We start from the raw sequence: 72,089 nt of genomic DNA, 5'->3' as shown, positions 1-72,089 counted from the left end.
AAAAATTAAAACAAAAAATTGTTTTGACAGTTCTAACATTTAAGAATTATCTATATATAAAAAAGCCTAAGTGACTGAAAGACAAAATGACCAAATGACCGGTCGACCAGTCACTATGGAGTGCATTGACCACCAGGGGAAAGACGCTTAACACAGGAAACTCCTGGCATGTCTGAGGCACACAACAAATACTTGTTGAATGAAGTAATGCCTCTCTACATCCATGAAATGGTCTGCATTTCCATTTGTTCTGAACTTCAAAATTTTTATTAAACTTACTAAGCTTTAAAGACGTAAAAAATGTTAGGGAAAGGGATTGTGGATGGGTTTCCTTCCACTCGGGAGTGAATGTGGTCTTTGAGACATGTAGAACTCTCAGTCCAGGAAAGCTGTGACCTCCCAAACCTGGCACAAAGGTGGCCCCTTTTGTTTTCCTCCTCCTCTTCACTGGCTTCAGGAGCTGGTGTCAGCTGGGTGGAGATGGTGCCCACTTCACACTTGAATGAAATACTCCCTGCCCTCGGTGCTGGGAGCTCCACTCTGCTGCCTCCATCTGCTGCTTCTGATAAATGCTCACATTTTAAATATATTCCTATCAGCTCACTCCCAAAGTGGCTTGCCAGCTCTCCACACAGCAAACAGCCCCACTGGCACAGAGCCCCTTCTTGGGTGGAAAGAATTTGGGCAGAGAGAAGACATATCTCCCAGCGAGGAGAGATGAGAGAGGAGAGGGAGGAAATAGCCCAGAGAAGCTGATGCCAAACACCCTGGGGGTCTCCAGGGGCCATCAGGATGAACTCAGGGCTCTGGGCTATCAACACAGAGGGCCAGGCTGGCAAATCTACAGTGTGGCCACTCTAAGAGCAGAGTGGAGGTGAAGTGGAAGAAGTTGCTCTGCTTTTTCTGAGAAAATGAATGGAATGTTGGATGTTGTTGGCCTGGTTGGTTGACAGCCCTCTGTTATGAATAACCTCCAGGAAACAAAGGTACCTAGGAATGTGCCTCCAGCCCACAAAGCCTCCTCTGGCATATGCACCATTTAAGCAGCTCTTCCAAGTCCCCCTGCTAGTTTCAGCTGACAGTTGCCTTCCTTCCAGTGTTTCTTCCTTCCAGCAACTGATCTCTAGCCAGCACAATCACCAATTGCATTAAGGAAAAATGAAGGAATACAGAGTGCAAGGTCTCCCCAAAGATCATGATCACAGCAGAAGCCAGCAGGGTACATGTTTATTTTCTCACAGTCATGGAGACATTAGAATATGAAAGCCTGAAGGGGAGTTGGTGAACATCTAATCCAATTCTTTTACCCTAAAGGCATCTTAAATTTCCATGTCTCCAACTGACTCCCCTTACCCCTCCTCCAACTTCCCCATCAAACCTTGTCTCTCAGTTTTATGCCACTTCACACCAGTCACTCTATTTCTCCAGTTTCTCAAGATAAAAACTTTGGAGTCATCCTTGGTTTCTCTCACAGCCCACATTTGCTCTGACCGTTAATCCCGCAGGCTCTATCTTCAAAATATAGCCAGTATCTCACCCTTCTGGTCACTTCCACAGGTAGCACCCTCAGCCTAGCCACCTTCATCTCTCCTCTGGATTATAACAGCCCAAGGATCAGCATGGGCCAAATCTGGCCTGCCATTTGCTTTTGTTAATCAAGCTTTATTGGAACACAGCCGTACTCATGAGTTCACCTTATGCTACAACAGCAGCATCAAGGAGTTACAACAGAGATCTCATGGCCTTCAAAAAATATTTACCATCTCTAACCAACCTCTTCAATAGACTATTCAACTGCAAGTCAAATAATATCACTTCCTTCCTCAAAACCCTCTCACTCAGAGTCTAAGTTAAATTCTTTAAGGTTCTGTGTGAACTGGACCACCCCATAATCTTCTGACCTAATCCCCTATTGTTCTCCCGCCTCTCATGATCATCAGGCCACAACTGTCCAGCCCACCTCCCAGGTCCCTCTACCTCCACCCATCCCTGCTCTTCCTCAGACAAGCCAGGCATGCTCCTGGTACAGGACCCTGTGTTCACTGTCCCCTCTGCTGCAGACGATCTCCACATTGACATCTACCTGGCTTGCTTAGTCTCTATTCACTTTTTACTGAAGTGTCACTGTCTAGTGATCTTTATTTAAAATGGCATTCTCTTCCCATCCCCCTGCATTGCTCTATTTTTCTCCACGGCCTCTACAACCACTTAATAAATGTACCATATTTCTTTTATTTATTGTGTCTGTCCTCTCTCCCCACCTCCTATCTAAAATGAGGGCAGGGGTTTTGTCTGTCCCTAGCCATGTACTAGGTGTTCGATAACTTTCTGAATAAATAAGTAAGTGTTTATACAGCAAATGTGCAATATATCAATGACTCAGCAAGAATTAGTACAAACATAACTGCTTAGGGAAGAATTGCCAGGAACTCCAGGCACAAATGACCTGTAGATTTGGGGAGGCACTTTATTTCCCATTTCTTCTTTTTTCCATATTATTTCTGACCATATACCTGGTATCCTTGTACTATTCTTTGAGTTTGTGGCTAAAGTTTCTGTAGCATTTCAGATCTCACTCTTCCTTTTCCACCCATCATTATTAAAACACCAGAGGCCCAGTACAAGAAATTTGTGCACTGGTGGGCATGGAAGGTGTCCCTCAGCCCAACCTGCACCCTCTCCAATCTGGGACCCCTCAGGGGAAGTGCAACTGCCAGTTTAGGCCTGATCCTGCAGGAATTGGGCCTAAATCGGCAGTCAGACATCCCTCTCACAATCCGGGACTGCTGGCTCCCAACCTCTCATGTGCCTGCCTAACTGATTGTCCCTAAACACTTTTGCCTACCAGACTGACCACCCCGTAAACACTCCCCTGCCAGCCTGACTGACACCTAACAGCTCCCCTGCTGGCCCAATGGCCCCCAACTGTCCTCCCCTGCTGGCCTGATGGCCCACAATAGCTCTCTCCTGCAGGCCTGATCCCCCCCCAACTGCCCTCCCTCCTCTGCAGGCCTGGTCATCCCTAACTGCCCTCCCCTACCGGCCTGGTTGACCCTAACTGCCCTCCACTGTGGGCCTGATCGCCCACAACTGCCCTCCCTGCCTGCTATCTTGTGGCAACCATCTTGTGACCACATGGGGGCAGCCACCTTGTGGCCACATGGGGGAGGCCATCTTGTGTGAGGGTGTGATGGTCAATTTGCATATTACTTCTTTATTATGTAGGATATCCCCCTGGCTTCTATTACCAAAAGATTCTGGCCCATTCTCTTCTAAGCTCATAGACTCATTAAAGTCCAAATACTAATGAATAATAATGACTCCACTTCTTAGAAAATAATTTGCATTTAAACAACTTTCCGTGCCTGAATCCAAAGAGGCCAGGGATGTGGGAATTCCCAGAGGGAAAAAGGCCTGGGCCAGCTGGAGTAGCCATGACGAGGTCTCGGCAGGAAAATCAAACCTCAGCCCATCAGCAGCTGCCCACTTTGCCTCTTCAGGGTGAGTCCAGCCATGTATATGTCCTTCAGTGTTGGAGCACACAGATGTGCACAGTGTCAATTTGAGGCACTGGGAACATCTTAACTTGCATGGAAATGAGCCTGTCACTTATGATACATGTACACGTTTATATGTATTATTGTTGATTCCTTCCCTTCATGCTTTGATAGCTTTTCATGTGGCTTACAGGTCCACTAGCACAAAGCTACTTCTTGGGAAGGAAAAGGCAGCTGGATAGGAATAGGACTCAGCCTCCAAAGAGGTGAGGGAGGGAAACGGGGGGTGACTACGGGAGCACATAAAGGCACAAGCATGTTCCATTGGCCTCTGGGGCCATACTTCCCAGGCTCCAAATGCAGGGAGGGTTCTGAGGAAGAAAAGATTGAGAAGTGCAACCTTTCCTCCAAAAAAGAACACCCACCCTGAAAAAAATCCTGGTTTACAAGATGCTGTGCTGTGCAAGGAACACAGTAGACTTTCTCAGTCAATCCAGTACGGCTAGACAAAATTAAGAAAATCACCTGAACTGCTGCAGAAGAGGAATATATCCATCAGCCCATCTGACTGGTTTCTGTATCAGGAGCTGCTCTTGCATCTTCGAAAAAGCACTCATGCTCTTACCATGGACAAGGATGCCTCGTTCCAGGACAGAGCAGATTGAGATGAGGCCTTTCCCTCAATTTACCAGAACCAGCTCCAGGCAGACTAGTCCATATGGCTGTCGTAAAGGAATGAATCATTTTTTTGAATTATGATAGAGGATAAGTCGTTTCTCCCCTACTTCACGTACTGCCAACGGAGGTGCCTCTGAATTCGTCATCTGGTAAAATGTGTATTGAACTCTCATTCCTGCAGAAAATATTCTGCTTTTTTACTTCCTTCCCTAGACAAAGAGACACAATTATTTAAAAGTATGAAAGATTTTTACATTTTACCAAAATGGCCTCTTATAAGTGGAAACTCACAAGAGATTAGCAGAGATCGCAGATACTAAGTACCTTGATGGACATACACAAACGTGGTTTGTAACTACAGGGCAACCAGGTCCTTAAACCACTTCTAAAACCACTACATATCAAACAAAAGAGATCCTCAAGGCACTCAGAAGGGCACATTGGTTTCTATCAGGACAGAGGTAGGATAGGTGCCCCTTCACGTGAGATGGTACAGAATCCCTGCTCCATGTGAGAGCCTTAACATGGAGCCACAGGACTCTGTGTCCTGGGCATTGACCCCCCTACACCCCCACTTCCCACCTGTCACTTGTGACCACAGCCTATACAAACTGCCCAGTGGTCCAGGAGACAGCCAGGCTTCCCAGGGACCCTCTGTGTACTCAGGTGGGCCTTTCCCACCAGATCAAAGGGACAGGGTTGCTGATGGTATTTTTACCAAGATGGATCACCTCCTCACAGACCACCTGGCCCTACACAGGTGGCTATCAAAGTCCAGTGTGCACCAGAGTCACCTGGAAGACTCCCCACCCACAGATGGCCAGGCGCCACTCCAGTGTGTCTGGTTTAAGAGGTGGGAGGTAGGGCCAGGAATGTGCATTTCTAATAAGTTCCCACGTGCTGCAGGTGCCGCATCTAGGTACCACACTTTGAGAATCAGCCCTGTAAGCGCAGTGTCTGTCTACCTTTTTCCTTCCCTCCCACTGTTGTGGTTCAGGGACTCAGTTTGGGGAATTAAGTGGTAGGGGGCTGCAGCAGCTGGCATGTGGGGGCCCTCAATCCAGGCTGCCCTTCAAGACAGACAAGCAAGTGAAGTTAAAGGGACATGGACTCAGGAACCCTTTTCATGATTCCAAAGATGCACGTCTATCTGGTCTGGCACTTTGATCCTTGTTATTCACTTCACTGTTGAAGACCATCTGATGATAGCTGGAGTGTGCTGGCCCACACCCATTGCAATTAGACCAGTATTGGAGACAAGTAGATCTGCAGATGTGCCCAGAGGACTCACTGTAACATTAATAAACAAGCTTCATGGGGCGCGGTGTCTCCAGCACTTAGGCACAGGTGGCCATGGCAGGGCAGGGGGAACACACCTAGAGAGCCCGGGTTCAGAACAGAGAAGGAAGGTTTCTCAGCAGACATTCTTCGCAGCTGCAGGCGGGGAACTCGTTGGGAACCGGAAATGAGACTGTCAGCCCGAAACTCAGCTACTCTGTAGTTAATTTCAAAGAACACCCATGTGCTCTGGCAGTTATTATTTTTACTAGAAAACTTGCCCCTCTAAGGATACAAAAGACTGTCTTTAACATCAATTTCTTTCTATACTTAGCCCTCAAAGAGGGAATATAATGCAGTGAAATATTTCCAATGGAACTGGGACTAAAAGGAATGCGGAGCCTGCAAACTGGTTTTGGTTAGTGCAGTATTCAAGGGTGTTTTCGTATGTAAGGGAGTGAGGAGCTGCCTTAGCTGCTGGGATAAGCTCTGAAGGGCTGGACTGTGGTTACTGAATACTGTCAATGATGTCTGTCCGGGAGGTAACACATGAATTTCTATACTTGTGTTACCTTTGTTGGTCAGTTGGGGTTCTGCTTGGCTCATCCTCACCCCAGGACTGAGGCTGAAGGAGCACCCACTGTCTGGAGCATTGCAGATTTCCATTGGGGGGGGGGGGGGAGGAGAAAGAGGGAGTGGCACATGCTGAGTCTTGATGCTTTTGTCCAGAAATAACACATTTACTAGTTATAGGGGGTTGAATGGTATCCTCCCAAATTAATATCTACTCCCAGAATCTCAAAATGTGACCTTATTTGGAAATAGGATCTTTGCAGATGGATTTAGTTAAGGATCTGGAAATGATATTGTACTGCATTTAGCCTGGGCCCTACATCTAATGACTTGTGTCCTTGTAAGAAAAAGAGAGGACATAGAAATAGAGAAGGCAGCCATGTGAAGGTGGAGACAGACTTTGGAGTGTTGGATCTCCATCTGAGGAACTCCAGATGTTACAGGACCAGGACTATGCCCTGCCTCAGCCAGTTGGTAGTGTGTGGGTTCTTGACTTCCTGCAGGAAAGATTTCACATCACAAGAGCAGGTGAGAGTCTAAAACGGGGCTGCTTTGGCTGTTTAGAAATGTTATAGGAATGAAGTGGGCCACACTGGGCTGCATGAACTCACTGGAAAGTAAAAGTCACAGTGACAGCAGTGAGCCAAGGCATAGCCACTGTCACAGGAAAGTCAGAAAAAAAGGGGGCCTTGGAGACAGCTTCAGGGAGTAAGCCCAGGATGAGCTGCAGCTGCCTTGTCCTCTCCTGCTTGCATGTCTGGTGGGGACAGTTGCAGTTTAAGAGAAAGAGAGCAGAGATACAAGGAGTGGACTGCTTTCTGGAGAGCATCCCAGGGTCCTTTGTCTTAAGGCTTTCCATCTCTCTTTAGCTGGTGGGAATTCTAGGGGAGGCCTCCTGGGAAGGTCTTAACAGGATATTCTTTAACTAGGTATGTCCTTCAATAATATGCTGATTCATCAAAATGTGTTAATAGAGTTATTTCTTGGTTACTTTTATTTTCAAATGATTTCATAGAAGAGATACTGGGTCTGAGGCCAGTCTGACCATCAATAATTTGCTCATAAGTGTCCTTGGTTAGGGAAGATAAAACCTGGTTATTCATTAGGAGGCTGTAAATTGCTCAGATTATTTGGCCTTGTTTAATTATTTTGTTTCATTTTCCCTTATTCCACTTGTCAAGGACTTTCCCTAGCTTCTTAGTGTCCTTACTCACAAGTATTTCCAAGATCTTCCAGTAACCAGAATATGGCTCTGTTGACATCTTAACCTCAGACATCTAGCTTCCAGAACTATCCTATATAATAAAAGTGTTTGGTCAACAGGTAGACCGTTCAACCAATCAAAGCATAATATGGCAATGATATGCTAAGGTCGCTCAATCACTTGCTATGATGTGCACAGACCACCAGGGGACAGACAGGTGATCAGTCGACCAATCACTATGATGTGCACTGACCAGCAGCAGGCAGACGCTCTGACTGTTAGGTTAGCTTACTGCTGCAGTCCGGCCATTGGGACTAAATGAGACAGGTCGGACACACCCTGGAGCCCTCCTGCCATCCCTCCTTGGCTGGCCAACCTCCCACATCTCTCCTTGGCCTAATCATGCCCTCTTGCAATCAGGGACCCTTTAGGGGATTTCAGAGAGCCAGTTTCCACCCCATCCTGAAGGCCAGGCTGAGGGACCCCACTGGTGCACGAATTCGTGCACCTGGCCTCTAGTTTATAATAATAAAAGCATAATATACTAATTAGACAGAACAGCCAAATGACATTTTGGTTGTACTTCCAGACGAAGCCAGGTCTGCCAGGGCGGACAGGCTTGCACAAATTTCATGCATCGGGCATCTAGTGAGAAAATAACTTTCTATAAAACTAGCACACCATAGAGAAACCAAGATGGCGACATAGGTTAACACCGGAGATTGCTGCCTCGAACAACCACTTCAAAAAACAACTAAAAGACGGAACGGACATCATCCAGAACCACAGGAAGGCTGGCTGAGTCGAAATTCTACAACTAGGAGGAAAGAGAATATCATACCCAGACTCAGAGGAGGCGCAGTGCTGAAGTGAAATACTCAGATGCGGAGTGCGCACGCGGAGCGGGCTGGCGGCAAGGGCACGGTTGTTGTTTTCAATCGGGAGGGAGTTTCAGACTCTGAGCTCCAGATCCCGGCGAGTCTCTGGGGACCCAGACTCAAACGGGAGAAGCGGGACTGTCTGGCTTCCGTCGGAACTCGAAGGCAGCTTTCTCTCCGAGGTTTGCAGTGGTTGCTGGGACTCTGAGAGGCAGAGCCCCTAGGGATGGAACTGATAGCAGCCATAACTGCTCGCTCCGCCTGCCCTGAAGATCCCCTGGGACCCGCCCCGCCCAAGCCCTGCACAGAGCCATTTGCCGGATAGCCTCAGGCAAAGGCTAGATTAGCACCGCCCTAGAGATCCAGCACAGAAGCTCTCCCACTGCAGACACAGCTGACTCTCATAGCCAGTTAGCCTGGAGGTAAAATCACCCCCGGTATTGCCGGCAACAATCAAGGCTTAACTACAACAAGACTGCGCACAAAGACCACTAGGGGGTGCACCAAGAAAAGATAAAAAAATGAGGAGACAAAGAAACAGGACGCAAATGTCAGAAATGGAAGATATAGAGCTCAAAACCACACTTTTAAGGTCTCTCAAGAACTGTCTAGAAGCTGCCGATAAACTTAGTGAGGCCCTCGAAAAGACTGGTGAGACCGCCGATAAATGTAGTGAGATCCTCAAGAAATCTAATGAGACCCTCGATGTTGTGATAAAGAACCAACTAGAAATTAAGCATACACTGACTGAAATAAAGAATATTATACAGACACCCAACAGCAGACCAGAGGAGTGCAAGAATCAAGTCAAAGATTCGAAATGCGAAGAAGCAAAAAACACCCAACTGGAAAAGCAAAATGAAAAAAGAATCCGAAAATACGAAGATAGTGTAAGGAGCCTCTGGGACAGCTTCAAGCGTACCAACATCAGAATTATAGGAGTGCCAGAAGATGAGAGAGAGCAAGATATTGAAAACCTATTTGAAGAAATAACGACAGAAAACTTCCCCCACCTGGTGAAAGAAATAGACTTACAGGTTCAGGAAGCGCAGAAAACCCCAAACAAAAGGAATCCAAAGAGGACCACACCAAGACACATCATAATTAAAATGCCAAGAGCAAAAGACAAAAAGAGAATCTTAAAAGCAGCAAGAGAAAGAAACTCAGTTACCTACAAGGGAATACCCATACGACTGTCAGCTGATTTCTCAACAGAAACTTTGCAGGCCAGAAGGGAATGGCAAGAAATATTCAAAGTGATGAATACCAAGAACCTACAACCAAGATTATTTTATCCAGCAAAGCTATCATTCAGAACTGAAGGTCAGATAAAGAGCTTCACAGATAAGGAAAAGCTAAAGGAGTTCATCACCACCAAACCAGTATTATATGAAATGCTGAAAGGTATCCTTTAAGAAGAGGAAGAAGAAGAAAAAGGTAAAGATAGAAATTTTGAACAACAAACATGCATCTATCAACAAGTGAATCTAAGAATCAAGTGAATAAATAATCTGGTGATCATAATAGAATCAGGGACATAGAAAGGGAATGGACCGACTATTCTTGGGGGGAAAAGGGGTGTTGGAGATGCGGGAAGAGACTGGACAAAAATCATGCACCTATGGATGAGGACAGTGGGTGGGGAGTGAGGGCGGAGAGTGGGGTGGGAACTGGGAGGAGGGGAGTTATGGGGGGAAAAAGAGGAACAAATGTAATAATCTGAACAATAAAGATTTAATTAAAAAAAAAAAAAAACTAGCACACTGGGCAAAGCAAGTCACATTATCACACCCAATTTCCTTTCCATACTCTAACCCCGCAAACCCAAACTCTAAGAACTACATGAACAGATTTCTTTCCGTCTAACTTCTGCTTGAGATTTGTCCAGAGCAGAAGTTTGGAAGGTGGGTGGAGAGTGGAGTAATGGTATTTCCTTGGCTCTTTGGCTACCTTCCTCTCTGCCAGGCTGCTAGTGGCTATTCCTCTACCGAAGGCCCCGAACTCCTGCCCCACAGTCCCCCTTAGATTCTCCGTTCTCTCAGGGTTCTCCTAACCACTCTTCTCCTTGCACCTCCAGAACTAGAGACAAGGGGACAACAGCTGCTGTTAGCTAACAACACTTCTCCTTTCCTTGTCACTTTCCCTTAACCCTGTGCACTCCCTTGTAAACAGTTCCTTTATTAATCTCCTCTCAGCATCTTCATTTGGGCATGCCATCTGTTTTCTGCTGAGAATCAGTGGATACACATATCGTGCTATTAGGAGGAGAGCTGGAAACTTGGTGGCCACAGTGGGGACCACCTCACTGAGTTGAGAAGCGGCACTAATGAAGCAACAGAGGGAACTTCAAGGAGAGGGACTGACTGCCACAAAATTGCTTTGCCTCTGACATTCCTTCATTCAGGCAGAGGAAGGAGCCTGAGCTCAGAAGCAAGACATACTCCAGCTCCACCATTTATTACCTGAGATCTGAGCCTCTCTGGGCCTCAGTTTCTCCATATGCACGTTGGGTATAACAGTGCTTTGAATATAACAACACTTTCCTTATGGGTCATTTAAGGATCCAGGGAGACAAATATAAAAAGAACCTAAGTATGGTAGGCAGAATAATGCCTCCCAAAACTTCCAAGCTCTAATCCCTGGGGATCTTCAAATGTGTTACTTTATATAGCTAAAGACACTTGTGGGTGTGATTAAGGTTAGAGACCTAAACATGGGGAGATTATCCTGGATTCCCGGAGGCACCCAATCTAATCACTAGAATATGTAAGGTAGACGGGGAGGAAGAAGAGTCCGTCATCGAAATGTGGCAGAAGAGAAGGCTTTAATGCATCATTGGTGCTACACACAGTTACCCAAAGCCAGCCTGACCATGCTGACCCCCTCCAAGATGGCAGCCAGAAGGTAAATGGGGACCTCAGTCCCACAGACTCTGAATTCTGCCAAATGCCTGAATGAACCTGAAGATGGATTCTTCCCTGGAGCCTTCTGAAGGGAATGCAGCCCAGGCAACACCTTGATTTTGGCCATGGGAGACCAGAAGCAGGGAAACCATTGCCCTTCTAACCTGCACAACTGTAGCATAATGAATGGGTATCATATTAAGCCCCCAAATTTGTAGTAATTTCTTCTGGCAGCAACAGACAGTAAACACTACAGCATGATGAGGTCCTGGTGCATAGTAAGCACCCTCTACATGCATGTTATGTGTCTCCAAAGGGGACAGTTAGGCAAGGTACAGAGAGGGCTTCCCAGGACCCCAAAGATGATGTGCTCTCACAGAAATGCAGGTGCTGCGGTTTTACAACTAACCGAGAAGCTGGCTCTCTCTAGTGCTTTCCAGCTGTGGTGAGTGTGGGCCCCCTATCTGAGCAGCCTCCAGCAACAGCAGCAGGGGGACTGGGAAGAGCTGTGCTTGTGCCTAACTTGGGCAAATCAAGCCTGGGCACAAGGACTTCCCCATGGAAATGCACCCTTATCCCTGCACCCTTATCCCTCCGGTAGAATATCCCCTCCCCCAAACCCTCAGTCCTGCTTCCTGCTATTTGGAGTTTCTGTTTCCAATATTTTTCCCTCATGGAAGCACAGGCCAGGAAGATCATTTCCTGCCACTGGAGCCTTCCTTCTGTTTCCCTAAACCAAATCCATCTCTCTAACCACATGCCAATATCTTCCAGCTGTCTAACCATCTAATCCCAGTCCTGGCCTATTGAGCACAGACACTCTTTGCTACACTGCGTTATTTGATGACTGGGGCAACTGTGCTTTTCTGAGCGGGTCAAGTTTAAATAAACCCTAGGACACTGGGTCCTGAGCCAGGTATCAAGGATGTGGGTCCCTCAGTGTTGAATGACCAACAACAGAGTGTATAGGAGAACATGTGGACTAACGGCTATCTGCTGAGCACAGACTTGTGCCTCTGGCTTGAATCAAAATTGTACACACTTGGCCCAATCCCAGTGCCTCTTCAGGGTTTCAGATCAGCAATTGGTGGTCCTTTAGACAATAATTTTCCCTGTCCTTCTCAGAGACACATCTCACTATAAGGAGACTCTAATAATAGGAAGTAATATTGATTGTGTGCTTACTGTACAACAAGCACTGCTCTATGTAGCTATAAAAGTGTTAACGGTAAATTCTCAAGGCAATTTAAGGAATAATTTCTATTATTTTCATCACTTAGCTTCACAAATGAGGAAAGGAGGGTTCAGACGTGTTAAGTAACTTGTCCAAGGTTAACCGTAGTGCATGGTTGGAGATGTAAACTCAAACCTGGGCTAAAGTGTTTCTGTAATATTACACATCACACAGATTTTCTTGCTTCATTCAACACACACAGAGCTTTTAGGTCTTGACCAAGCACTGTGACAGACCCTGGAAAATACAAATATACCCTGGAAACATTTCATTTTCTCCTATCTAACATGATAGAAAGGTAGACAGATATGTACAAAGAAATATATAGATGCATTTCATTAGCAGCATAAACAAAGTGAAATGGAAGAGATAATTAGATGTTTAAGGTGAAAAGAAAAAAAATGGAAAAAAGAGCTCAGGAAGGTAGATGCAAACAAGAGAGACAGAGAGAGGAAATTATCACATATAATCATGGGCAAAATGCTCATTATTCCTCTTTCCCTTTGTTTCCTCATCACTAAAATGGAGATCATAATACGCACTCCAAGGCTGTTATGAAGATTAATTTTAGTAATAAACTGAATGTGAATTACCTTTGTTCAAAATATTCTAATATACATTATTCTCTCACCTTCCACCCAAGAAACCCCTTATGTAAAGATAAGAAGAGCTCAAAATCCAAATAAAAATGCTTGGAAATGTTAAAAGGGAAACAGAAACAGTTAGATACTGGAGAAAGTTATCTCAGGGAGAAGCTAATCAAACCTAGGATGCTTCCTTTGGATTCTGTCTCCTAGAATAGGCCTCCTCTTGCCCCACCATCAAAATACCTCCCAGCTGATTCCCAAGAACTGAGGTGGTCACCCAGGTGGCCTATTATTCATCTGACAAGAGAAATCAATTTTCTCTTTTTTGTTAATCGTCACCAGAGGATATTTTTCCATTGATTTTTTTTTTTTTTCCAAAGAGAGAATGGAAAGGAGGGAGGGAGGGGAAGAGGGAGGAAAAGGAGGAAAGAGAGGAATATACATGTGAGAGAGGCACCTGCCCCTATGGGGCTGAACCAGGATTGGGAAATGAAGCTGTAACCCAGGTAGGCGCCCTTGACCGGGGATTGAACCCACAACCCTTCTGTGCTGAGGTCAACAATCTAACCACTGAGCACATCCGCTAGGGCAAGATAACTCCATATTCTGCACAAAACTACATCAGGGACTTAGCCTCAGCAGCTCCCAGTATAAAACAGAGCATCATTCCAACTCTAAGTGTGAAGGTTGTGGACAGTCCTTCCTGGCCATGCTTCAGCGTTAGGGGGTCCTTTGGTCTCAGGGACAGCTGACAGCCTTATGGAGCCAAGCAGCTGCCCTGTGGTACACAGTGTCCCAATGCTCTAAGTCTGGTGGGTGATTCTTTCATATCCATATACCCAGCATTTGGAGGAGAATCCAACAGTCCCTTTGGTAGCCTCAGGGTGTCTAAGTGGCCATTCACATCATGACCACCATAATTATGAACCATTGTGCTAGTGAGATGTCTCTTTTCCTTTCTTTTTTTAATCGTTAAAAAAAATAAAACTATCAAATTTCACTGGAGCAATGCTTGCCTCCAGTCACAGTGACACATTTATTAAACTCCTTCATTTTGCCCTGTTGAATGGGAAGTCTTAGAGGAGGGAATACTTAAAAAACTCTCCAATTTTAAAGCAATGATAATGTTGAGGGAAAGAGGTTTACACAAGGAAACCATGAACAGTTACATAGTATATAATGCACTGAGAGTGGAAATGTAATTTCCTGGGTTATATTACTATGAGGATGGAGTCAATGGAGGAGATGCCATGGGTAGAGGATTTGGAGAAGTGGGGTATTGTGGTGGGAAATTGCTTTCTTTTCCAGCAGGTAAGAGAAAAACAACCAAAGGAGCAGACAGGCTATGCAGCCCATTAGAGTAGCCACCAGAGACTGACTTTGTGACAAGAGAGTTCATCACTTAGGATAAATGTTACTGTCAGTTTTAAAAGGTCTTTTGCTTCTATTTGAATGATGTGCCCTGTGTCATTCAGTGAGATATTGAAAGGAAATGAAGGCATTAGTCAAAAACCATATATGCATAGCACAGACCACTGTGTGGTGACAGCCAGAGCTAAAGGAGGGGTGGCGATGGTCAAAGGGTGGGGGCCAGTGGGGACAGAAAGAGGCATTGCTTGGACCAATGGGCACAGGATGCAGTGTGTAGATGATTTTTATTGAGTTGTACACTTGAAAACTCCACGGTTTGTTGAACTTATGTTACCCCCGATAAGTTCAATTTTTTTTAAAAAGGCCTTCTTTATACTGTGGCTTGGAGCCACATTTTGAATACATTTCAAGCAGGAGAGGACAGTGGGGGCAGGATCCCTGGGCCCAGGGCGGTGCGAGAAGCAGAAAGGAAGGAGGAGAGAGGCGGGGACAGTGAAGAGGCAGTGAGCGAGGGAACACACGCCCAGCCTCTTGGCGAGGGGTATCCGGACCCCGGCGCGGGGATGCAGGGGGCGCGGCGAGGCTGGCCCCCAAACCGCAGCCTCCGCCACCTTCCGGGAGCGGCTCGGGGGTCTTGGCGGAGCCTCGGGGAACGTTGACTACTCCGCGAATCAAGGGTCCCCGCGTCAGCAGCCTCCGCGGCGGGGCGGGGCGGGGCGGAGCGCGCGTGCGCGGCTCCGGCGGCTGCGAGCGGCTGTGCAGCGGCTGGGACTCGCGGGCGCGAGGCCGGCAGCCTGGGCGGGGGGTTCTGTTCGTGACGGGCGGCGGCGCGGGGTCCGGACTGTACCCGCGGTGGCTGCTCCAGACGCGGGCGGCGGCAGCGGAGGCGGCCCCTTCGCAGGCGCGATGTGGCCCCTGTTGGTGCTGCTGCTGCTGGGCTCAGCGAGCCGCGGTGAGTGGCCCCGAACCTGGCTCTGCGGATCGCGTCTCCCGCCTCCGCGGCGCCCCGCTGGCCCCGCAGCTCCCTGGAGAGGGTGGCCAGTGCGGGACGCGCGGGCCCTGGACGCCCGGGCGCGAACGTGGGAGGCCCCGCGGGTACTCAGGAGCCCCCTTCCTTCTTTCCTTGCTTCCTCTCCCTCCTCTTCACCTTCCCCGGGTGACAGTGGGCTCATCTCCTTCCCCCGCTCTCCGCCTCCAGACGCACACATGGAGGAAGACTCCACACCGCGCACCTCGCGCGGAAAATAACTAGAAAGGGCGCCTTCCTTGGCGAGTGGGTGGCAGCTGTTAGGGTCCCCCTCTCTGGCACCCCTCTTCCCTCCGAGGAGCTTAAATCCACTGGGGATGAAGAGGGGCGAGTGGGAGAGCCAGGCGTCTTGCGATGAAGTGCGCATTTTGGTGAAGTCTGCAAGATGCTTATTTATTTATTTATTTATTTATTTTTCTTGTTTGCCCTCCCACATGAACATAGGAGGTAAGGGGGGCACACTTGATACGATGGTTTTATTTCCAACTCACCACTTAATCAGAAGAATCTTTCGTCTCCCCTCTCTCCATTTTATTTTTTAAATTTATTAAACCTTAAAAATAGACTTCCTGGAAACCCTCTCAACCTCCCCACCCCACCAACCACTTTAAAACAGTCCAAAGAGCACATTCAAGTTTCCCCCTGTATTGGGGGAACCTTTTAACAGCAATAGATTTCGCTTGAAATAAGAAGACAGTAACCCCTAGTGTCAAAACATATTTGCAGCCAACTGGAATTTGGTGTTTTTCCACGTTAAAGGCGTTTTGGCCCCAAGCTTTTGGAAACTATTTTTTAAAAATGTGTGCTTTATAAAAACTGAGGGAAGAATGTAATTTTGTGTGTGTGTGGCTATATAGGCTGTGCCTGTCACAATTCACATGTATAAAGCCTTTTTGTGAATTTTTTCTAAGATTCAAATTGAATTTGAGTAACAGTAAACATGCAATTGTTATATTTAATTTTAGAATTTGAACTTAATTACATTTAAATTGAATATTAGCCTCCCTGTGCTGTTCATAAAGCCTTGTGACTTTGGCTATTTTCAAGATGCTCTTCAGACCCTGTTACCACTTTCCCCATTCTCCGAAAATCCTGGCACGTTGGAGCTGTTCATAATCACTATGTCTGTTATCTGAAGGGTTGATGTTAGATAAAGTAGTGTTCCCTGTCATTATCATTAATGGCTCATTGCTGTTACTATCAAAATAACTAAAATAATACTGCTTTCAGAAACCTGTTTCCTGATCAGAATGCATGTTGAACCAGATTATAAATTTTTGATAAAATATCACTAATTCAGACTGCAGGCATCAAAAGTTATTCTGAAGAATAAAAATGATAAATCATGTATTCTTTTAAAAACAGGGGTCCTGTTTTCAAGTAGATTAGAAAGAACTGCTAGAATTGTACTATTGGGGATAGGAATTCTGTTAGTAATAGTTAAGATCATGTATAATAAGCACTCATTTACATATAATATTAATGTGCTCAAGTCCCTATAGAGTCATAGAATTCAGAATTTATGGTGTTTTAGTGTACTAGCTAATAACCTACAAAAGAAAAACAGAATAGAGGCCTTATGCACTTGAGCTGTGTTAATTGTTGTATATAAACCAATGGATTTCTGTTTGTGTTTAATATTTAGTTTTTAAAGGGCACCTGTGAAGAGATGCTAACAGCCTTAGAACACAAGTCGTTATAAACCAAGGTATTTGAGAGACAGAATTTAGAACCTAGAATGAAGAAAGTCCATGGACTTTTATGTTCATTGTTTACTCAGACTTTCATTTTGCTTTCAGATTCATTTACAAATGACTGGTAATCAAATGCCATTTACTGGTAGCCACTACAGTTTCAGTTGACCTTTGTAGTAAAATAAGTTTTCTAAAATACCCCTTCCATCTAATTACAGCAAACTCTAACCCCCTGTATTGGTTTACAAGATGCAGAATGAATTATTATGCTCCATCCCTCCCTCATGCCCCATATGTCAAATTATATTTTGATTAAAAGCACATCACCATTTTCAGTGGAATTCAAAAACTGGTAAATAAAACCTTACTCAAATAATGACAGTATATGAACTGTCAATGGTTGAATGATTTTTCAGAGTTTTTAAAATCAAGGATACACATTATTAAAAAACATGTTTATTGTCTTAAGTATTGTAGTAATTTTACTCGCTTTAAAGAAAATGTTTTGTTTTCTCCTAAAAATATATATTACTTTAAAACACAAGTTGCCATTTTGAGGAAGTAACTGGCTATGTAAAAATCCTTATTTATGGGGCCGCCCCAGCGGTTTAAAGGCAGTGTGTTAAAGCATTAAACGAAAAGTCTACTATTAGGACATTTGCTCATGCTGTCGTCTGTATTTTGGCAGATGTTTTATTTTTGCCACTGAGATGTTAATGGAGATTTGAAAGGCTAGGTTCTAAAGATGAAAAATAGGTGTTTTTCCCAAAATTGATAAATATTCTGAATCCAAAATTATCACTCATATTATTAAAACTGTTGGTACTCCTTAATGCCGATTCAACTGTGGCTAGTATAGGCATTGCTTTTAATACATTAATGATATTTTTGTGACACAATTTTTATAAAGCCATTAACCCAACTTTTAGGTTTTGCTGTCATAACTATTTATACAAATTTTAAAATTCTATATTTTTATAACTTGTGTCTAATACAATGCACTCGGGCTGTCATGAAGCTACTTTCACTTGTACAGATATATTTTCTATGATAGAAGAAGAAGAATAGTGCAGAATCAATTTTGCTGAACTCATTGTAATACTAAACTAAAAAATACAGAGCACCCAGGAAATTTGATTCTGGCAGACCTAGACTGAAACAATAGAACCTCGATTTCCCCTCTGTGTGGTTATGTGGAGGTGAAATAGGAATTAGAAGCGACACCCTCCTCTACTTTCTTCCATACCCATGGAGCAGTTGTATATGACTCCACATCTGGTCAACGCAGGGATTGAGCATATTTATGCATATTTCAGTATGTGATGGGCTAAAAGACAAGGCAAGTGTAAGGTCTGTCAAAATGTTTTTTTGTGTTTTTTTTGTGTGTTTTTTTTTTCTGTTTTTTTTTTCTGTTTCACGTATGAGCCCCCTTGCTATGCTCCAAGCACTTTGTATGGAGAAAATAGTGCTGGACATAGAGACACATTTCAGACTCCATGCCTCTTAATAACATAAAATGCAGTTACTTGGAAATAGGGATTTTGTTGTTTTTATCCTTCAGTGGTACTGAATATGTTTTAGATGCTTGATAAGACCTTAATTCTGGATGTTGCTGCCCTTCCCCGTAATTCTAGCTCAACCACTTCAGTTCTTGTAAGGCCACTTTACGATCTAGAGGCAATTACTTTGAGTCAGAACAAAATACACTGTGGACACCCCCAATTTACCCCAGTCCTTGTCTGTTCTCTATTGAGGAGGGATCTGACTAAATCCTCCTTTTTGACCCTAATTCTAACCCAATTCAGTTTGAGGCTCCAGTTTTTCATTCCAGGGTCAAAGTCTATGGCAAAAAAGATTCATTTCTACCAGGTGTCTTTTTGCTTTACTTACCTTAGTGATTCCTGGGATTTCTTACCCCATTCTGAACATCCATTCCAAGCAGATAATTAATCCTACTCTGCTGCAAAAAAATTAGTATTGATGTATGGTGTAGTAGACTCTCCCAACTTCCCTCCTACCATTTCTAAACTTACCTATAATAGCTTAGGTAAGCATCATCACTTTCTCCCTTCTCACCCAGTTTCAGAAGTATACATATTCACCTTTATAAGGAAAATGTCATCTGTCTACAGCTCTTTCACTTTCACCACCTAGGAGACCTACCTAATCAATTTAATTCTTCAGTTTTATATCTTAGATCTTTCTTTCTCCGTTGGTTCTTTCACCATAGCTTGCAGACATGCTTAAGTTTTACCCATATTAAAAACAATCAAACCTTAAATAAAATTAAAACAAACAAGAAGAACCAAAAAATCTTGCCCTGTTCCTGTCTTCATACTCCTTTCATTATCACCTTCTCTCTCTGCTATTTTATTTTACTTTTTTTTAAAATATATTTTATTGATTTCTTACAGAGAGGAAGGGAGAGGGATAGAGAGTTAGAAACATCGATGAGAGAGAAACATCGATCAGCTGCCTCCCGCACACTCCCTATTGGGTATGTGCCCGCAACCAAGGTATATGCCCTTGACCGGAATCGAACCTGGAACCCTTGAGTCCCCAGGCCGACGCTCTATCCATTGAGCCAAACCAGTTAGGGTTCTCTGCTCTTTTAGACTGCCAAATTTATTGAAAGAATAACTGCCTCTCCTTTCTGTCCTCCCATTTATCTCCAAAATGCAATATGACTCCTCATTCCACTAGTCTGTTGGCAATGCTGCAGATAGAGAAGTTAGTGATCTAATTTTTAATCTAGAGGCTATTTGTACTTATCCCACTCAACATCTATTCTGTCCCTATCAAGACGCTTTCTTTGTGTCTACAGGAGTTCTTTGCTGCCTCACCTACTTCTCACTTTCTTAATTAGTTCCTTTTTAGCTGTTTGCTCCATAAACATTGGTATTCCACAACATTTAATTCCCTGATACCTGCTCTGTTGCTTTGCAAGGACTCTCTGGGCCGTCTTGTTTATGCTCATGGTTTCAATTATCAGCTAAATTCTTGGTGATTCCCAAGTCTTTGTAGCTCCAACCTTTTTAAAATCTGGGCCCATATATCCTTGGATCTGCTGGACATCTTTATTTCATTGTACCGCAAGTATTTTAATACCCAGCCTGTTAAAAGGATATTCCCTTTAAATCTCCTAAATCTGTATACTCAATAATTAATCCACGACCTAACTAGTTATGCATGCTATTTTGGTTAACAACTTTCATTCTTCCCTCACACTTCCCACATCTGACTTATGTTGATTTTACTTCTTTGTTTTTTACTTTAATTTTTGGCCTTCTCTCCTGTTGTCATCTACCTGGACTATTGTAGTGATCTCTTAATGGGCCTCCGATTCTTGTCTCTCTCCCTCCTCTCAATTCACCCTTCATATTGCTTTATTATTATTTTTTTAATGCAGGTAAATCTGAGTGGTCTGCTATTGCTTATTTTATCAAATCCAAACTCCTCAGAATTATATTTAAGGAAGCATTTCCATATTGCTTAACTATTTTTTCAAGCTCCATTTTCTAGAGATCACCTGAATAATTTCTTGCTTCCAGTTATTAATTTTATTCACTCCTCTATACATGTTACTACTCTGCCTGGATAGTGCTTACTTTTCCATAACATTCCTACTCTTCCTTCAAGATCCAGTTTATACATCACCCTCTAGGAAGGTCATTGTTAGGTACATTCATGTAATTTTTAAGGAATTCTTCCATCTCATCTGCAACTCATTTAATTGAGATTTCTCATTGAAATATGTAGCTTCACGATTCCATAATCAAGTCTATAGAAGTAAGAAGTGGAGGGTTCTCTTCAAGTATGGAAGAATAATGAATCCTCTTTGATAAATTCTTGGGTATTACTTTCTTGGAATTCATACTTTAAATTTTTTACATTCATAAGGAATGTAATGAGGCATACTTGCTGGACCCTGGGTTTAATCCATAGGCTACCAAATGAAGACATTGTCCTTGCTTTTCTACCTTTTAAGCCTAATGGGGAGGCCAATTAAATCAAGTATTAATTACAAGATTTAGTAATAAGGGTAGTGACAGCACTTGAGAGGGAATGATGGGAGCAGTGAAGAAATTCAATACAGTTGCATAGTGGTGAGAAGGAGGACAAGATTAAACAACTGAAGTGTGCTTTAGCAGGAAGAGCCAAAGTTAGTCACCTCTAGCTGTCATTTATCAAGCATTTGCTAAGAATATGAAAGACATTGAGATAAGAACTTTGTGTTCCTTATCTCATTAAATTTTAACAAAATCTCCAGGAGGTGTATACTATCGCTTCCCACCATGTAGTTGAGGAAGCTGAGGTACAGAGGTTAAATACTTTGCCTAAGGTTATATCTCTATAAGGGGGCTGAGTCTCCACTCAATGTCTGACTCCAAAATATGTGTTCTCTGACTCTTTCAGAGTGACGGGTATGGGCCTCTAGGCTGGGGGAACATGTGCAAAGGCATGGACATGAGAGTACATATGCATATTCATGGGATATCAAGAAGGTCATTAAAATTGAACCTTAGTTTGGAAAAGAGGAAGGACAGGAGGTGGGGCTGGACAGGGCCTTGAAGGATCTAGTGCAGCCGTGGGCAAACTACGGCCCGCGGGCGGATCCGGCCAGTTTGAAATGAATAAAACTAAAAAAAAAAAAAAAAAAGACCGTACCCTTTTATGTAATGATATTTACTTTGAATTTATATTAGTTCACACAAACACTCCATCCATGCTTTTTTTCCGGCCCTCCAGTCCAGTTTAAGAACCCATTGTGGCCCTCGAGTCAAAAAGTTTGCCCACCCCTGATCTAGTTTGTATCTCATGTTAATATACTTACAATTTAGGCTGAAAAGAGAGAGGGGGGTTGTTAAAGTATAGTGAGCAAGAAAGTGCACATTTGCATTTAGAACATTTGTTTCTGAAACCGTGGAAAGTACACTGGGGCTGGGAAGGGGAAATGTGGAGGCTGGAGTCAGGGAGCTACTTAAATGGCAGTAGTTCAAGGGAGAAATGAGGAATGTCTAATTCATTCATACAACTGGCATTGCATTTAGGAACTATGAAATAGGCTGAGTCCACCTAAAATTCTCTGACTAAAAAGAGGGAAGAATCCAGCATGATTCTTAGGCCCAGTCTGGTTGACTGGTAAATAATAGAAAATACTTTAGGGAGGTGAGTATTTGTGGGGAGGGTAGGAAGAGGGAAAATTGACATTTGAACATGTCAACCTTGATGTTACAGTACTAGGTCCAAGTAGAAATGCTCAGCACACAGTTGGCTTTCCCAGGTCTAACGGAGAAAGGTGTTATCTGAATAAATAAAAGTGTGTAGGTAGTTAGAACCATGAATATGGGTAAATATTGGGGAGGGGGAGGCAGTGCTGACTATGAAGCCTTTAGGAACACTAATCATTATTATGAATCATGGAATAGGTTTCAATAAGGAAAGGAAGCTTGGATGGCTGAACAAAGCTGTAGAAGGAAATTCAGAATTAGTAGATGTAGAGGCCAAGGGACAGGCACAAGGAAGGAGCTTCCCACTGCCTCAAGAACTGTAGAGAAGTTGAGATAGAAAGTGAACCATACAGATGTGATTTTTCACAAGGGATTGTTGGTGGCTTTGGCAAGAGCTGTTATAGTACAGCTGAGGTGGAGAGATGGCAGCCAGGTGGCAGAGATTTAGGAAATGAAATGGAAGTGAAGAAATGCTTTTAAGTTATTATTTTAGGACTAGTGGCCCGGTGCATGAAATTCGTGCATGGGGGGCCTGCACCCTCTGCAATCGGGGACCCCTGTGGGATCGGGCCTAAACTGGCAGTCAGACATCCCTTTCGCAAGCTGGGACCACTGGCTCCTAACCACTCACCTGCCTGCCTGCCCTATAGCCCCTAACTGCCTTTGCCTTCCTGCCTGATTGCCCCTAACCCCTCTGCCTGCCTGATTGCCTCTAACCCTCTACCTGCCTGCCTGATTGCCCCTAACTGCCCTCCCTTGCTGGCCTGATCTCACCCCCAACTGCCCTCCCCTGCCAGCCTGATCTCGCCCCCAACTGCCCTCCACTGCTGGCCTGATCTCGCCCCTAACTGTCTCTACCTGACTGATTGCCCCTAACTGTCCTCTCTTGCCAGCCTGATCTCACTCCCAGTTGCCCTCCCCTGCCAACCTGATTGCCCCTAACCCCGTGCTGGCTTGATCTTGCTCCCAATTGCCCTCCCCTGCCAGCCTGATCACCCCTAACTGCCTCTACCTCGGCCCCCACCACCATGGCTTTGTCTGGAAGGAAGTTGGATGTCCAGAAGATGGCCGGTTGACCTGGTATAATTAGCATATTACCCTTTTATTAGTATAGATAGATTATATAGGATAGCATTGCTTAAATGGGGGGAGGGGGAGGCTTTTCAGCAGGAGGAAATGCTCTTGGCAGACAAAAATACATAATCCCTGTATCTGGACTGATAGCCACCTATATGCACTATACTGCCAAACTGGTCATTAAAAAATTGAACCACTTTCTTATGTCTTATGCCAAACCGCTGTTGCCTTTAAAACCCGTCCTCAGCCCTCACCTTAGGTTCTGCCTTCACAGTTCACCCAGATTAAGTTCTGATTGGTTGGTTTCTATGCCAGTCAGCATCAAAAGCCCCACCTCCTAGGCAACCAGTGGCTCCTCGCACTTCACCCCCATTTGATTCTGATTGGTCAGTTTCTATGCCAGTCAGTGTCAAAGGCTCCACCTCCTAGGATGCCATTGGCTCCTTGCAGTTCACCCAGATTTGCTTTTGATTGGTCAGTTTCTATGCCAGTCAGCATCTCTGGGCCTATCTCTGGGCCTGATCGGAGAGTCAGGGCTGATCAGCAGCTGCCCCAGGCTGCTGGCGAGCGGGCTGAACTGCTGACCTCTCGGGGAGAGAGAGAGGATCGGCTCCTGGTGAGGCCTGGAGAGAGAGAGAGGTCAGCAGTTCAGCCCGCTGGCCAGTACCCGCCCACACCAGCCTGCTGCGTGCACAGCCTGGCCTTCGGTTGTCCCTTCTGTTGTTTTGGACGTTACAGATCCTGGCTCTTTATATATATACTAGAGGCCCGTGCACAAAAATTTGTGCACTTGGGGGGGGAGAGGGGGTGCCTCAGCCCAGCCTGTGCCCTCTCACAGTCTGGGATCCCTCAGGGGATGACCACCTGCTGGCTTAGGCCCACTCCCCAGGGGATTGGGCCTAAGATGGCAATCAGACATCCCTCTGGCAGCCTGGCAGCCCTCGCGGGATGTCCACTTGCCAGCGGGGAGCAGGCCTAAACTGCAGTCGGACATCCTTAGTGCTGCTGAGGAGGCAGGAGAGCCTCCCACCACCACCACTGTACTGGCAGCCATCAGCCTGGCTTGTGGCTGAGCAGAGCTCCTCCCATGTGAGAGCGCCCTGACCACCAGAGGGCAGCTCGTGCATTGAGCGTCTGCCCCCTGGTGGTCAGTGTGTGTCATAGTGACCAGTCATTCCCAGTCTTTCTGCTGTTAGGGTCAGTTTGCATATTACCTTTTTACTATATAGGATAGAGGCCTGGTGCATGGGTGGGGGCCGGCTGGTTTGCCCTGAAGGGTGTCCCGGATCAGGGTGGGGGTCCCACTTGGGTGCCTGGCCAGCCTGGATGAGAGGATGATGGCTGTTTGCAGCTGGTCACACACCCTTCAGGGTGGGGGTCCCCACTAGGGTGCCTGGCCAGTCTGGGTGAGGGGCTGAGGGCCGTTTTCAGGCTGGCGGGTGACTGAAGCTCCCAACCTCTCCTTTCTTTCTTTTTTTTTTTTTATTCTGGGATTTATTTACCTTCTATGGCTGTCAATGGAACTGAGAGCCGGCTTTAGCTCTGAGGTTCGGCTCCAGCTCTGAGACCTCAGCTGCTGAAAGGAGGTATCTGGGTTTGTTTGGCTTCTATAATTGAAACAGTGTTGTAGCTCCAGCTCTGAGACCTCAGCTGCTGAAAGGAGGTATCTGGGTTTGTTTAGCTTCTATAATTGCAACATTGTTTCTTAGAATGTAGCTCAGAGGCCAGCAGCGGCAGGCGGGGAACCTTGGCTTCCTCCATCACTGGAGCAAGCAAGCCTCCTGTTCGTTTCAGCTGCCTGGCTGCTGGCCGCCATCTTGGTTGGCAGTTAATTTGCATATCACCCTGATTAGCCAATGGGGAGCGTGTTGGAGGTACGGTTAATTACCATGTTTTTCTATTATTAGATAGGATACTAGAGGCCCGATGCATGAAAATTCATGCACTGGAGGGGGTGTCCCTCAGCCTGGCCTGCCCCCTCTCACAGTCCGGGAACCCTTAGGGGTGGGAGGCAACCCGACGATCAGGGGAAAGTGATGTCACATCACACCTCTGCTACTGCCACTGCTGAAAGCACAAGCCTTGGCCGGCCCTGGTTATCTGAGCCTCAGGCGGCCCTGGGCGGTTGGGAAGCCGCCCTCCGAGGTTTGCCTGTGCCTTGGGCTGGCCTTGGGTGGCTGGGGGGCTGAGGGGACTGGGGGTGTCCGGAGGCAGGCACAGCAGAGCTGAGGAGACTGGGCGGCGCCATCTTGTAGCTGTGGGTGCCACTATCTTTGTGATAGTGTGAGGGTCAATTAGCATATTCCCTCTTTATTAGATAGGATATATATAGAAGATTGGGAAGAGAGAGAAATAGGAGGGATTTTCTAAAGTTGGTGAATATTTGAGTATGTTTTTAAGTGTTTAAAACAAACAAAACCAAAACCTATGTAAGTGGAATAGGGGCATGTGGGAGGCTGATAATCAACTAGGAAAGTCCTTGAAGATATTCATGGGTGGGGAGGCAAAATGGAAATTAGGTTTCAGGTAAAGAGGTTCATTTCTAAAGATGAACAGTGGGGATATGTGGGAGAGAAATGTGGATTGTTGGATTTACAGGTAAATTTATAGGTGAAGAATATTTGAAGCTTCTGGCTTCTCATCTGGCATTGCTGATGGACTCAATTTGAATCCTATATAATAAAAGCCTAATATCCAAATTGTCCCCTCAACTGGGAGTTTGACCTGGAGTTTGTCCAGGAGATTGGAAGTTTGACTGCTCACTATGATGTGAGTTACCACCAGGGGCCAGCACGGAACATGGTGGGTGTCTTCGAAGTGCTGAGACCTCTCATCAGCTACCTAGGGGCAGGGGTGACAGGGATGGAGGTGCGGTGAGAATGCTGGGTGTTCCCCGAACTCACTCTCACTCCCCCTGCTACCCTCCCCTAGGACGCCAGAGTTTGTGTGCCAGTGAAGCCGCCGAGCTCAGGTGCTGGGCGCCCATAAAGATCTCTCCCTGCACCCATGCAGCCCCTTCTGGGTGACCTAGGCCATAGCCACCAGGACCACAGGAGCCGGTCACGCTCCTTGTGGGTTCGTGCAAGAGCCGGTCTGCAAGGCCAGCTGGGAGAGAGCGCCTTGCCCACGTGGCTTCCATGCAGCGCCGCTAGGTGGTCCAGGGGTCCACAATGCACCAGGGCCAGCAGCATCCGGCCGCGCTCACTGCATCTCCCTGTGGGGACTCGGGAGCCATGATTCAGGCGGAAGGGGGTGTGCAGGAACCTGGGGGCCCAGGTGCTGCCCAGGGCCTGGAGGTCAGCTGGGACCTGCCCTTCCATGCCAGACACTTGTGCTTCGATTGTTGGCCAGGCCTAGGGACTGTACCCATGCATGAATTTTGTGCACTGGGCCTCTAGTTAAGAAATAAGAAGAGAGGGCTGCTTTGGATAGTATGGAATAAGCTCTTGTAGAAGGAGAGTGATTTAAGAGCTGATGTAAAGGAGAGAAACTTGTTTAAAAAGATTGAAGACCACCCAAGTGGGCGGGGACGATGACACTTTTCTGGTGTTTCCCTGATACAACACGCATTTTCTTAGAAACCTGTAAGACTGATTCCTGCCCTGTACTGCCCTTCCAGAGCACTTTGCTCAGACAGGAAGGAAGACACGTAATCCTGTGTTATAAAAAGTACATATCATTCCCCCAAGTGAGAATTGGAAGCTTTGAAAAGATAATTCACACCCTGCGCCCCATCATTGTACCCACACATCCTATCACAATGTTTCTCATCAGTTAATTCTCAATAAATCTTTGCTGCATTTTTAAAAACTCTGAGCCATATATTGAGCCTTTTTGCAACCACATGTTGGCCGTCTTCAGGACTGTGGAAGGAGATGGTTAGATTGGTGATTGGTATTCACAGAGATTGTAGAGTTCAGTATTTTTGCCACTCAACATAAAATAATTTTCCATTTCATTTTTGATTTATTGTAAACCCTGACATCACTGATGGTTATATTAATACCTTTCTATCTGATTCAGACTGCTATCGGCATATCTTAATTATTCAGAATTTTCTTACTCATGTTAGTTATTTGTGTTTCTTTGTTTTTTCTGTTTTAAATCTTTTCTTCACTTTGTTTTTCCATCAGAAGGCAGTAGGCGAAAGGGAGGAAACCCAAATCAGATACTTTTATTACTTTTAGTGATTAAGTAAGTATTTATAGAAGATGTAATTGTGGTTAACAGTTGGTAGAGTGACATTTTTGGACTACCCTTATTTATTAATTACTAGAGGCCTGCTGCACGAAATTCATGCAAGGTTAGGGTCCCTACCATCAGGGCCAGCCATCAGGGCCGATTGGGGCCTTCCAGCTCCCAGCCAGGGCCTTTCTTTGTTCCACACAGCCCCCTGGTTGTCAGCACACATCATAGCAAGCAGTCGAACTCCGAGTCTCCTGGTCGAACTCACGATGGGACACTTTGCATATTAGCCTTTTATATATATAGATAGTGCAAGTGTTATTCAAATTATGGTTTATCCAGGTCAATTTTAGTTTAATTTTTATTACCAGCACTAATTCTACTAGTATTTAAATGGATTCAGCTATAAGATCTTGCATATTACAACAAATAATGCAGTGCAATTAGTACTTCCTGTATTCTGTTGGAAATCCATTCTCTAAGCAGAAGTTATAAAATTGTCGAGTGTTTGCCAACCACTTTTTACTTACGGAGAGCATTCTAAATGCGTTTACATGTATCTTTTATTGAAGGACAATTTTTAGAAAGTAATATCTTGACTCAAACAAATATAAAATGACCATCTGTCAAAGATTTAATTCACACATTAATAAGCAAATTAGCAGGATGGTAAAACCATCTTGGCTTTTAAATAAAGTTGGAAGAAAAGACACATGTATAGGCAACCAGGAAAGCTGTAATGAATTAGTGAATATATGCAATTGGTTAACATCCTTATGGCAATAAAATGTAATTTTAAAAAATCCTCTCTTCCAGATTAACCAAGGTACTCATATGCATATATGCATAACCTCTGGACACAGATAATAGGGTGGTGAAGGCTTGGGCGGGAGTTGGCTAGAATGGGTCAACGGTGGAGAAAGGGGGCCATATATAATACTTTCAACAATAAAGATTTAAAAAAAATAAAGTATGCAAATTAAAAAGAAAACAAATAAACAAAAAAAACCCCTTAAAATCCTCTCTTTTACCAGGTGGAAATTAATTACGCAACAACGTTTATGTCTCACTCTGTGGACATGAATCATTTGCATTACTCTCAGTTTTCTACAACTTAATAAAATTGTAAAATAGCTACGTCAAACACAGTGAAAGGCACAGTCCTTATAGATTCAGATATTCCCACGGGATCTGTCAGACAACACCCAGATCCCCACTGAAAGGACACTATCTAGTCCTTTTGTCCATTTTAAAATTGAGCACCATATTTTCTGACACTTCTTTTCTAATTCCAACATCACAACCACTTTCTTCTCTCCTTGTTATGCACTATAGCCTCCCCACCAATGCTTCTTTCTCAGGGGAAATAATTCAGAACCCCATGGTTTTGAAAAACGCAATTGGAAATCCAGGTTTTGCCTGGGGCTTCCTAATACAGGGATGGCTAGAAGTGTAGAGAACTGGGAAGAAGTCAGCTTGTGAGCCACAAGCTTGGTTCAGACTGCAAATTCCCAGAAACATAACAATTTGCACCTCCCAGTCAGAGAAGGTCTAGAATCTAGATCAAGCAAGTTAAACTCAAAAGCTAACACTGGCCAAATAAGCAAGGTTTAAGTTTATGTGGACTGCAAAATAACAAAAGCTTCAATTTTCGTAGAAATTTAGGTTTATTTCAATAGAGACATGCTGAATACAAAGGGCTGAAATAAATGAGTAATTGTTAACAAAATAATAGAGCGTTTTAATAAAAATTAATATTTTTTCGTGATCATTAACTTACCAGATACTGAATACCTGCACAAATTAATAAGCGTACTGCAAATAAACCTATTTTTCTTGTTCTTTGAAAGTGAAATATTCCCTATTCTGCACACCAAACAAGTCAGTACAAGACTAATGACGTGGCAACTGGCTGCTAAAATATTCACTGCTAGTATTAGTGGAGAGAAATGGTGCACCTGCGCATAAGGTGCTTAAGGGAAATGAATGCAACACCATTATAGTAACCAGTCATTAGCGAACATTGCAGTTCGTTCGTTATTAAGAACTAGAAACCCTGCACATGAATCCATGCACCAGTAGCTCTCCAGTAGCTTGCTGCCGCCCTCCAGTAGATCTCTGCCCACTGCCCTGCCCTCCTGTAGCTTCCCCCTCGCACCTCTCCCCACACCCCCCTCATAGCTTGCTGCCCTGCTCCCTCCTGTAGCTCTCCTCTGCCTGCTTGTAGCTCCTTGCCCCAGCAGTAGCTCCTGCTGATCCATGATCGGGTCGTCCTTACGCAGTCGGTTGTTACGCTTCATGGTGTAACGACCATTTGCATATTACATCTTTATTTTATAGGATTATGTATAAAACAATATTGTAAAAACTAAGTTATGGAATGTTTATTAAAACATTTCTTACATACTGTTATATTGGCTGAGCTGCAAAAATATTCATTGTGGGCCACGAGTTTGACATGTTGAGTCTAGATCATTGCATAAAAATGCTGTTTTGCCCAGTTTTTAGAGTATTACCTGCATATGTACAGCACAGCATTGTTGAGAGGGCTCTTGTCCATGTATTTGCTCCTTTGATACTCGCCATAATTCTGTGAAGCTGTCCGGTGTTCATTTCTGATCCTTTGCTTGCAGAGAGTAAACCAAGGCCTAGAAAAGTTATGTGAATTGCTTAAGGTCACATACTGACAAGGGACAGGTAGAATTTGTACCCAGGCTTTCTGAACCTTGTTCAGTTCATATTTCACTGTGCATCCTAGCATTCAACTCAATGGGCATTTATCGAATACTATGGTTCTAGAATAATAACATCCTAAGCCCCTGAGTTTTATTCCCAATTTATTTAGAAGGAAGAACTATAAGGATGAACTATTAAAGCTGATATTTATATTTGTTAATGCTTTATGGTGTTTTTTTTGTTTTGTTTTGTTTTTTGGGGAAAGTCCAACTAACTACCTAGATAAAATAGTTGATAAATGGCTAAAAAATATGGGAAGAACTATAATTTCTCCACAATCTTAAACATATTAGGTGAAAGATGAGTGATTGCATTTTCCTTCCCAATCCCTATTTTGTAAGACAACTGGTAGTTTATCCTATTGATAAGTGTTTAATAGAATATATTGTATTTATTAGCAGTATCTATTGTCTTCAACTTGTTTCTTAGCTTTATTTTGAGTGGTTTATGGTTTTTAGGAGGAAGGAATACCTGTAATATGCATTTGGAAATTGTTGTTCTCTAGTTTCAATGAAATGTGGGAGTGAGAAAGTGCCTTTCAATTGTTTATATCTCTTTATAGTATTTGCATACCAAATGTCCATTGCTGTCAGTATTTTGCAATGCGATATAGCCAGAGAATATGTTTGTTCCTTAGCATTCTAAGACTTCCCATCTTAGAGGAAAGATGTGATGTGGTTCATCTGATTTACTTTTTATATTAAAGTCCAGTATAGCTCACCACCTTGCTTGGAAATGCAACCAAAAGATAGAGATAAACTTCATATGGGTTTTGCAAGTTATGTTTGGAGGCAGTATATAGAAGTTGAAACTAAATATAATATTTGGTTTGATTTTCTGTTCAAAATTTTTCCATGGTAAGGACAATATTTTTCTACGTACATCAGTGAGCAACAATGATTACTTCAAAGCTTCTGAAGCCAAATATACACCTGCATGCTCCAACACAGGTTGCTGAATTTATTACCAATACTCTTGGTAATGTATACTGTGTATTACTGAGAATGAACAAGGAAAAGTTACAATGGTCTCTACTATCTGTGCACCTTAATATTAAAATAACTTGTTTCCCTTCTTCACCAGCCCTGCCTTCTCTCTGTAGCTGCACAGCATACTTAAGGGGACAATTGAAGCATTGCTTTTTTATCTTAAGGATTTGTAATGTACCTAAGATCTTATGCTACAGAATTCTATAATGATATGAAACTCTTTTCTTTTTCTTTTCCAGGTTCAGCTCAGCTAATATTTAATATAACCAAATTTGCAGAATACACCACTTGCAATAAAACTGTTGTAATTCCATGCCTCGTTAATAATGTGGAGGCACAAAACCTTAAAGAAATGTTTGTAAAGTGGAAATTCAGAGATAAAGACATTTTCTTCTATGATGGAGATAAAAATGAATCCAGCCCCAACATTAACTTTTCGAGTGCATTCATCGTTCCGGAAGCACTACTAAGTGGCATTGCCTCTTTGAAGATGGCCAAGAGCCATGCTGTCCCAGGAAACTACACTTGCGAAGTGACAGAATTAACTAGAGAAGGCGAGACCATCGTGGAACTAAAATATCGTGTTGGTAAGAATTTTATAATCTTTCATTTTATTTGTCCTGCAGTAACCTGATCCTATTAGAAATGGGGCACAATGGGGCGAGGAACTCCTTTGAATCAAAAAGTAGGTTATGACTAATAAATGATTACGTAATATTCAGCAGCTTTAAGATCATGAGTTTTACTTGTTCTTCTACTTTTCATAATAAAACTCCTTTGCTGTTTGTTGTTTGTGTATTGTCAGGTTCTCAAACTTTTGGCCTGAAAACTATTCTGTTGGGGTGAGGGGTCCTAGCATCATTTAATATGCATTTTTTGTTTGCTGCTCTCAAAAGTACTATCTTTCATGTGATTAATTTTCCATGATCTTTCCAATTATGTACCTTTATTTCTTATTACCTGTACTTTGGTCAAGGGCTGAAAAGTCCCAGCCATGCTCCAGCTGGAAAGAATAGATTAGAAGGAGAATTGAGAGATTAAAAATAAGGTTACAATGATGTTTTCTTGAGCTTTCATGTGCTCAGCCTTGCTATGGTGTGTGTTCTTTTTCTTGGCCAAGATGAGGGAGAGCTAGGGATCCAACAGAATTAATTTGAATTCAGCCTTGGTTATAGCACCATGATTGTGCCTTCTTCACAGACTTGGGCTGGTGAGTTGCATAAAGCAGTAAAGCTAGCTGAAATAAACAATCTGCTTTCTTTCTAGTCCTTGCCATGCCAGCTGATTACTTTAACCACATACAGGTGCATACTGACTTTCTATTTTGAAAGCTCTATTTAGAACCACTAGTCATATTACTGCTCTCAGGATTAGACAAGCCTTTGAGATCTATGCTTTAGATGGGATAAGATCATTCAGTTGAACCAACTATTTGCCTTCTATTCTTCTAGCATTTCCTGTTATGAAATGTCTATTACCAGATGGGAAATGGGATATTTATTCTGATGGAATATTTTGACATTGCTTAGGATTAGGAATCAGGAGGTTTGATTACATCCCCTATTCTGCAACGTAACTATTTGTCTCTATTGAAATTGAGGAGTTACTTCACTGGGTCCAAGTTACCTCATCTCTAAAATGAGGGTGAAGCCCTAGCTGGTTTTGCTCAGTGGATAGACCATTGGACTATGGACTGGAAGGTCCCAGGTTCGATTCCTGTCAAGGGCACATGCTCGGGTTGCGGGCTCGATCCCCAATAGGAGGCGTGCAGGAGGCAGCCGATCAATGAGATCAGTGATACTCTCTCATCATTGATGTTTCTATCTCTCTCTTCCTCTCCCTTGCTCTCTGAAATCAATAAAAATATATTAAAAAATAAAAATAAAAAAATGGGGATGAAAATAGATTCCTGCTTTATGTATTCTACAGTCTAACAAGCATCATGAGATCCCTTGTGTACCAGTCCTTTGTAAACCAAAGTACTTTGCAAATGTTAGTTGTGTTCCTAGGATGTTTATTTTATGAAGTGAGGTTCTGAGGTGTAGAACCTGGGCTGTCATGAGAGGGGTGTCTGTGTGGTGTAGCATGGGCAGGAGATGGCTTCGAGCAGACTTCGGAAGGCTTTTCTGCTCAAAAATCTCTCCTACATTGGAAATGTCATTAACTCACAGTGGGGGTGGGTGATTTTGGATTAGAGTGTAGGTCACTTAGAGGAGAATTGTTACCTCAAGACTTAAAGGCCCGACTATAGGATGAAGATGGATGGGAAAGGATACCAATCTCTGGAATAAAGACAAAGTTTGTAATTGTCTGTGTGATTGTTTCATCTTTGTATTCCAAGTCCCCTAAAAATATAAGAACTATGCTTACTGTTGGGGCCATTAAAATGTGAGGGTGGTGTTTTGTTGTAGAGAATGTAGAAGATTCTACCTGAGGTCTCAGACATTTGGCTTGCACCCATTTTTATTTTTTGAAAGAGTTATGGAATCACATGAAGTTTCAAAGATAGATCAGAGAGGTGCTGTGTACTCTTACCCAGCTGCATCCAGTGGTTACATTTTATGTAACAGTAGTTAAATGCCAAAACCACCCAGTTCACAATGTTAAATTGTGTATATATTTCTTTTTCTTTTTATCACATGTGTACATTTCTGTAATGACCACCGCCATCAGAATATAGAATATTTCATTAACATGAATATCTCCGTATGCAGCTCCTTTATAGTCACCAGCTCCGTTACTATCCCTAACCTGTTAAGCATAATTTGCTCTCCATATCAATACCTTTGTCATTTCAAAAATGTTATATGAAAGTATGTAACCTTTTGAGACTGGCTTTCTTTTTTTTCTTCACTCAGCACAATGCCTTTGAAATCTATTAATGCATAGCATCATATAGCAATACCTCACTCTCTAAGTAATATTCAATGCTATGGGCATATCACACCTTGTTTAACCATCTACCTACTATAGGATATCTGGTTGTTTTCAGTTGTTTTTGGCTATTGCTATAAACAATCATGTACAGGTTTTTATGTGCATATAATCTGCATTTCTCTGGATAAATACATAGAAGTACAACTACTGGGTCATATGTATGTATAGGCTTAGTTTTTGAAGAAACTGCCAAACTCTATTCCAGAGTGGTTGTTCCATTGTTCATTCCCATCAGCAACATAGGAGTGATGTAGTTCCCCCACAGCGTTGCCAGCATCTGGTGTTGTCACTGTTTGCACCATTTTTTTTTTTTAAGGAAAAAAGAAAAAAAAAGAAACTCCTCTCCCAAAAAGGTTAATTGAAACAGGTTCTTGCAAATTTATTGTGATAACTTTACTTATCCATCTTGTGAACCCTGGGGATTTAAGCAGTGGAAGCCATTTTTACTGTTGTGCTTTTTTTTTTTTTTTAATATAGGCATAAAGGAGAATTGAAATTGCTTAATAGAGAATTCCACTTAGTAGAATGTGGATTAATGGTAGCCAATCTTTGTTCCCTTTTGGGGAGCACAAGGACTAAATATGTTAAAATATAATTGAAATACAGTTTTGCCTGTGTAGACTATAGTACCATAGAGAGGACACAGAAATTTGAATTTAGAAAGCTTTTTTCTATACTTCACCATTTTCTTATTTTATTTTATTAAAGAACTCTTTACTCTTGAAAGTATTACATATGTCCTCTTTTTTCCTCATTGACCCCTTCCTCCCCACCCTGGCCCTTTGCTCCAGTCCTTCACATTGCCTGTGCCCATGGGTTATGCATATATCCATACAATTTCTTTGGTTGATCTCTTTCTACCCACCCCTGCCTTCCATCTGAGATTGGACAGTCTGTTCCATTCTTCTATGTGTCAGGATCTATTTTGTTCATCAGTTTATTTTGTTCATTACATTCCACCTGTGAGTGAGATCATGTTGTACCTTTTTCTATTTTGAGAAAACTTAGGTAAGACATTCAAACTATCTGGCCCTCAGTTTTTATCTGTAAAGTGGGAATACTATCTTAATCACAGGATTGTTTTGAGATATGTTAATCTCTCCTTTAAAAATATTTATTGCATGCCTATTTTGTGACAGGCACTGTACTAGGCCCTTTGAATTTAGTGGTGACTAAGACATGATCCCTGATTTCAGTGATACAATTACAGCACAAATAAGAGCAGTACAGCCCTAACCGCTTTGGCTCAGTGGATAGAGTCTTGGCCTGCGGACTGAAGGCTCCCAGGTTCGATTCCGGTCAAGGGCATGTACCTTGGTTGTGGGCACATCCCCATCGATGTTTCTAACTCTCTATCCCTCTCCCTTCCTCTCTGTAAAAAACACACAAACAAACAATAAAATGTATATTTTTTTAAAAAAGAATAGTACAATGACATTTATTTGAGCACATACCAGATATTTTATATTGTGTCCTATGATCCCAGGAACTCTGAAAGATGGATATAGGACTTACCATTTAAAAGCAGAGAGATTTAGGGTACTTATTTAAAGTCAGAGTCATAGCTAGAATATTAACCTAGATCTGTCTTCAAAACCCAGTATTGTTTTTTATCCCCATGGTGTATAGTTTCTGTTACAACACCTTGTACACAACCAAATACTAAATATAAATAATAGTTATAAAATCTGTTAATAATGTCTATATTTATATTATTAATGATACAAACACTTGGAAGCTTAAAATTTTACATTTTTCCAAATAAGCTTTAGTGTTTTTTTTAAAGACAGAGCTTCCGTCATTGTCAACATGATATACATTATGTTCATAATGTTGACATGATGGCATTGCAAGATCCTTATGTTAGTTTTCTAGTGCTGTGTAACAAATAACCACAAATTCACCAGCTTTAAAGAGCTCCCGTTTATTAGAGTACAGATTCTGGTCACAGTGTGGCTGGGGTCTAAAAGAAAGGCGTTTCCAGGCTGTATTCGCAAATGAATACTGTTCCAAGCTCACATGATTGTGGCAGAATTTAGTTCCTGCTGGTTGTAGGACTGAGGTCCCTGTTTCTATGTTGGATGTCTGCTCTGGACTTTTCTCAGATCTTAGAGGTTTCTCATTCCTTGTCATACAGCCTCTTCCACACTTCAAGCCAGCAAAGGAATACCACCCTCTCATTGAAGTCTTGTGACCTGTTGTATTTCTTATGCCAGGAAGAGCACAAATCCTCTTTAGGGCTCACCTCACTAGGCCAGTCCTCTCCAAGGACAATCTCTTTTTCTTAAAGTCAACTGATTGAGGACCTTAATCACACCAAGCAAAATCCCTTTGGTCATGTGACACAACAATTCTGGGGATGAAATCCATTCTATTCACAGTCCCACCTGAACTGCAAGGGAAAGAAATTATAAAAGGCTGATTGCAGGGATTTGCGGTTTGATTAAGTAACTGAGGCTATAGCAATTTATTGCCTCAGAAAAGCCATCACAATCCTAAAATGTCAAGTTATTATGTGGCTTAAATTTTAGTGTAACTTTTATTGTGACTTCCTTCGTTTGTGGAAACTGATGTTCTCTGTGTTTGTGAAGGTTTACCATGCACAGGCGTACCTCAGATATGTTGCAGGTTCGGTTCTAGACCACAATAAAATGAGTAATGCAATAGAGCAAGCTGTAATCTTTTTGCTGGTGGAGGGTTTGTCCTTCAATTAGTAAAAAGGCAACATCAATGAACACAATAAGCAAAGCGCAATAAAATGAGGTATGCCTCTATATATTTGAAGAAGCCCAGTAAATTGATTGGAGTGATTTATTCATTTTTTGGTTATCCCATTTTGTACACAGTGGTAAGAGAAATGAAATGGTGGGGTTTTATAATATTCCAGCTTGGCAACAAAATTTAAATAGTCTCTTAATAACATTTATTTGCCTTTTCAATAAAGGGGTTTATCTTCCTGGGAGACACTCGACCTGACCAGGAATTGGGAGAGAGTAATAGGCACAGTTGTCAGCTATACAGTGAGTGGAATGACAGCGTAGATGCCCTTGGTTTATTTTTCTTAATCCTGAGGTGGAATACTAACTGATATTGTTCTTAGTCCTTTTTAAGCTTTATTTTTTAGTGCCATTGAAATTTAGAGCTCAAGGGAACCTTAGAGAACTATCTTGCCTTCTTCTCCCATTGGGGAACAAGAGTAAAGTCATCTGGCAGCACTACCACACCAACTCAGTAGCTTAATGGGAATATAAGTGGTCTCATAGAAAAAGTTGGGTTTCTCCCCATAATCTCATTTGGTTTTTGAACATCCGATTTAATGATCCTCCAACTCTTCTCACCTTAACAAATTAGAGACAGTAACATATTCATGTGAATTACAGCAGAGATTTGTAGCAGTGATTTTAAACTGAGAGCAGCATGGGCAACACCCCCTCCTCCCCAAACACACAAACACATACACTTACCATGGGGAATATATTAAAATCTTGGGGTGGAATCTGAGACTAAGGTGTGTGAAGTGCGTGAAATTTGAATAAACCCCGGTGATTCTGATAGGCTTCATTTAAGAATGGCTTAGACCATATTTTGTGTTCTGTAATCCCACCCTCTTCTGTCATTGAAATATCTCTCACACTTATTTCTGCACTGAGGCTTGGAGTCATCTAGGCTATTTTGCCATCTAGTTCAGGAATTGTTTTTATCACACCCTAGGTTATTGGTCATTCAAACTTCTTACCTACATGCTTGTCATGATGAGACTGTTACTTCCTAAAGGTTTGTTATCAGGCCCTTCCCGTTCTGTACGTTAAGCTAAAGTTTGCAATCCTGAAAGTTCCCACTTACTAGGAGGGCTATAGTGTTTCTCTCCCAAGTTTATTCTTCTCTAAGATAAGAATACCCAGTTGTTTCAACTCTTGCTCTTGTTTTCAGGGTTCCCCATTCCAGTCATCTTCCTTTGGAATGATTCCCTGTTTATCAACCAGGGGGGTGAGGGCATGAGTGGGGTGGGGGTGGGAGGTTAATGGGGAGATAAGGACACATATGTAATACCTTAATCAATAAAGAAAAAAAAATGTGATGAGTAAGACTGAATCAGAACTGCATTTGTGGGCCATGTCCTAGCTCCTGCCTCTATGCGATGGCTACAGTAACTTTCTGATAGGTCCCGCTTCTCTTGGATTCAATGTCCACATGGCTGCCAATGAAGAATTTTAATAAATCAGGTCATTTTTTTCCCTTCTTGAGCCTTTCCAATCACTTGTCATTGCTTTTAGAGTAAAATACAAACTCTCTTAACATGCTCTTAAGACCTAACATGAGCTTGCCCCAGCAAACTCTTCCCATCTCTCATCACTCATTTTGTATCACTAAATTTTAGCCACAATTGATTGCTCTTCCTTTGGAGTCTCTTCTTCTCTGTCTTCTCATACCAGGTTCCTTCTCATCCAAGGCTTGGATCCAGTTCCTCTCCCCAGAGCCCTTTCCTTACTACACACAAGGGTCTGTTCACCCATTCCCATTCCTCAAGCTCATCAGCCCATCTGCCTTGTTCACTGCTGGACCTCAAATACCCAGAAGAGTATCCTAGCCATGGTGGGCTTTCAATAAATGTTTGTGTAATAAGTGCAAAATGAGTGGCCAGACCAGGGTCAAATATTCCTCTTATTTTCAATAATAGATCCTAAGGTGGTTGAAGATTGTTTCCTTGTAGAGGGAGAGAGGCCAGTGAAAGAACATTTCATTGTCAGCTGATCTTGAACAAAAGATCAGATACTGACTGTATTTTGAAGGTAGAGCCCAGAGAATTGACTGTGGAACCAGATGTTGGGTGTGAGAGAAACCAAGTAGTCAAGGATGACTCCATGATATTTGGCCTGAACAACTGGAGAAATGGAGTTACCACTACTGAGATGGCAAAAACCAAGAGGGAGAGGTATGGTGAGGGTGGGTAGAGGGGTATCAAGAGTCAGTTAGGGACATGCAAACTTAAAATCCTTAATTCACGCAGCCTCAGTTTTCTCAGTGGTAAGGAGGGGTTCATAATTCTTCACATAATAATTATAAGGATTGAGAAGTTAATGTTTCAAAACCAAATAATAAAGTGGGTAGAAGAAAGGAAGTTGATTAATAGTCACTAAATCATGGAGTTTTTACCAGATCCTTCAGGCATGTGGAAACTCAGAAAGGTTTTTCCTGTAGGATTTTAGACCGAATGGAAATGGGCTTTCTTTGGTATAGGAAGAGATTCAGTAATTCAGTTGGAAATTAAAGTGGCATTGATTCAGGGTACCTGAAAATATCAGTCTCTTGGTGGATCTGCAACCATGGGAGCATCACAAAAGCCTGTCTTCTATTCACTCACTAAACTGTCCTATGACTATTTCAACCATCAATAGTAAACCTATTGAGTCTCTGCCATGTACAGGCAAAATGTTGGAATCTGGAAAGCTACTATTTCGAAGATAAGAATTGATAGTGTTGTTATATTCTGGGGATGATTATGAACCTTTACCAGAGTTTAGCATTATAAGCTTAACCCAAGAAATGTGTGACTAGCATTATGGTGTGAAAGCCCACAAGGATCCTCACATGTGGATACAGTGGAGATTTTGAAAGGGATCATTTCAGAGCAACACCAGTGCTTGACTTGTGCACTATTCAGAAGTGTTCCTCACCCAGCAAGTCTTCCAGTCTAGGCAAACTCTGAAAAGCTTTCCGTGCATATACCTGGCTTTATTGTTACAGGAGAAATTTCATCAATAAAAATATGGCCTTAAGCATTGATCAGATGCAATTAAACGTAATTTTTAAAAGTTCTCAGCAAATTTCATTAGAAGTCTTAATATCACAATTTCCTTTCTATAGGATGGGTAGCTGCATTTTCACTGTTTGGGTAACACATGTTCCACTTGATAGAAGCTTCCTTACTACCTAAAGCTCCTCATGTTACTTTTTGTCAGCAGTCATTTTAAGACTAATTATTTATGAATTCATCCTCTGTTCCAGAGTAAGTTTCAGAAAAGCTCAGGCTCACATCTGTCTTACTCTTAGGTCACAATAAGACCAAGGGTAGGGTACCCAGTTGTACTACTTCCTCACTCCTGTCCCCTGAGTCAGTCTTTACAGGAAGATAACTCTTCCTTTGAGGTAAATTCTTGGCACATTACACATACAGGCAATCACTATAGGACCCCATAATTATAACTGTAGTTAATGTTCACTGAGCACTTTGAGGGGTCAAGCTTTGTTTTTAGCTCTTTTCATATCTTAACTTTGTTAATAATTAACAGTAGTCGTTCAAGGTGTCACTAATTGTTGTACTGGTGTAGCAACTGAGGAACAGAGAGTTGTTAGAATGTCCAAGGTCACACAGATTGTAAGTTAGAATTGGGTTTCACACCCAGGCAGTGGGGCTATGGAGCCCTGTTCTCAGTTGGGGTATAGTACCTCCTTCCATAAATCACAGCTTAGGGGAAATGTGGTGGAAAACACTTAAGCAATTAGTTAATTGACTATCAATTAGCAGGACTTAAAGTTGTGATAGTAAATATTAATCATGATTTCTGTTTTCTTTTTCTCCAGTTTCATGGTTTTCTCCAAATGAAAATATCCTTATTGTTATTTTCCCAATGTTGGCTGTACTTCTATTCTGGGGACAGTTTGGTATTGTGAGTAAGTACTTGTTTCTATTTTCATTTATGTTTTAGTGATGAAATTGTCATTTTAAGGAGGCAATATTGGTGAAATATTATATTTAAATTATGTTAGGAAGTGTGATAATGTTATAAATAAGAATATACAGTCTTAATATTAATATTCTCCTTGAAGTATATTTTGTCCCTCATAATTTGCTTCAGATCCTAAGAAGTTATTTTTAAAGAATGAATAGTGGGGATCCTAATAATAACAACATACCTAAAACTCCTGCTGATTTTAATGTATACAGAGCATTTACACACACATTCTTGGTGAGTAGATGGTCACAGCTTACATTACACTGTTAAGTAGGATTTTGCACTTCTGAGCATTAAGGCTTCCCTCTCTTTATTTTCCCAGTTTGAACTTCTCTGTATACATGTGTGCATCTTTGGAAAAGCTCAGTTTGAACCATGTTGTCATCCTTACTGTGCAATTCTGCAGCCCCTAAGGAAGTAGCCCCAGGAGGGTGTGTTCTTTGATCAGGTTTTGCTGGAATAGCCATGTGTGTAAACTTCTCAGGGCAGATCTTGGTGCTGCATCAGATGTAGCATGAACAATGTAGCATTGTCACTGCTAAGTAGAAAGGTGGCATTCTGGTTGATGATTATGCTCAACCAGGTACAATTGACCCTCAAACAACATGGGGTTAGATTATGTGGGTCTACTTATATTTGGATTTTTTTCAGGAAATACTGTAAATGTATTTTCTCATCCTTATGATTTTCTTAATAACATTTTCTATTCTCTAAGTTATTACTTCATTATAAGAATATAGTATTTGATACATATAACATACAAAATATGTGTTAATTTTATCTGTAAGGATTCTGGTCCAACAGTAGGGTATCAGTAGTTAAGTTTTTGGGGAGTTTAAAGTCATATGTGGATTTTAAAAATATATATATTTTTATTGATTTCAGAGAGGAAGGGAGAAGGAGAGACAGAAACATCGGTGATGAGAGAGTCATTGATTGGCTGCCTCCTGCACACCCCACACTGGGGATCAAGCCCACAGCCTACAACCTGGCTATGTGCCCTAACCAGGAATTGAACCATGACCTACTGGTTCATAGGTTCATGGTCAACCACTGAACCATGCCAGCTGGACCATATGTGAATTTTTGACTGCATGATGTGCGGGCGTCAGCTCTCCTAACCCCTGTGTTATTCAAGGGTCAACTGTATTTCCACACCAGTTTAGTAAAGGAAATTTACTAAATTAGTGAAGTTTTGAGGTGACATTCTAAAACTTTTAAATCTTTAATCTGTAAGAGTAATATTCCTTGTCTTCCAATAGTCCACTGAAATAGTCAGTCATTGAAGGCCAGTGAACATTTATGCAAGGCAAGGAATAATGCTGATTATTTGTATTTATTTCATTCTGCAAACTTTAAAACAGTGTAAACTAGTAAAATATTGTAGTGAATTGGCCTATTGTAAATTTCACGAATTTTACTTTTACTTGGAAGTTTAAGGAATGTATATCTAAAATAGTGATTATATAAAAATGGAGAGGGGGATGACTGGGTATATATTTTAAGGATTCTCCTCAATGGATGGCACTCTGGAAATGCTTTGTGATTTCAAAGGCAAAAAAGGGGAAGTAAAAGGCTAACAGTGACAACTGTCAAGACATGTCACAACTCTTACTTTCAAAACGGTGTCTAGAATTCCTATGGAAATTTTCATACAATTTCAAAAGGCCTTTTATATCAAGCAAAAGGCTGGTATAGCATCAAGACCTCATCAGTTTCCCTGATTTAGGGAAAGCCTTGAACCCTAGTGGCAAACCCAGGCATTAAGACCTCTGTCATATAATTTTGGGTAGAGACTTGCCTTTTTTAAGATTATAAAATCATTTCAGAGTGTGATTTGTTGCAGTTGGATTGACTGCAGTTTGCTGATCGTGGCATTCTCATTAATAACATTATTTTCAGTGGATTTAACCAGGAGTGAGTCTGTTGCTGTTAACAATGTTTTGACAAAATAAGATTTATAAATTTGTTTTCTGACTAAAAATGTAATACATATCACTTTAGAATACCTTATACAATACTAAAGGCCCAGTACACAGATTTGTGCACTGGTGGGGTGTCTTGGCCTGGCCTGCAGCCTCTCGCAATCTGGGACTCCTTGGGGGATGTCAGAGAGTCTGTTTCAGCTCGATTCCCGCAGGCCAGGCAGAGGGACCTCACAAGTGCACAAATCCGTGCACCAGGCCTCTAGTATGCATATAAGATCTTTGGTTAATTTCTTCCTGCCCTCCCCCCACCTTCTCCCTTCCCTCTGAGATTCATCAGTCTGTTCCATGTTTCCATGCCTGTGGTTTCTGCTCCTGCATTTAGCGTGCCCCCTGGTTGTCAGTGTGCGTCATAGCTACTGTCTGGTCAAATGGTTGGCTGGTCAGCTGGTCGCTTAGGCATGTGTGTGTGTGTGTGTACATATATGAAGTTATAAAAAATAAACAAAAATAATCTAGAATCCCACAACCTAGAAATAAACTATTGTTCTAGTGTAGCGAATTTTCTGCTTTCTTTTCTGTCTTTTTTCTATATATTTTTGTTACTTTTCTTGAAAAAAGAAAAACCCAAATGGGGTCGTATAGCTTATATACTTGTACATAATGATTCCCCCACCTATGTTTTCAGAAATCTTGTTATAGCTGCCACTGCTCTATTTTCACAGATGCAAGTAATTTATTCAATTCTCATCTTGATTAATATTAAGGATGTTTCCAGTTTTTCTTTTTTTTTTAATACTAGGGAAATAAGGCTGCTAAGGATATGTAAAACTGTAAATGGCAGAGATATTTTAAGGCTTTTGATACGTACTCCCAAGTGTTTTCTAGAAACATTGCATCAATTACTACTACAGATGAGAATACCTGACTTTCTCTGCCCAGCCCTGACATTTTTATAATTCTAAAATCTTTGCTAATTTGATGGATAAAAAAAATCCTGTTTTAATCTTCATTTTTGTTCTAGTGAGGTGAATATTCTTTTTTATATTTATTCTACTGGTCATGTTTTAAGGAATATACTTATGAACCTAAATATTTTGGTGACAGTATTTTATTTAGGCTCATCTTAGAACAAATAACAGTGGTGTGAGTGTGTGTGTAAGGCACATAATATATTTGATTCACTCAGCTTGGACTCAGATTTGAAGGTGTGTATAAAAATATCCCCTAAACATTTGTGGAGTCCTTGTGCTGTATGATGGGCTCATTGTAAAGCACTATCCACCTTGGCCTTGTATGGCTATTTCCTTCACCAGGTCAGGGAAGTTTTCATTACTATTCTTTCAAATAGGCTTTCCATTTCTTACTCCCTCTCTTTTCTTTCTGTACCCTCATGTTGGGAATATTGATAAGCTGAATCAAGGAACTTAAGCTGAAGTTGTCCCAGAGGCTTCTTACACTGTCCTGACTTTTTTTGGGGGGGGAGGGGGAGGGGGGGTAGGATTCATTTTTCTCTTTGCTGTTCTGATGGGATATTTTCTGCTTCCTTATCTTCCAAATCCCTGATTTGATTCTCTGCTTCATCTACTCTACTGTTAATTCCCTGTAATGTCTTCTTCCTTTCAGTTCTTGCATTCTTCATTTCTGACTGGTTCTTTATGTTGTCTATCTCAAAAATGTTTCCTATCTCTTTGTTGAAGTTCTCACTGAAATATTTGAGCATCCTCATAACCAGTGTTTTGAACTCTGCAGCTGGTAGATTGCTTGTCTGTTTTGTTTAGTACTTTTTCTGGAGTTTTGTTCTATTCTTTAGTTTGGGACATGTTTCCTTCTCTCCTCATTTTGGTAGCCTTCTTATGTTTGTTTCTATGTATTAGGTAGAGTGGCTATGTCCTCCAGTCTTGGCAAAGTAGCCCTCTGTAATAGGTGTTCTGTTGCGCCCAGTGGCGTAGCATCCCATGTCACCCAAGCTAGGCTCTCCAGGCGTGCCCCCTTTGTGGGCTGTGGGCACCCTTCTGTTATAGTTGAGCCTTGATTGTTATTGGCATGTCATTGGGAGGGATTTACCCCCAGGACAATCAGCTGTGAGGACTGACAGCAACCACAGCACAGGATCTGCTGTGCAGGACCCAACTCCACAGAGCAAGACTCACTTCATCAGAGCTCTGGTGCCTGATGAGTCTGACCCTTGAGCGTCTCTCTGGTAGAAGTGGTTGGGTGATGCTTCTGAAGCTGGCCACCTAATATGCTAGGTCTAGTAGGTGCAGGCCCTTTTGCCTGTGCCTTGTCCAGGGCCATCCGGCATGAGGTACAAAGCAATCTGCAGACCGCTGTTACTTGTGCTGAGCTTGGAGGTGTCAAGGCTGCCAACCACTAGTGCTGCATCTGGGGCTACTTAGTAAGAGGCACGAGGCACACTGAGGCCAGATGCTGCTTGTTTTGGGTTTGTGAACATTTGAGAGATTTTAGGAAAATTTGAAGCATGAGCCCAGACAAGCTGTTTGTATGGAAAAGCCACTGGAAAGGGCTTGGATGAGCCTGCAAGTTGGATGGGACTGAGTCTCAGGAAATCACTAGGAAGGGGCTAACAGTGTGAGCTAGGTTGATGGAGACACAGATATGGGGCTCACCTGCTGGCTCTTTGGGGAGAAGTCTCAGCAAAGGAACAAGGGCTGCTGCCAGCACTTATGTCTGGGAAAAAGCTGACTCTTCAGCCCTGCCCCTAAAGGCAGACAATTCAGCTTCTCCAGGTATGTCCCTGACACATCTTTGAAGTTTCAGCCCGAGGCTAGAGTTCAGAGCCAATGAGTCCAAGAAGTCCTTGTTTGGGCCTTTTCCAAAGAATTGCCTGGGAGGGACTTCAGGAGCTCTTTGTCTCCTCCCTCAGCCACAATTCCCACTGTTTTTTACAGTCAGAAGTTTTGGGGAATTTTTTCCTGGTGCTGGAATCCTGGACTGGGGGACCTGATGGGGCTGGGACACCTCCCTTCTCAGGAAGGACCTCCACAGTGGAGATATCCCTTCCCGTTTTTATCCACCATGTGTCATGGATCAGCCTGTTTTTCCTCTCTACCCCTTTTACCAGTCTCCATGTGGCTTTTTCTTTTATATCCTTAGTTGTAGGACTTCCATTCAGCTAGATTTCAGGCAGTTCTCAGTCACGATTGTTCTGTAGGTTAGTTGTGGTTTTTATGTAGTTGTGGGAGGCTGCAAGTACTGTCTTTACCTATCTGTCATATTGACCTAAACTTGGGTTATATACTTTTTAGAGTGTGGTATCTTATAACTCTTAAACTATAAATAGTAACTCCTTAACTTCTTTGATGACCCTGTAAGGTCTGTATTTGACCACAGGGGATTTCTCTCAGTGGTTTTCTAGGTCTGCATGTCGGTCTTTTGGTGGTTTAAGACAAAACCTGAAACTTCCATAGGTCACACGTTCATAAAGGCAGCAGCTTGTTTTTTCACTTGTGGAGGAGAAAGAGTTTCCTTATACCAGAACAGTATCTTGAATTGATCTCAGGAGGCCATTGATCCTCTGGAGGACATGCCTGAGAAGACTTCTGAACTCCTGAAGCCAAGCTAAGAGCTCTCGCATACGGTGAGACCTAGACCATCTTTCAGAGATAAAGGTATCCTACAGAGAAGTGTCCCTAAATACCTTTGCCTTTAGCTTTAACTTACCAATTTGTAAGTTGAATCTTATACTTAGCAAGCAGCTCACAGATGACTGGAATCAAACACTGAGCTTTAACCAAAGTAACAAATCTCCGACAGTGCTGCATTTCAGGTACTTTCTTTTATTCTGACTCAGTTTCCCATCCCACTCACAGTTAAGTTCCTGGTTGGTTTTCATGGCTCTTCTTCCTCATTCTTTGATTTTATAACAGGTACTTTCCACTATTGAGATGTTTGATAAGTGATTTCAACTGCTTATCAAGACCTGTTGTTCCTGCAAGATTAAGTCTCAACTCCACCTCAAGAATTGGCTAACATTTCGAAACTCTTTGAGATAGTTATATCTAGGCTTGCCTTTCCCTTCACTGAACTTTTGTTGTTTACAAGGAATCTTTGCATTACACAAACCTGGGAGACCATAAGCATGACCACGTAAGGCAAAACTCTGTAAAGCAATTTAATAATGAGCATGGGAAATTACTATTGCTCCATGATCCCTAAATTTTTTGTTAGAACATTAAAAACTCTCTTATTATACACCTAAAACTAATATAATAGCATATGTCAACTGTAACTGAAAAAAAAATGTTTAACTCTCAGTAACAACTCTATTAGGAAATGAAACAATAATAAAACTAATATTTAGTGCATGATAAATTAAAACATTACAAACATTGAAAGTGTTTTATCAAGAGTGATTTAAACAATGCTTGCCTTCTTGTCATATAACTGAATACAAAGCAAGCATCCTTTCTATGCTTGGTGAATTGTCGTACTTCTTCTAAGTTCAGATCAGCTTCCAGTATTTTACCCTTTGCATTTTCAGTGTCATGAATGATCTCTAAGAGTTCCTTTCATGTGAAGGTTTTTGTTTTGTGGGGTTTTTTTGTTTGTTTGTTTTTGCCAGGCAAAACAAACTTCATTTTTTTAAGAAAATTGATTTTGGAGAGAGAGGACGGAAGAGGGAGAGAGAGAAAAAGAGAAACATTGATTGGCTGCCTCCCACACGCACCTGACTAGGTATCTTGAGCACAACCTGGGTATGTGCTCTGACCAAGAATCAACCAGTGATCTGTCAGTGAATGGGATGATACTCACTTAACTGAGCCACATCGCCCAGCACCAGAATCACATTTTATGGGACATCCTTATTCTTTGTGTCACAACCTCCTCTGTGTTCTAATTTATGCCAATAAGTTCACATTTACTAAGTTTCCTTGGCTGCATACCTAGAGTCTCTTGCATAGCAGTAGCATTGACATTCCCAAGTTAGCTCTTTCTTCTGTGATGTCATTTATGTTCTATTAGAATTTCACTTTCAGCATTATCACTTTTCATTTTTTTGCACTTTCACTTTTATTGCCCAGTTTCCTCTTTTGATGATCTGTTGTGAAATGTCACTGTGGTTTATCACTGGGAAACAGGAGGTAGCACAGCATATGCTTTGCTGTCTGTGAGTGAGGGGAATAGCAGATGTGCAATGACCATCCCCAACAGTCTTTAAAAGAAATGACAGGATTGGTTACTGATCATGAAGCACATCTGTTGTCTAGGTAATGATTTGTGGACAACTAAACAGATGGCAGTGAAGTTTGCACCTTATGCAATCACTCAATGAATATATTGTGGTACTGAAATTATTTGAGTTGTGATTTTAGGGGACTTATATTATTTAACTAAATAAATGGTGGTATCTCAAATTTATGCATATCAGAACTGTGAAAAGCCAGGACTGCTGTAATTTATTTCAAACTTGTACAATCTAGGCATCTTTCATTTCATTTCCTAATTTTGTAGTTCTTGCACAAAATTATTTCACAGGGATTTTAGATACTACTCAGAGGTGTTTGGGTAGCTGTCCTGAAGAAATCACTGTTGGAAGTTCCAGGAAAACATTCTCTATCACAACAGCCTTGAGATCCTGCTAACTCCTTGAGATCAAACTTGAGGACTAGCTTACTATTGAACATAATTGGTCCATGTACGCGCATTTTAAAGAAGTAGTGGAACAGGGAATGTCTTTGTAGGTTAGAAAACTTATTTCGAAGAAATGAGGACATATACTAATGGACACTGGGAAATTTCTATCTAAGAAGCTAAAATACCCTCATCATAAATATTATGACAAAGAATCATTCTGGTTGATGGCACCCATTAATAGAACTTTGTTATTAAATTTACTCTGAATTTTATTAAATAATATTGAACTCTCAGTGCTTTTTCTTGGTCCCATCCACATAATTATCACACTCTCCTATTAAATAACACTGATTTGATTTTAGAAGGAACTGAAGGAAACCATAGCTCAGCAATATACTCTTTTATAGACATTAATTGCTATTCTTTTGACCCTTTCCAAACTCAAACACCCCAACTTGCTGCATATACTCTGAAGTTATGGTATCATCCACAAGACCAGGGAACATTTGTAACCAAGACATGTGTGTTGGACAGCCTTCTCTTTAACCTTTTATATTCAAGGTGCTTGAAGCACAAAGCCTGGGCTCTTTTGTTTCTGTGTCTTGTAGACTGAGAGTATAATTTCTAGTTATGATTTATTTTGATAAAATTGTGTCATCAAAGCAAGTTGGACAGTGTATGGCATTTATTATGAAATTATTATACTTGCCTTCTGTTTTTTTGTGTATGTTTGTATGAATGTTCTAAGTACTTTTAAAACAGTGTTTTATGAAACACTATTTTATGAAAATTAAGAGTTTCATGAAAATTAAGATCATAGTTATCATTTGATCTTCAAATTGACCTGCTAATTGCACTAGATTTCATGAAGCACAACCTGCATTCTATCTTTTATGTGCTTTATATTAGTGACAAGGAAAGGAGAATTATTACTGGAGTATCTGTTTCTAACATTAGCTGTTTCTTCAGGTGACTAGAGGGACATGCCATTTCTTCAATCATATGAATTTGAAAGATTACATAAAGGCACTTTCTTAGGCTAGAGCAGCTGCATACCTTTTATTTAACTGTGGAAGATCTGGGAGTAACACTTTCGGTTACTCACTCCTCCCCTGCCCCAAACACACACACTCACTCTCATATTAGAACTAAGGGTCTTGAGGCTGCACTTGGAATAGTGATCATCACATAGTAGGTGTTAAATCAATTCTTGAATAAAGTAATCTACTTGTACCTTGATTTGGTTGAGATGGACTAATAAAAGGTCATGGTACATTGTAACTACACAGTAAATATTTGTAGAATAAATGAAGGAAGCAACCTAGCTCATTCTGAGATGTAGCTGGCTAGATTTAGTTATTTTATAGATAGTATAAGAGGAAAAACTTTAGAATTCTTAATTTTTTCACAAAAATCTAATATTTTCTCCCAATGATTTTGGTTTTCCTGTGTCAGGTAGCACTAAGGTTATAAGTTTTGTTTAAAAAATGTGAACACTGACACCACCGCATGATGGTGAGCTTGTGGAGCAACAGGAACCTTTTCCATTGCTGGTGGGAATGCAAAATGGTACAACCACTCTGGAGGACAGTTTGGCAATTTCTTACAAAATTATCTTTTATATGATGATCCAGCAATTGTGCTCATTGGTATTTATCCAAAAGGAGTTGAAAACTTATGCACATGGATAGCTACAGCAGCTTATACATGACTGCCAAAACTTGGAAGCAACCAAGATGTTTTCAGTAGGTGAGTGGCAACATGCACTGTGATTACACCCAGATAAAAAGAAATGAGCTATTACATGCATATTACTAAGTGAAAGAAGCCAATCTGAAAAGGCTACATACTGTATGTTTCCAACTACAAGACATTCTGGAAAAGGCAAAACGGTGGAAACAATGAAAACATCAGTCATTCCTAGAAGTGGGTACAGGCAGAGTGCATAGGCAGAGCACAGAGGATTTTTACGGTAGTGAAAATACTCTGTATGATACTAAAATGATGTCAATTTGCATTTGTGCAACCCCATAGAATGTACAACCCCTAAGGCAACCTACGGACTTTGGGTAATTATGATGTGTCAGTGGAGGTTCACGTTGATAAAAATTGCATGATTCTGGTGGGTGATGTTGATAATGAGGGAGTTATGCATGTGTGGGAGGCAGGGAGTTTAGGGGGTACCCTACACCTCCCTCTAAATTTTGTTGTAAATCTAAAACAGTGCTTTAAAAGTATTTAAAATGTAAATACTGCTATTTCTCATATTTTATTTTCTGTATTGATTTCAATACTTTTAGTTGAGGGGAATCTTTTAAAGCATACACATTTTTAAAATTACATAGATTGTCTTGCCAAAAAGCCTGAAAATCATACAGGGAAGTTTGATAAGAGTCCACTAAGGACACATTAAATTATCTTTATCTTAATGCCAAGTGTTTGTGGAGTTACTTGAATTTAATTTCTTTGTTTGCATTTAAAATTTTTATAGATGTGATAAATAAGGATAAATATACCTATTAAAGGACAAATAAAGATCACCAAAAAAGGTTCCTTGTGATTCCTGAGTTCTATGGCATATATATCAGACTGCAAACCCTTTGGCTACACTGAAAAAATTGACAACTCGACAACAAAATACCTTCTCCCCACTTTCCGTGGGATGTGCTAAAATGTGGCCACTGTGGCAGAGGAAATGAGTTAAAAGAAACTAATTTTAAATGATTCCCTAAAGAAAACATGGAGATAGCACCTCTTTCACTGCCTGTGATTATTTAAGTAGATTTCACTAATATATTTGTTAGAAATAGTTGCTTAGCCATAACCAGTTTGGCTCAGTGGATAGAGCATCAGCCCACAGACTGAAGGGTATTGGGTTCTACGCTGGTCAAGGGCACATACCTTGGTTGCAGGCTCTATCCCTGGCCATGGTGGGGTACATGCGGGAGGCAGCCAATCCATGTGTCTCATTCCCTGTTTCTCTCTCTGTGTCTGTTACCCTCCCTTCCACATGCTCTAAAAATCAATGGGGAAATATCCTTGGGTGAGGATTAACAACAACAACAAGAAAAAGTAGTTGCTTAATTTAAGGGAGGGTTGGAGGTAATAAATAGTAGTTGAACCAATCAACAGAAAATAAAGCTACCTCCAATATTTATATGCAAAGGTCTTGAAAAGGTTGTTCTATAGTAAAATACTGTCAATCATAGTATTTTATGGTGTTTTATTTTTGTTGCTATTGTTGGTATTATTTTTCTCCTAAAACTCTTCAAAACTTAAAGAGGTTGAATTTTATATGAGAATCAAACTCTTATTAAGTCAGCCTTTTTGAATGAACTTCTACTGTACTCTAAAGGTGAATTCTTGCTGCTTGATCTTAGTAGTTCTTTTATGCATTCAATTAAGCCTGGGAGAGTGTCTTTTGAATGTTTAATTGTGAAGTGCATTTGAAACAGCTTCTGTTTCATAACCCTTTTGTAGAACTTTCAAGCTCTATTTAGATAACAATATGCATTGAATTGAATGGAAAACTTGACATATGTCTAAGTTTATTTTTCTATCTATGTCTGTGCCTTTTGTAACCTATACACTGAATTTTATCCTCACTAGTGTTTGAGTCTAGAAAATAGGAAATCTGAGAATCTATGCCCTATATGAAGGCAGGGCCATGCTGAGTCAAGACTTATGTAACTGAGGGGTAAGTTCCAAGCCTGGATGGATCAAATGAAAGCTTGGGGAACTTGCCATATTGTTTTTCACTCTTTGCTGATTAATGTGGATTTCAGTTACTCAGCTTCAGGATTGATGATTGATTACCTCTCCATCCCCCCGCCCCCCAGTTTTGAGTAGGTAGTGATTTTTAAGTCTTCTGTTATACCTGAAATACGTTAACCAAAGCTTATCATATAACCCTTGGTTATAATATCTTAAAATAGATGTTAGCATGGTCATTTAGGGGACTATTTACTCAAATATTTGTTGTTCTTACTGTATTTAATCTGTTTTTCATTTTAGTGGAAGTAAATTTAATGCTAAATATAACATTTTTTAAAATTGCCCTATCAGGATACTAATTAGTGGCCTGGATAAAACAAAATAGAATTTCAGTCATGCACTGTTTCTCTTTGCTACTCAGTCTGCTTACTGAGATTACTTGTAACAACTTTTTTGGTACAAAGTTAATTTTACTATTAACCAAAACAAAACCCCTAAGGTGAAGATATAGTAAAATAAATAATATTTTTAGACATATCCATTAGATTATTCTTTTCATAAGGTACCAGGTACTTGAAAATAGAGCTAATGAGTCCTGTTGAATATTTGTAGTTTATTTTTATGAAATTACTAGTGTCCGGGTGCATGGATTCATTCACATTGAAAGGAAATTAATTAGTCCCTTGGGTGCAAAGCCGAATGCAGGCAGTCCCAGGTGGTGGGTGGCGGGGTGGGACTGGGCAAGATGGGTCGGACATGCCCTGCAGCCAACCTTCCACAGTCCCTCCCCGCTGGCCACACCTGGGCCAGCGCTGCGGCTTGAAGGGCATCTGCGGAGTGAGCAGGATCCCTCCGGCAGGTGAGGTCCCTCGGCCTGGCCTATGGGGATTGGGCCAAAACCAGTTCTCTGACATCCCCCAAGGTGTCCTGGAGTGCGAGAGGAATTGTGAGGAATCAGTCTCCCTCCTCTCTGGTTCTGGGGTATCACCTGAGAACCACCGCTGCCAAGTGACCACAGCTCGGCAGCTCCTCCGTTGAGCATCTGCCCCCTGGTGGTCAGTGTATGTCATAGCTACTGGATGGTGGGACGGTCGCTTAGCCTTTTATCCTATACTAGTGGCCCGGTGCACGAAATTCGTGCACTTGGGGGGGGGCGTGACTGGGGGGGGGGTCTCCCAGCCTGGCCTGTGCCCTGTTACAGTGCGGGAGCCCCGCAGTCCATCACCCCAAACAGGTAGGCCCCACCCACCCATCCTGGGCTTCTCGATGGATTGCCCTAAAGAGATAGGCTGGAGCCAGGGGAGGCCTGCAGACCCCCAGCCGGGCCCACAGTGGAGGGGCCTCTCCATGCGCCTGCAGACCTCCGGCTGGGGCTGCAGGGGAGAGGCCTCTCCTCCGTAGCCCTGCCCCCGTCCCTGACGCTGCAAGTTCCTGCTCACCCATGCCTGATGCGCATGCAGCCTGCTGATCGGTCATTACTGTGATGGCGTCCTGACCAGTTTGCATATTACTCTATTATTAGTATAGACTAGAGGCCCAGTGTGCGATATGTGAGACCCAGACCCACCATGCTGGCGGGATCCAGACTGACTCCTGCCGCGCTGGGTGGGACGCGGTACCCAGACTGACTCCTGCCGCTCTGCGAGACCCAGAGTCAAGTCCCCGCCCACCTGCACACGCCTCGCTGCACACGCAGCCTCCTGGTGACCAGTCTTTGGTCATCACAGCATGACAGCATCACGGCCAAGGGTTTTTTATAATAGAGGCCCGGTGCACAAAATTCGTGCACAGGGGGGTGGTCCCTTAGCCCGGCCTGCACCCTCTCCAATCCGGGATCCCTCAGGGGATGTCCGACTGCCGGTTTAGGCCCTGCGGGATGCAATCCAGGACCACTGGCTCCTAACTGCTCGCCTGCCTGCCTGATCACCCCTAATCACCCATCTGCCTGCCTGATTGCCCATAACCACTCACCTGCCTGCCTGATTGCCCCTAACTGCCTCTGCCAGCATAATCGCCCCCTAACTGGTCCCCTGCCAGCCTAGTTATCCCCTAACTGCCCCCTGCCGGCCTGGTCACCCCCACCTGTCTGGAAGGAAGTCAGACTTCCGGAAAATGTCTGGTCAACCTGGTTTAATTAGCATATTACCCTTTTATTAGTATAGATAATAAAAGCCTAATATGCAAAACAACAGAAAGGCGGAACAACCAGTTGCTATGATGCACACTGACCACCAGGGGGCAGATGCTCAACATAGGAGCTGCCCCCAGCCCTCAGGCCCAGACTGGCGGTGGTGGGAGGCGGGGCCAGTGAGTGGGCAGCGCCAGGCCAACAAAGGCGGGTGCCAGTGGGGACCCTTCAGTCGCCTGACCGGTCACCCCGCAGATCGGCCCTGATTACCAGCTAGGCCTAAGGACCCTACCTGTGCATGAATTTCATGCACCAGACCTCTAGTATATATAGATTTTACTTGAACAATTTAAGCATTCCCTTCCTTCAGGATATCAAGAGGGTGTGATTAGTCCAATTTTATTCTACTTTTTCAAAACAAAATATCTAGATTTCCAGATGCTTTACTAATTTTATATAAGGTGGAACAAAGTTCTCTTTTTCTCAGTATTACCAATTATCCAGTTATTTCCCATCAGCATTATCTATATCAGTTGTAAGGCTGAGGCAGTTTTACTCCTCCAGGGGACATTTCACAATTGATACAACGGGGGCTGTTACTGGTATGCAGTTTGGAGGGAGGCAGGGATGCTACTAAACCTTCTAAATGTGCAGAGCAGCCCCCTTCCACCATAAAGATTTATCTGGCCCTAATGTTAATAATGCCCCAATTGAGAAAGCATGGTGTATATGACTTCATCTTTAAATTGTAAGGTAATAAAAGCATCACCCATAAATTCAGCATCCATATTTATACGGCCGTGACACTATTTAGTCATTGACGGACTTATGAAAAAGATTTGAGGTGGCTGCACATGATACAACTGAGTTATTCCTCAAAGGTTGTTCAATTATAGGAAGTTATCAGTTTGTGTCTGCACTTTTTAAGTTACAGAAATGGCTTCACTTCTTGAGATTGAGTTCATGGAATTCTTTGTGTGTTTTTTTTCTTTCAAGCACTTAAATATAATTCCAATATTACGAAGGAGAAAATCATCATTATATCTGTGGCTGGACTAGTTCTCAGTATATTAGTCATTGTTGGAGCCGTTCTCTTCATCCCAGGTAAGATGTGCAGTTACTATAAGGGAAATCAGGGCTGATAAGGTTGAGAACATTGTTGGGGGGGGGGGGCTTCTGTAACCAATTAGCACAAACTGGGTGTTTTAAAACAATAGCAATTCTCTCAGTTCAGAAAACCTTATGTCTGAAATAAAGATGTCATCATGACTATACTCCCTCCCAAGACTCTTGGGGAGAATCCATTCCTTGCCTCTTCTATTTTCTGGTGTTTGCTAGCAATTGTTGCAATTCCTTGGCTTCTGGCAGAGTAACTCCAGTTTCCACTGTGTTAAAACTCCTTTTGCTTTTCTCTTCCAAAGACACTTACTGAATTTAGGCCCCACCTCGTTAATCTAGGATAAGTTCCTTCTTTCAAGAACCTAAACTTTTTTCATATATTTTGCTGTATAATGTAATGCTCACCCTAATTCACAGCTTCCAGGAATTAGGGGGTAGGCTTATTTTTAGAGCCACCATTTAACCCACTGCAAAGGCAAACTTCATCAGGCCAGACATGGAAGTGGGAATGAAAATGGGAAACAAATCAATCTGAAACTGCATTTGACTTTTGGGGGATGGGAATGGGATTCGGGAATAAGGGTATGCAGCACATGGAAAGAACAGCAGGGATAGGCTGGGACTCAAAGTGTAGATGTAGAAAGCCTAGTTTTATTAACAGAATACAATATGGGTGTAATGTTTAGGAACAGAAATTTGGCAGTTCTCTTTGCAGCTGAAGTTAGTGAGGGTGTGGTGAGGAAAGGATGAATTAAGAAGACAGCTACAAAGAATAGCTATTTTGACTTTAGGACAGATTGAATATAGCAAATGAAGGGATTGGTAAGAGGCTCCAAGGTAGTTAAGAAGGAGGAAAAGCCAATTGAATGTTTCCACATATTGAGATTTAGATGTTGACATTTAGATGTCTTCAGTTTGGTCTTAAATAAAAAAATTCACTTATTTTGTGTGAGGTTTTAGAGTAAGCATTTATTTTTAAAGGTTTTGCAGTTTATAAGAGTAGTATTGAGATGAATACATTTAATAAATTAAGTACTTTAATTTCCCACAGAGTAGGAAGTATGTAGGAAAATATTTTAAATATTAATTTTATTTATCAACAGGTGAATATTCAACAAAGAGGGCCAGTGGACTTGGTTTAATTGTAGTTCCTACAGTGATATTAATATTACTTCAGTACTCTGTGTTTATGATAGGTAAGTATTTGTTGTTTTAGCATGATTGTGCCCCTTTTCATTTAAAAAGCAGCATTTTTGATTAAAATATTTTTGTATGGTTTTATATAATACAATAAGAGTTAGGTTCTTATAATACAACTAGAGGCCCGGTGCATGAAATTTGTGCAGGGAGGGGGGGTGTGTCCCTCAGCCCAGCCTGCACCTTCTCCAGTCTGGGACCCCTTGAAGGATGTCTGACTGCCCATTTAGCCCCAGTGGGATCGGGCCTAAACGGGCAGTCGGACTTCCCTCTCACAATCCAGGACTGCTGGCTCCCAACCACTCGCCTGCCTGCCTGCCTGATTGCTCTTAAACACTCCCTGCCAGCCTGATTGATGACTAACTGCTCCCCTGCCGGCCCGATCGCCCCCAACTGCCCTCCCCTGCAGGCCTGGTCACCCCTACCTGTCCTCCCCTGCTGGCCTGGTCGGCCCCAGCTGCCCTCCCCTGCAGGCCTGGTCCCTCCCAAGTGCCCTCCCTTGCTGGCCATCTTGTGTCCACATGGGGCGGCCATCTTGTGGTTGGAGTGATGGTCAATTTGCATATTACTCTTTTATTAGATAGGATAAAAGCTATTCTTCATGAAATTTTCCCTATATGGATTAATTTTAATCTTTATTAGGTTATCAAGGTATTTATTTTGTAAAATAGTGATTTTCAGAATATATTTAATGCCAATAGTGGATTTTTAAAATTATGCTACATAATTTCTTAATGATGATCTTCATATTCTTATTTCAGATTTTGAACTTATAAGGAAATATTAAACATTCTCATTCTTTTGCTAAAACTCTCTTTAAAAAACTAGTTATACAAAATAGGGTTGTAAATCATAAAGAGTTATTGCAAATATTAACATTGAGTTTTAAAAGTTATACATTATGATAGAGCTATCTAACCTATAATTGGTACCAATTTCCACTGCATTTTGGGAGTAAATCACTAAATATTTTTAATATTAAAGAATCTATTTTTTCCATTAGCACATTTAACTCTTGGTATGAGAGCCTATCTCTAGGTTGTTATATATTAAGATGGTATTAATTTGTTCTAAAACCACAATTAGGGGTTATGATGTCTACAATGGCATGCTTGCACAGTGGTTCTCCACCAGAGTGATTTTGTGTGCACGTGGTGAGACCCTGCTAACAGCCACTCTTATTGTAAAATACCCACGTGTGGTAAAAGCAACATTATTCTAAGATTTGGGATAAAAACTGCCAATGCAGCTCAGCTCCCTGCAGAAATGAAAAGCTACTGAGGGTGTGAATGTGGAGCTGACTCCTGGAGTGGAGAGAGATGGCTTAGGTCACTGGGAAAGCAGCCACCACCTGACACGGAGCTCCAGAGTCAGTCTTCGGTCCTAGGATACCGACCTTGACTGTACGAAATACAAGTGGAAGTGATTGCTTCTTAAACACTCACAACATGCTTTTTCCTTGCAGCTCCAGCTATTGGGATGCTCCCCATCAGCATCATCTTATTGATCATTCAGGTGCTGGGCCTTTTGATCTCTGTGGTTGGACTAAGCCTCTGTGTCTCAGGTGAGGGTCACAATCTTCTCTAAACAATTTCTCTCTTACCAGTAATTTCTCTTAGAAAAAAAGATCTTTTTCTCTTTCCTTTTCTTTGTCTTTCTTATTCTGTTTTAAATACATGGACTTTATTTGTGATAGCATTTTAGGCTCACAGCAAAACGGAGTGGAAAATACAGAATCCCCCTCTACCCCATCTACTCACAGCCTCCTCCTCTATCAACATCTCCCACCAAGTAGTACATTTGTTACAGTCTGTTGAACCAACATTGGCACAACATTATCACCCAAAGTCCATCGTTTGTATAAGGGTTCAGTCTTGGTGTTGTATGGTCTATGATTTTTATAAATGTAATAGACGCCCAATGCACAAATTTGTGCATGAGTGGGGTCCCTTGGCCTGGTAGCGATTAGAGCCAATAGGGGGAGCCAGCTGGATGGGGGAAGGGACTGCAGGAGGTTGGCCCCAGTAGCAAGCTAACCAACAGCTGATTCCCCAAGGAATTGGGCTCCCTCCTCCTTCCTGTCTGGGTCGGGGTGCAGGTGAACCAGATTCGAGGCTATCAGGGCCCCACCTGCAAGGTAAGGTATGGCTGATTCCATGAGGAATTGGGCTCTCTCATCCCTCCTGTCTGGGGTTGGGGTATGGGTGAACCAGATCATGGCTGTCAGGGCCCCGGTAGCAAGGTCTGGGTCAGTGTGCATCATTCCTGTTGTTTGGTTGGAAGGGTTGCTTAGGCTTTTATATATATAGATATGACATGGACCATAATCATAGAATATCATATAGAAAAGTTTACCTGCCCTACAAACCCTTGGTGCTCTGCCCATTCATCCTCCCTATTCTGAAACCCTGGCAACCACTGATCGTTTCACTGCCTCAATAGTTTTGCATTTTTCAAAGTGTCTTATACTTGAAATCATACAGTATCTAGCTTTTTCAAATCGGCTTCTTTCACTTAGTAGTATGCAGTTAAGTTTCCTCCATGATTTTGTTTAGCTTGATAACTCATTCCTTTTTATCACTGAATAATATTCCATTGTTTGAATGGACGATAGTTTATCTATTCACCTATTGAGGGACATCTTGGTTGCTTTCAGTACATGGGAAAGGTATTGATTTGTTATAAAATCACAGAACTAGACACACAATATAGAAGTGCATGTTTTTGTGTCGACATGTCTTTTCAACTTCATTTGGGAAAATACTAAGGAGTGCAATTGCTAGATTGTATGTTAAGAATATCTCTAGTTTTGTAGCAAATTACCAACTGTCTTCCAAAGTGGCTGCACCATTTTGTGTTCCCACCAGCAATGAATGCACATTTCTGTTGCTTTACATTCTTGCCGGCATTCAATGTTACGAGGTTCTTTCATTTTTCACTATCATTTTGTCCCCACTGAGATTAGTGCTTTCCTACTGGCTGTATATAGCTTATGGGCTGATTGTTTAGTGGCCAAACTGCCACGCCTGTATTCATGGATGAGCTTTTAAAAGAACCATTTGGGTGGAGGTTTAGGCTTCACAGACTATTTCCCATTAGTTTTGATGTGATAAGGTACATGCTATGCCAACAAAGCTTTTCTATTTTAATAGTTTGGAGTCATTTCATTGACTGAGTTAATAATGCAGGTACATATGTAGGTAATTTTTGTTTCTTGATAATGAGAAATATAATTACTCTCCCTAAAACTTAATTTTATTACTGTTATTGTTGCTTTTAAGAACTTCAGTTATTTAATGTGAATTTCTAATATAAAAATTTTATTTGTTTTTGCAGAGTGCACCCCAATGCATGGTCCTCTTCTGATTTCAGGATTGGGTATTATAGCTTTAGCGGAATTACTTGGATTAGTTTATATGAAATTTGTTGGTAAGTCAACTTTCATTTTTATTAGTCTATGCCAAGAATTTCAAATATACTATGATTTGGAAAATGCTTTTGGTTGGTTCGTACAGCTTAGGATCAAAGAAATGTATTGGAAACTAATGAAAAAAGTAGAAATCATGAGATATTGAAAAGTTTAGATTATAGCCTAGTTTAAAAGAAAATGGCTGTATGTTTTAGAATGTATAAACCTTTTTATGCTATGGAAAAGGAGAATTGGTTGAGGATTGATTTTAATAAATAGAAAAGGGTTTTTAATTGGCCATTGTTTGTGTGATAGCGCTCTTTCACAGAGACCTACTTCTCACTTGCTCTTCTTGCAGACTGGACTGATTATAGGCCTTGATGCCCAGAAGTGGACAGGAATTAAAATTCAAAATCTGTCATTTTTGCTAATTAAGGAGCAGTGTCCTCTGATACTTGACTTTGAAACATATTTATTGAAAAGCATTACACTATAATAAAAACATTGTGTTTTAAAATCTAGGCTTTTGTCATTTTTAAAATCAATTGTTATTAAGTGTGGAATCAACTTATTGTGTCTAAACTTTGTACTTAATCTGCCAATTTTTAGTTTACAGATTTTTGTATGTTATTTTTTAAAATATATTTTTGTTGATTTCAGAGAGGAAGGGACAGGGAGAGAGAGACAGAGACATCAATGATGAGACAGAATCATTGATTGGCTAACTCCTGCACACCCCCCATTGGGGGTAAAACCAGCAACCCAGGCATCTGCTCTGACCCAGAATTGAACCATGACCTCCTAGTTCATAGGTTGAAGCTCAACCACTGAGCCACACCAGCTGGACTGTATAAGTTATTTTTAATACATAAATAAAGAGATAGGTGCTTTTAATAGTGAGTGCCTAAAGATGTTCTCTACAATCTGGTTTTTCTTAGTGTTCCTTAAAACACTCTAAATTTATGAAGTAAAGTAAACTCTTAAACATTTATCAGAATAATTAAAAGTTACAAACTAATGAAGTAAAAAAATCAGTCTTTGTGCTTTACTTTAGGCATTACTTATGTGTTTATAAAAATTCATATAAACCTTGAATTATTCAATTCAAATAATTTTTTAATTTAACAAATTCAAATAGTCAAATAATTTTCCATATGACTTGCACAGTACTTTCAAAGAATTTTATCTTTATTTTTGAACTTCAGCTTTTGCTGACTGGTCATGGAGTTCAATTCTGTTATATATTCTTTGTCTCTCTTTAATGTTTATTAAACAATTAAAACACAGTACTTAACTAAAATTTACCTATCTTTAGTTTATGTGTTCATAAAATCAGAGTGGTTTTGTCACTAAAATTTTCTCAGTTCATGCTTCATAAATTCCTAAAATACAACTAAGACTTATAAAGCAGAATTGCCTTCATTTGGTAGCTATCAGGAGCATCACATTATGAGTGTTGATACATATTCTATTTTTGGTGAATCTTCTAATCACCATTTGTCTGGTTCTGGAAAATGGAACTTCTGATTATGTTGCTCCCTGTGAATGCCTGAGAACAGTATGTGAGCTACAGTACCCATACAGCATTATGTAGTATTAGGTATCACTCACTGATGGTCAGATCTTCGTTATTTTTTCCCTTCATTATCTGGTTTGCCCTCCCTTTTATTGCCATACCCCCATGCTTTTCACGTCTAACAAAGAAGGATGTGCTGTACAGTTGCCAGTAGATCTGGAGATGCTGACTCAAGTGGAAACAGGCATTGTCTAGCTGCCAGCCCTCTTGACCTTGCTCTCCCCTTTCTCCATTGCCAACATCCCTAAGAAGCCTGTGAAACTATAAAATTACAAACGTACTATTCTCACATGAAAAATAAAGGGAAATTATGAAAATTTACCAGGTTATTTTTTTCTTTCATACTTAAATATGCCATGTGTAAATTAAGAATTTAACCCATTTTATTGACATGGTGAGAATATTCTAAATTAACTTTTCACATCAACCTGCCTGATGCCAGAGTTCAGAGGCACCCCTGCCTTCAGTTGAAGGGCAAGAAGAGCAAAGGTACAGGAACGTTGCTCTGTAGATGCTGCTGTAGACTAGGAAAATGGATGTGTGTTTCTAATAGAGTCTGTGAAGCTGAGTAGGTATAACATTAAGGTTGCTAATTTGAGCATTTTAAACAGGAAGTAAAAATTGTAAATGTTTCCAGAATAACTTTTGCTCATTGCAGATGCTCTGTTTTGGAAAAGCCTAATGAATGTGTCTTAACTTAAATGCAATAAAATCCTCATATAGTTACAAAAAAGAAAAAAAAATCCAAGCTATCTTTTTAAGATTAAGTTAATGTTCCTATGAGAAGTTTAACTTTGATCATTTGCATTATTTCCAAGTTTAAATTTGTACCCTTACCTGTTACTTTAAGGAGTAAGATTTTAACTTTCACTTTCTCTGGTCTTCTTCTTTAACTGTGTTGGATTCTTTTTCATAGAAGGATTTAAATTTTATAAAATGAAATTAGGCACTGGAAACAATGATAATATGAGAATGTATAGAAGATTAAAAGGAACTCGATCAAGTTAAGCCTGTTACTTATATAGGATATTTACATACTTGTTAATTTTTTAAAATTCATTACCAGTATAAGGACTATAATCATGTTTTGATACAAATCAACCTTGTAGCAGTCAGAAACCATATTGACCACATCTCATATATTAGAATGACATGGAATAGAGAGAGATATATAAAAATTTCAGTGATATTGTCTAGGGCGGGGGGATAAAATGGACACATATGTAATACCCTTTGTAATATTTTAAGCAATAAATAAAAAAAAATAAAAAAAATAAAATGAAAATTTCAGTGATATTGTCTTGTCCAATGTGGAGGTAAGGTGAATTCTGGAATCAATAAAAAAAGTATTTCTGAAAATGCACAAACTAGAATTATATTTATGACATGTGGCAAGTGTTTCAGGGAGAAAAGAGTAAGTAAAACATTGCAAGTGAGCTCATATGAAATGCTTAAGGGTTTGTGGTTTTAAAAATGATGTAGATGTGGCTGTTGATGCCTTAGGCCCATGGTGGCAGCAGATACATTACCGTCATTCTTCTGTTACATAGGTCAGATGCTTATTGGAGAGGATTAACTCAGGCAAAATTAACTTCTGTGCTGTTTGGTTTTATTATATTAGAGGGACCACAGCTGACCTGTGTCCCTTTGAATCACTGTTCTTTATAGACCCATTTTTTTTTTCAGAATAGGCTCAGCAAATCTGATGTTCCTTGTGCCTGAGAATTGGAGCTCATAAACTGTTCTTTATATGTGATTAGGATAGAAAAGGAGCGACTTGGCAGTTCTTATTACTAATTCTGATGAATAAATTTCTGAGCTCAAAAATATAACTCTAAAATCTGACCTCCGACCCTTCACTTTAGCAATCAGTAATTTTCATAGCTGGTTAGTTCGCTTTTCTTGGATGGAACATAGATAGAGGGCATGGCTTAGTTGAAGTGAGTTATTTACATGTGCCAGTCATGATGGTGCCTAACAAAGTTCTATATTTCTGCCTGTTTCATTTGGAAAACTGCTAAATGTGAATCCACTAATATTGCCAAACCCATTTCTCTCCATAGTACTATAAAAATAGGTGTTCTTCTTGTTTGGTTGCAAGGACCAAACCACTTTCTGTGTACCTCCAGTCAGGGAGCTTTATTTAACACAACAGTAACAGTGATGGGAATCTCATGGGAGCAGGTACATAAGTGGGCCTCACAGGAAGTGGAACAGTAGGTTGTTGAGAAAGTGGAAGGATCCAGTATGTTTCCAAAGACTGAGTCATCATGCTGCCCTCTCAGGAACAAGAGTCAGTTAGCCCTTCTGCCAGTTATCATTACTTGGTTCCTCTCTCTGTGGTTCTTTCCCTGATAGCCAACTAGCTCATCCTCTCTTTTTTACGTTCTTATTCTTCATCTTATTTATGTCTTCTCACTGATAGCTTTTCTTACCTAGAGCTGTAAGCTTTGAGCTTCTTGCTTACTTTCCTTGTCACCTTCCTTTATCATCGCCAACATTCTAGTCTTCATCTGATACTCTCCCTTCAGATGTCAGGGGGAGAAGAAACTTTCCAGGCCAGTCAGCAGTCATTTTCCCTGTTCCAGAGCCTTATCAGCTTCTGGCCCACCTAGGGAGTGGCTGCCCTTGGGTCCGGTCTCACTTACCCACATTTCCCATCAGCTTTGGGAGCTTCATAAAGTGGGTCTGGAGGAAAGGTAGTAAATAAATAGCACAGAAAACTAGAGAAGTTCTGGGGCCTGCATCAACCTACTAATAAGCAAACCCAGTGCTGTCATCCAATTCAGAGCAGTGTGGTTGACTACTCTAACTGGTAGCATCCTCCTCCTCCAGAGTCATTCACAAGATGTTGCTGGTTGAGGCTTTTGTATCTGCAGGACCCTGATTCTGTATTTGGGACTGGTTTTAGCTGCTCTGGGTGCTCCTCGCTTTTTTTTTTTAAGGAAGTTCTCTCTTCTTCTTTATGCGTTTAGAGCAATTCTTTTTCCTTTGTCAAGTTCTTCATGCCCTATATTCCTTCATCTTCGTTAACCAACCCATTCAGAAGCAGTGAAGGATAAGCTAAGAAGGAACACATAGAGAAGGACTTGGCTGTAGCTGAAACTACCTAAAGTAATTCTTTAAACTCAAAGGGATCTTAATATTTTCTTTCATTTGTTACCAACTTGGAGCTTTGAAAACTGGAAAGATGAAAGAAAAGAAAAAGACTGGGCTACAAGGAACAAGAGCAGTGAGCTAAGGGTGGGCAGTGGAGCAAAGGCAGAGATTGGTCACTGTCACATTCTGCCACTTAGTAGGGAGGATGTTGAGTCCACAGTGGGATGAGCAGATGACACAGTTTTTCCACCACAAAGTGGGGGAGATATGGTATATGCAAGTGAGCAAATGGGTATGTTTATTATTTGATGCAGATGGATTATTTGCACCATTTTAATCTGTCAATTCATATAATTCAGAACGTTCTTTATTTTTTAAAATATATTTTTATTGATATTAGACATGAAGGAAGAAGGAGAGAGAGAGAAAAACATCAATGATGAGAGAGAATCCTCTATCGGCTGCCTCCTGCAAGCCCCCGACCCGGGATTGAGCTTGAATCCCTGGCGTGCGTCCTTACCAGGAATGGAACCATGACTTCCTGATTTATGGGTCGATGCTCAACCACTGAGCCACACCAGCTAGGTGAAGATTCTGTATTTTTTAAATAGACTATCAAAACTGAAACTCAGTGGACTTTTTGGCACCTCTAATTTTAGCCCTAAACATTTTATTTTAAAACTAAACAGTGGACTGGCTTAATTTCTTTATTAATCATTTTCTTGTGTTTTAATTTTATCAGCTTCCAATCAGAGGGCTATACAGCCTCCTAGGGTAAGTTAAAATTTCTTAAATGAATTGGGTCTGATCACTTGATAGTTTCGACTGAGGATTGGTAACTGAGATATAGAACTCTTTTGCTATCTGTTTAGTGTAACATCAAATTAAGAGAACAATGAAGTCATTTCATAACCTTTGCATGAATAGATCCAATTCTATTTTAAAACCTATGTTTGGTCATTTAGTAGCAATGGGATATAAATGATTTCTTATGATAAGGCAGACTTCTCATACCCAGTACTGAACAGTTTATGTGTAAGAATAATGGTCATTGTCTCTACTGAAGGAAAGCTGACTCCAATATATCACCTTACCTGTTATATTTGATGTGCGTATACAAAACAGTATTTCAGGCTTAAAATGAGGGATAAATTTATATTAAATTACATTATTTTACTTAAAATAATAATCTATAAAATAAATTTAAATGTTGCTTTAAAGTACCTGTTCCGAATTATGATTCATTTCCCTAATTTTATAAGCATTTTCCTTCCTCCACACTGTATTATTATTTTCACTATATCTTTGGATATCTTATTAAGCTTTCTGAGTAAATTCCAAGAAAAGGAGTAAATTTAGGAGATAAACTGAGAGAAATAAATTAGATGGGTTAAAAGAAAACCTTTATAAAGAGAGACTCATCATTTGCACAAAGTAGCTTATTTGCACAAAAGCTACATTTTGCAAATAACATTGGAAAGGGCTGTATTGTACTCATCTTCCCATAAAGGATTTAATGGCAGCTGTACCTGGAATGCCACAGGTGAGACTCCTGTGTGGCAGGAAGTGGGGATTGCATATGCTGCTAATTCTGATGAGCCTCAACAGACATGCCTGAAAGGCAAGGGGGAGTAGGGGTGCTCTACCATGGGTGTTTATTCTAAGACTGGTGCCATAGCTACACTGTCACAAACACACAGCAGCTTTTCTTGTGCCTCTGTCAGAGCTTATCCAGCCACTAAATCCTAACACATTTTCTTTGCATGACTTACAAATGATTGTTTTGCTCTTATCTCTTGTTTAACTGTATTATTTATTATGTTGCTATGTATTTTGGACTTCAATAATTTTTTCAAGAAGTTAGGATTTCTTGAATAGACAGAGACTAGGTGGGGTGGGAAATTCTGCACAGAGAAAGAATGTTGAAAATAAGACACTTCTTAAACTATTAGTGCAGTGGTTCTCAACCTTCCTAATGCCGCGACCCTTTAATACAGTTCCTCATGTTGTGGTGACCCCCCAATTTCATTGTTACAAATTGAACATAATTAAAGCATAGTGATTAATCACAAAAACAATATGTAATTATATATGTGTTTTCCGATGGTCTTAGGCGACCCCTGTGAAAGGGTCGTTTGACCCCCAGAGGGGTCGCGACCCACAGGTTGAGAACCGCTGTATTAGTGAGACTTGGCAAGCTTTGCTTTTTAACCTTTATTGCCTTCCTTTACACCATAGGATTCACTGTCTACTACATAGTTTAAATGTTAGCGTATATAAATTTCAATATGAAGGACATGAAATAGATTCTATTTTTTTATAAATGTGTTTTACATATTTTTCAGAAAGCTGTAGAGGAACCCCTTAATGGTATGTGATTATTACAAACTTGTATATTTTTCTTGATCTATTACCAGATCATAATTTTAACCGGCCCCCAAGCAGTTTTGTCTTTACCTTGGGAAAAATCCAGTGTTTTGTTTTTTTTCTTTCTTGACCTCTCTTTTTTGATTATTAATCAAGAATTAAGAGTATTGCTTTGTATTGTTCTCACCTCTGAGAAAAATGCACTGCTCTGTATCTCCCAAGTAGTTGCATGCATTAGCAAGTGATATTGGGCGAGGGGACTACTGCTTTCTCATACTGGCCAAAAGGAAGTCTGTAGCAGCACCCCCAGTATAGAAGAATCTCAATTATAATTTCTGATTTATAAATTTTAGGAAGATATAGTCTCTCACCATGGAGTGAGACCAAAACACTTTCTTTTACTTTCTTTCTCCCTAAATCTAGATCTATATTCTCAACTGATTATTTTATTTGTGGGGGGGCTATGGGTATGATCCACAGAAAGGCATTGTAATCAGATGCCTTAAAATTAATTTGTATTGACAGCTCTGGAATAGTTGGCATGATATTACTACCTAGTTGTTTATTTAGAAATGATTTTTAATTATGGAACCTTTCTAATTGCTTGCTTGGCTTGTTACTAATTCTTAGCATTTAAAGAATCGAAAGGAATGATGAATGATGGTGAGTATAAAAAGCACATACAATTATAGATTGGTTAAAATACGGACATTGAAAAGAAATAAAATTGCTTCCTGGAAATATGGCGTTTTAAATAAAAGGGACACTGTCAAAGCATAAAGGTTTACACGTGTTTATTTACAAAACTTAAATCTACTCTGTTAAAATTGCACCACTAGTCATATAAAAGCTGTAGGGTGTCACCCATCAGATCTCCAGTCCTACTGCTCACAGCAAAGAGAAGCTACTGCCTTTTAAAAAACCTTTCTGATGTAGTGAAAGTTACTGTGAAATGGTTTTTATATGACACATAGATAATCTGGCACAAATCTTTATAACCTTGACAGAGTTCCTTTTGTGCTTGTGTTGGTGATTTTGTTGCATTTAACCCATGGGGCCTTAATATCTCTGCTTTTTCATAAAGGAACTTGGTTCTAACCTTTAGGGAGAGGATTTAAAAGAAGAGAGAGAGCACAGTGGGTGTGGCTCAGCAGTTGAGTATCCACCTAGGAACCAAGAGGTCACTGGTTCCACACATGCTCAAGTTGTAGGCTTGATCCCCAGTGCAGGAGGCAGCTGATCCATGATGTTTCTCTCTCATTGATGTTTCATCTCTCTATCCCTCTCCCTTTCTCTCTCTCTAGGGATCAACAAAAAAAAAGTTAAAAAACAAACGAATACCAACTCTTCCCTGCCCTCCCTTACAAATCTCTCTCTCTCTCTCTCTCTCTCTCTCTCTATATATATATATATATATATATATATATATATATATATGCCTAAGCGACTGTTACCACCAGTCGACCGAACAACTGGTCGACCAGTCCCTATCACGTGCACTGACCACCAGGGGGCAGGTGCTTAATGTAGGAGCTGCCACCTGGTGGTCAGTGCACTCCACAGCCAACCTCCCACGGCCAGCCAACCTCCTGAGTTCCCTCCCCACATCCAGCTGGGTGGTCAGTGTGCTCCCACAGCCAACCAATCGTGGACCTTCTCCCTGGCCTGCCAGCCCAATCAGCCCTGATTGGGACTGGGCGAGGGGGCCCCAATAGCCAGTCAGGCCAAGGGACACACCTATGTACAAATTTTTGCACCAGGCCTCTAGAAATAAATAAAAAGAGAAAAAAATTTTGGTCACTCCAGTTTTTTCTTTTTTTTGGGGGGGGGGGGTGCACTCTGGCTAACAATTTAAAATTTTTATTAAATATTTCAAACACATTTGTTAAAGAAGTCAGAGATAATTGAATGCTATAAGTATTCATTTAGTTCTGTTTGCACTTTAATGTGTTTTTACCTTGTCGAAAACTTCTTCATGTGTTTAGTATTTGCTGTCATGTCTTGATCATTTGAAATAGCTCACTTTCCATTTTACTGTTTTAAAGTCTGTGACCTACCTGCTCACCTCTCTTGCAAAAGTGCAGCATTTATCTCAAGAGTCTATATTCTCGAATACAATTAATGTTTGCCTAAGAGTAAAATCACATAATTGTGTGTTGTGGATTAAGTTTAAAACAATGTTTAGGCTGTGTTTAACAAGGAGGCACAAAATGATCCCACTTTTGTAGCTGTGTGTCACAGCCTTTATTACAAAAATGCATGTTTTATTATACTAACTACGGTCATCCAAAAAAATTGTAGTTAGTAGGAATAAATGAAATGGTATTAAACAAAGAACTGGTGCGTGGAATTGTGGCATGGTTTGCTTATGTTTTCATTCTGGTGTCCTATTTTTTAAAAAATTTTTGTTCTTTCCTTTTCTATTGTGGAGTAATTCTTCTTTAGTTGATTAGAGTAATGAAACCCCTTTTCCCCATGGTCAGAAAGCCAGTATAAAACCTTGAGTACCATTTCCATTGTTAATTTCCTTTAAGATGTGACTTTTTTTGAACCACTGTATGGGGAGAGATAGCAGTTTTTATTTGTTAATAGCACATAAAATCAATAATGACCTTTGAAATGTCCTTAATTTTGCTAACATTTAGCTGTTCAGAATTTGTCGGTTAAATTTAAATGTCTATCTGGTGGGATCGTTGAGCTGACAGCTAACAGCATGATGCTCACAGTGTGTCTGCCTCATCCATGAGTGAGGTTCAAAGTACCCTCCTAGGGAACGTTTCCTATTTGATTTATACCGAATCACATGTTTGTTTCACTTGCATTAAATGAATGATACAGATGTAAAGTGAATGTGATACAATAGTATTCTATGAGCAGTATCTTTTGCTTTACAAAATCAGCATCCCTTGGTTTGTTCTCAGCTTACCCAGCAAATGAAAGTGATCAGACTTGGTTGATCTTTACTCTCATTTGGCATTGCCCTTTCCCTTCCTGCCACAAAAATGACTAATGATCTGCCTGCCTTATATCTGTGACCTTTGCGAACTTAAGATTGAATACTTTATTTTCAGATATTGTAAACTTGAAAAAATTCCATATTTTTAAGATAAATCAACTTGTTAATGCATAGAAAATAAACACATTAAATGTTCATTTCTCAATTTTTCAGAGTAACTGAATTGAAGTGAGGGACTCTGACTTGCAGAGTAGTAAGATATGAAAGGAATGCACTTCTGTTTAAGGACCCTGACCTTGACTCATTCACTGTTCAAGAGAAGAAAACAAGAAAAGTGAATCTCATCTATAAGAGAAAGTAAATCATTGACTTTTAAATGGTTATTACAGTTAAGTATCTATTCAAAACATTTATGACTTAGTTAATAAAAGTATTAATGATCTGTGTTGTGTGCCCAATTGCAATCCAGTTTTTTATTGTTAATTTTCTTCGATTAGGAGCAAAAGTAGAGTGGGCAACTTCCAAGAATGACACCTTTCAGATTCTAGGACCTTTTGACTTTCGGTCACCAGTGTAAATTGGTTCAATGTGAGAATAACCTGGCACTAACCTGGTGGTTACCCAGAGATGTCACTGAAAAATGGTGGCTTCCATCAAACCTCAGGAAACTGAGGTTCACAGCCACTTTGGCAGTTATGGTGTTAGCCGGATAATGTATCTGCCACTTCTAAGTCAAGGGCATAGCAAATTAAGTAAAGACAGGAATTTAGTTGGAAACATTTGTGTGTAGCTTTTGTGCAATGTGATACTCTTGGAGATCATGGTGTTCACTCTTGGGGGTTGCCATTCACGCATTCTTCCTTCAATAGATATAGGGTAATTTTATTGATGAACGTCTTTTTCTTTTATTCACACAACCTTTCACCCCTGTCTTGTCCTCCTGTTGTTTGCTTCTGCTGTGCAAGATGTAGCACCTTTTCTCCTCTTTGAACATGGTCCAGTGACATGGTAGCGTCATTGCAGAAAGGAGCCAGACTTGTTCTCAGAGAACTGTGTTCACACGTTTCAGCAAAAATAGCGATGATTGTAACATATGTATTCCCTTCCTTGGATTTGAAGGCACAGTCTATGGTGTTTTTTCACTTCTCTTCTGATCTGGGGCATGAAAAACCAAGATGGAGGTTTTAACTGTGTGTCCCCTGCATGGCAACAAAGTGTGTGTCACTGTCAGGCCAATAGACCAGCCCTTGAAAGGGTGATTCTATAGCTACTGTATCTGTGTTGCATGATATACACCCATCATCTTCCTCCTGTGTCCTGCCTCATATCCCCCTGACTCCACGATTGAAAAGTAAAGCAAAACCCCCCGTTTTCTACTCCATTAGAAGAAAATTAACGTTCCAGTGTGGTCACCTGGAGAATGTTTAGGTTATTAGCACTCATTTTCCTCCTTTGTGGGTGTATATTTGTATGTGCACCTGTGTAAGACAGGCACATGCTTCTTCTGTACAAACAATAGTGGGTACCTACAGGGGAGCAAATGCTAATTCATGCCTTTAGCAAAAACATTTAAAAACAAAGATCTTTATTGAGTGGGATTATGTTTTATGAGAATATTTGATCACTTAAAACTTTTAAAACTTCTAGGTCAGTAGCCAAGTCTTTTGACTGCTCACCAATACCCTCTAAAAATACTAGTGATTCTTCCTGCTTGTGTAATAATAAGACATTCCTATTTGTAGTCATATTATGAATACTTATTTCCCAGTCCACTGAATGTTCCCATGTGCCTCTTTAATGTCAAATTGATTGTCATATTTCATGTTGGGACCAAGTGGTTTGCCCAGGGTAAACCAGAATTTATGACCCGTGATGCCTCTCAGAAAACCAAACACACTATGAAGAGTGCGCTTCTTGAAAAAAAAAAGAAAAGAAAACTAATTTTTCCTTATTTGTGTTGCTGTCCAAAATATTATATTATGTAGAGGGAGCTGTATTTTTTATACAACTTGCATGGCTCCTGCTGCTCTTTGTTTTCTGAAAATATTTATGTTTTAGGAATATTGTTTGTTATTTTAGAAAACAATTTCATTGAAAGGAGGGAAAAAGCAGATGGACTTGAAAAAGATTGAAATTCTTATTCTCTATTAAGAAAAAGTCAGCTATGAAAATCTTTATAGTGAACTTT

General features: G+C 41.1%; 1 protein-coding gene across 8 annotated transcripts; it reads left to right on the top strand.

Moving 5' to 3' along the window:
- The first annotated feature begins 14,720 nt into the window (after positions 1 to 14,720).
- LOC118675362 (leukocyte surface antigen CD47-like) lies at positions 14,721 to 70,343 on the top strand. Of its 8 annotated transcripts, none has more exons than XM_036347988.1 (12): positions 14,721 to 15,155; positions 31,382 to 31,729; positions 40,662 to 40,751; positions 55,175 to 55,282; positions 56,401 to 56,493; positions 57,960 to 58,058; positions 59,831 to 59,923; positions 65,321 to 65,352; positions 66,089 to 66,121; positions 66,924 to 66,948; positions 67,576 to 67,608; positions 70,115 to 70,343. In XM_036347988.1, the coding sequence occupies exons 1-12, from the start codon at positions 15,110 to 15,112 to the stop codon at positions 70,117 to 70,119; spliced, it is 1,005 nt and encodes a 334-aa protein (XP_036203881.1). In that variant the 5' UTR covers positions 14,721 to 15,109; the 3' UTR covers positions 70,120 to 70,343. The 8 variants fall into 8 exon arrangements, with proteins under 8 accessions (XP_036203881.1, XP_036203873.1, XP_036203874.1 ...); XM_036347987.1 differs by lacking the exon at positions 14,721 to 15,155 and adding an exon at positions 27,355 to 27,426; XM_036347980.1 differs by lacking the exon at positions 66,089 to 66,121 and having other exon boundaries at positions 14,933 to 15,155.
- The last annotated feature ends 1,746 nt before the right edge of the window (positions 70,344 to 72,089 follow it).

This window comes from Myotis myotis, unplaced genomic scaffold, assembly GCF_014108235.1.
Source record: "Myotis myotis isolate mMyoMyo1 unplaced genomic scaffold, mMyoMyo1.p scaffold_m19_p_2, whole genome shotgun sequence".
Lineage (NCBI taxonomy): Eukaryota > Metazoa > Chordata > Mammalia > Chiroptera > Vespertilionidae > Myotis > Myotis myotis.
Note: the sequence above shows the minus strand (reverse complement) of the source record. Positions and strands in the feature narration are given on the sequence as shown.

Coding starts and splice junctions, on each gene's coding strand:
- LOC118675362 (XM_036347988.1), top strand. CDS start 15,110: ATGTGGCCCCTGTTGGTGCTGCTGCTGCTGGGCTCAGCGAGCCGCG. Junction 40,752..55,174: donor GGGACAGTTTGGTATTGTGA/GTAAGTACTTGT, acceptor TTTTCTTTCAAG/CACTTAAATATAATTCCAAT. Junction 58,059..59,830: donor ACTAAGCCTCTGTGTCTCAG/GTGAGGGTCACA, acceptor TTGTTTTTGCAG/AGTGCACCCCAATGCATGGT.